The sequence below is a fragment of the Mytilus edulis genome, chromosome 9 (assembly GCF_963676685.1).
Source record: "Mytilus edulis chromosome 9, xbMytEdul2.2, whole genome shotgun sequence".
Classification (NCBI taxonomy): Eukaryota; Metazoa; Mollusca; class Bivalvia; order Mytilida; family Mytilidae; genus Mytilus; species Mytilus edulis.
The window spans coordinates 27,011,859-27,069,036 of record NC_092352.1 but is presented as its reverse complement, the minus strand read 5'-3'; the positions used below and the strand labels follow the sequence as shown (position 1 = coordinate 27,069,036).

Below are 57,178 nucleotides of genomic sequence, written 5' to 3'. Positions count from 1 at the left end.
TAAGGGAAGAACCTACTTTAATTTTACTGTACAATCAGATACACCAAAGATTAAATTTCACAATGTATAAATATATTAAATATATTAAATATATTAAACAGTAACTGAAATATGACCATTATAGGTACATAAAGCATGTTATTTGTAATTAATTTCATAGACATGCATTGCGCCTTTTGTGTTTTTTCATAAAGTACTGCATATTTTCTTTATCTTATTTCACAGTTATGATGAGGAAGTTAAACCATTTTGACAGACATAATTCTTTGTTCGGATTTGTTCCGCGTTTTGAAAATTAAGCGATTTTTTCAAAGATTCTGAACTAGAATTTACATGAAATGTCTTTCACGATCCGTTACCAGAGCTTTCATGATCATCTCTCAAATCTCAATACTTGACCGCTGATAGATATTCTTTCATGATCATTTCTCTCGTTAAACCGAATGACACCCGTGTTTACTACAAGTATCACACACACTTAACATGACCCAAGAAAATGAGCTTAAGGCCAGATAAACCAAATGGGAAATATATGTACACCTTACAATTATTCAATACACAAAATATAGTTGACCTATTGCCTATAATTTCCAAGAAACAGACTTTACAAGAAAAAATAAACATCGACCAATGAACCATGAAAATGAGGTTGAGGTCAGATGAACCATGCCAGACAGACATGTACACCTTACAATCCATCTATACATTAAATACAGTGGCGGATCCAGGGGGGGGGGGTTCCGGGGGTTGGAACCCCCCCCTTTTTTTTGGCCGATCAATGCATTTGAATGGGAGCATATAGTTGGAACCCCCCCCCCCCCCTTTTTTAAATGGCTGGATCCGTGCCTGAAATATAGTTGACCTATTACTTATAGAATATAAAAAACAAACTTAACCATGAAAACTTACCATTGGCCAATGAACCATGAAAATGAGGTCAAGGTCAGCAGATACCTTTCAGACAGACACATACACCTAAAATTCCTTCAATACAACAAATATACCATAGTTGACCTATTGCTTATAATAGTTAAAGAAAAACAGACCAAAACACAAAAAATAACAAAATGAACCATATAAACGAGGTCAAGGTTAGATGACAATACTTAAATACACCAAATATAGTTGGCCTTATCCTATTGCATATAGTATAAGAAAAAATGGAGAATATGCATACAACATTATAAAGGGTCATAACTGAAGAACTAAACATTTTGCAATTTTTTGATTTATAAAGGGACATAACTCGATAATGGTCAAAGTGACGGTACCCTAATTTGTACTTGCTCTGAATTTTGTGGTAATAAGTATTCTGTATAGGTTTCATAATGTTTGGTTGGGGCAAACTTAAGTAACAGAGCAGAAACTAAACACTTTGCAATTTTTCGATTTATAAAGGGACATAACTCGATAATGGTCAAAGTGACCCACCAAAATTCAACTTGATCTGTGTTTTGTGGTAATAAGCATTGTGTAAAAGTTTCATAACATTTGTTTGAGGCAACTAAAGTAATGGAAACTAAACATTTTGCAATTTTTCCATTTCTAAAAGAGCATAACTCTAGAATGGTTAAAGGGACACCACCAAAATTCAAACTAGATCTAAGTTTTGTGGTAATAAGCATTGTGTATAAGTTTCATAACATTTGCTTCAGGCAAACTTAAATTAAAGAATGGAAACTACTTCTTTTTGTAATTTTTCAATTTATAAAGGGCATAGAACAGTTAGTGATACTACCAAAATTCAAACTTGATCTATACTTTGTGGTAATAAGCATTGTGTATAAGTTTCATAACATTTGGTTAAGGCAGACCTAAGTTAGAAAATAGAAACTAAAAATGATGCAATTTTTCCATTTATAAAGGGGCATAACTCTAGAAAGGTTAATGTGACACCACCACAATGCAAACTTGATCTGTTTTGTGGTAAAAAGCATTGTGTTCAAGTTTCGTAATATTTGGTTGAAGCAAACTCAAGTTAGAGAATGGAAACCAATTTTGGGATGTATGGGCGTATGGACAGACGGACAAGGGTAAAACTTAATGCTCCCTCTGCTACAGCAGTGGCATAAAAAAGATCAAAACACAAAAACTGAACTTTGACCTCTGAACCATGAAAACAAGGTTAAATTTCATACACCAAATATAGAAGGCCTATTGCTTATAGTATCTGATATATGGACTTGACCCAGAAAACTTAACCTTGTTCACTGATTCATAAATTGAGGTCGAGGTCAGATAAAAACCGGTCTGACATGCATTAGGATCTTGCAAGGTACACACAAACTAAATATGGTTATCCTATAACTCATAAGAAAGAAATTAACATTACAAAAAACTTTTTTTTCAAGTTGCCACTGAACCATGAAAATGAGGTCAAGGACAATGGACATATGACAGACTGAAACTTCATAAAATAAGGCAACTATATACAAAATATGGTGCATCCAGGTATTCCACCTTCTAAAACAAAGCTTTTAAGAAGTTAGCAAACACCACCAGAACACTATCCTCATCTTGCTTTCAGGGACAAAAGTTGCAGTTTGGATAAAAACCTAAACTCAAAAACTGAATTTATGAAACAAAAGTTAAGGAATATGGACAGATGAAAACTGCCAGAATTACATGTATACCATTCAATCATTCCATGCACCAAATAAACCAGTAGTTGACCTACTGGTAAAGTCTCTTGGAAACTGATCTATTAATGTAACTTTAACCTTTATTACTGATCCAAGAAATTTGGTAAAGATTAGATGAACCCTGTCTGACAGAGATGTAGACCTTTCAAGGATCTCAAATGCCAAATATAGTTGTCCTATGCTCCAATAATAAGGGAAAAGCAGTCATGAAACCATGAACAGAAGGTTAAGGACAATTGAAATATGACAACCAGAGACTTTGTATCATATGGTATCTGTATACAAGATTCTACTGTCTTAAACATAAAGCTTAAAATAAATAGTTTTTGTGACTGCTGTCTGATTGTTATCCCTATGTCTAGCATTATGACACTTTCATTGCAGGGTAGACAAGTCTCAACTGAGGTATTGAAATATGGACTCATTATTATTGGTCATCTGGATTTCTCTAGACCAAAAGTTGTCCTTTGTTGACGTGGTTCATAATTGTTTCTGTTTTTTATATAGATTAGACCATTGGTTTTCCTGTTAGTTGATTCCCATTCGTCATTTCTGGGGCCTTGCTGTTTGGTGTGAGCCAAGACTCTGTGTTGAAGGTCATAATTTGACCTATAATGGTTTACTTTTACAAATTGTGACTTTGATGGAGAGTTGTCTCATGGGATCCATACCACATCTTCTTTTATTTTTTTAAGGTAATATATTAAGAAAGCTGTGAATATTATAAAATTTGGTTGAATAGATAGTGATTTTGAATTGGTGGTCTGTCATCTGCTGGAAAGAGGAAGTATGAAAGGGATAGATCTGAAAATGTATCCAACACTTAAGCTAACCATTATGAAGCTTGGTACTAAATATATAAAGAAGCTTTGATTTGTGAATGTTGAGAAAATATGGCAAAGTTTCTTATAATTGCATCAGCAGTAGATAAATGTCAATTCTGAATGTGGTTTCCAGTGAAACTTGCCAATATTAGGCTTAGGACCAAATATAGTGAAGCTTTGACTTGAAGTTGTTTGGAAAACATTTCTGATTTAAGATTTCATCAATGAACAAAACATATATGCAGCAACAGAAAGTAGATTAGGGGAGCTTGGTTCTAAATATCAAGAAACTCTGAATGATAGTTGTTGAGATAAATGTCTTTTAAGGTCAACTGATGATTTTCTTCATATACATGTAGATGTGTGTTTCAGTTTACAGAGTACACAACATAATAACTATAAATTTATCCAAATCTGAGGAGAAAAATCATAATTTATTGTTTTAAATGCACAGTCCACGTGATACTATTTACAATCTAACAAAAATATAACATGGTAACAGTTTTGTGACGGCTCTCTCTCCCACATACAAGTTAAATATCACATTGCATCACAACAGTCACTTGACACACTCCTCAATCCATGTACAACATAAGAGATAGTAAGAAATCGAGTTAAAATGCATCCACATATAAAAGAATGTTTGTTCAACATATTTTTGTATCTGTAATAAATCATTTAATATAATAACTTCAGTTACTGTAGAAATCAAAGAAAAACAACAGTAAATGGTAAAATGCCAAAAAGTAAAATATCGATTGATAAGGCACATTTGTAAACCTGAAGTTACACCGGGAATATGCCTCCCTTACAGATCAAATGTTAGACCAGAGGATAGAACAAACAAAATGAAACATCTTATTTTCCCTTTTTTCTTTTTACTTTTAAGGGAGTGAATCAACTATTTCAAGGGAGATATTAACTTGCATATAATTATTATTCTAGGTTACCAGCATGTATATTTTCCTAAAAGTGTCATGAAAATTTATTTGTAACAATGACAAAACAAGTGTTTAGACACAATGTTGCACAAATTTTTTTAAGGTATAAATTAATTCTACCATATATTTTAGAGGTTCAAAATAGTAAATTACACTTGTTCTGTGTATACTTCTGTGTTCTCAATTAATTTAACAAAACTTTAAACTGTGAAATTATTTTCATATTTGAATGTGCGTAGACTGGGGAGAGCCAAATTCATGTGATGTCAGACTTTCATGTCAATAAAATATTACCAATCATTTGGATATTCAAATTTTGGATTTCAATGAATCAAAAAAATAAAGGTAAATTTGTGCCCAACAAATGTAAGTACTTCAAAATTATTTCTTTCCATATGTCATATGACAAAATACTTTAAAGTTTATATTCTTGAGTCTGAGGCAAACCAATCATTTCACAAATGACAACAGAAGAAACTATTATAATATAAAATGATCAGAGGTATGTAACTCAAATTGTATGCCTGACTTTCTTCAATCTTATTTGTAAGTAATGGAAAGTTGTTTATTTAATCTGTTGGTTGTTTACAAAGTGTATCTCCCTAGGGCAAAATTGAGAAGTTATATTTAAATCAAGATAGCCAATACAGATGAACAAAGATGGTGCCCTCGCTTACTATTATATGAAATCTCTAAGACTAAGAAAAAAGAATAATTAAAGGATGAGATATAGTGTGTAACATCCATTTCAATTTTTAACCTTAGTTTTAAATTCCAAATAAGGCGATTTACCAACCCACTTCTTTGCTTTAATTCTTTTTGGAAAGTGGAAACCCTCAATATATTGGAGAGTGTCAAGAATATATGCCAGTTTTTGAAACCTGATAAATAACTAAAGATATTATTATATGAAAATACTTAAAAATCTTAAATAAAGCTGTTATAAATACAGATAGTGACATTCAATTTTTCAATAACTAATAGTCCAATAGTCCAATACTGTTCATACAGTTTGTATTAATTACATCGAAATGTAGAGACTAGAGCGAATTTTTTGTGACTTGAACCGAAAATCCATTTCTCAAAAATGTTTCTTAAGTACTGGTAAAAATTCACATTAAAAATTCATAAATGTATGAAGGTACGGTATACAAAATGCAAAGGCTTTCAAAATGTGTATTAGTAGAATATCAGATAAGAAATTAGGAATAACACATACTAATACTGTTCTTTGCCAAATTCCCGTCAAGGGAAAATTTTGTTCTTTTACATAAAAAAGACACAAATATAATATACAACTTAATAAATAAATATAACTTGCATACGACTTGTACTTTCTCTCACACAGATCACATTATAACCTGACCTGAACATGTTGGTGATTATCTATGTACAATGAATGCATAACTTGAAACACATCACCGTGGTCCTCGAAAATTTAACAAATTATACACAAATATTAAAAATGAAATAATTTAAGTCAAACAACCAACATTACCTCCTCATCATCCCATTCATATTGTTGAGAGATGGTGGTAGGCTTCCGTTAATGTAACTGTATGCATACATATTGTTCGACTGAGAAGGTTGCATGTGTTGAGGAAAATGTTGTTGTGCTGGGTTCATATTCATGTTCATGTTCATATTCATATTTAACATTTGCATTTGCATTGGTGGAGTCTGACCCAACTGATTAAGTGGAAACCCATGATTTATATACCCTGGGTTTATCATAGGCTGCCTCATACGATAACTGTCCAATAAATTACTATAACCCGTGATCATATTAGATCCTGGACGAATTGTCACATTAGGTGTAAATGTCATATTAGGATTAACAGTCACATTTGGACTTTTTCGCACAGAAGATGAACGCTGCCTTTGTGTCGGTTGTTGTTGATATTGTTTATATGGTCCAACAAGTCCTGATGAATTTTGCTGGTTTGGAACGGGAGGTGTTGTCATGCCTCGCATCATAGGAGGTGGAGTCATGTTATGAGTAGGAGGTGGTGTAAGATTTGGGGGAGGAGTCATGGTATTGTTAGGCATGAGATCTGGAATTCCATTTGTTAATTGCTGCAGTTTTGCTAGATCACAACTAATGTTCTGAGGTGGATATGGTCCAGGGCCACTATTCTGTCTACTTACAGATGGTGGCTGTTGAACACGACACTGTGAATTACTATGTGAAAGTCTGTGTGTTGAATTTTGTTGTTGCTGCTGCTGCTGCTGTTGCTGGAGGGCGTAAGTACTAACAGGAGGAGGACAAAAGTTTTGTACAATGTTTGCACCACTAGGTACAGGAGATATGAATGAACCACAACTACTAACTGGATATGATGAAGATACCATGTCCATGTAACGTCCACTATTGTGATTATTTATACATGCATTACTGTAGGTTCTGTGTGATTGAGCTTCAGCACAGTCCATAAAACTAAGAATAGACGGAGGTACATTTTCTGCAGAATTGTTAGAATTTGGCATTTCATTACCATGGTTACTACCAATTGAAGCAGGGGATTCCAATCCTTGAAGTTGTGAAACATCCATTTCATTTCCAAATCCTGTGCTTCCTATGTTTGTATTGGTCATTTGACCCATAGATGAATTCTGTGGAAACACTTGTGGAGGAAAATTACTGCAATTATTTTGATTCTGAGTTGGTCGTGTTTTAAACTTTTCCTGCTGTTGTGGCAAGGAATCACTTTGTAAATTGCTCGTCGAACTATTACTTAATTGATCAAAGTTACTAGGAAGGTCCTCAGGAAATGTTTCATGGAAAGATTTAGCACTGCCAGGTTGTTTATGAACAACAGGTGAATGTTTCATTGGTGATGGTTGCATTGGTGATGGTTGCATTGGTGATTGTTGAATAGGTGAATGTTGTATGGGGGATGGCTGTAAAGGTGAATGCTGGATAGGCGATTGTTGAATGGGAGATTGCTGTACAGGCAATGGCTGAATTGGTGATTGGTGAACAGGGGATTGCTGTACAGGTGACATCTGAATGGGTGATTGCTGCACCACTACTGGCTGTGGTGGTGGCGATAAGAGTGCTGTAACAGGTGCTGGAGCACCAGGAGGAGAGTCATTAAAGTCATCTTGATAATTATCATCACTTGGAATGTCATCATCAGATGTACTGTCTTCCTCTTCATCATGATGTAACTTAGACTTATCATTGTTATCACTTTCTTTCATAATGTCACTTTTGGAAGGTGATGTTTTAATTGGTGAGTCAGTATTTGACACAGATTTGATATTTGGAGACAGATTTTCCTGTGAAGGAGGTGGAGTTGGCACTTGAGGCGTTAATGGTGCAGGGACGTCACTATTTGTATCAGATATGCAGTCTGTAACACATGGTTGTGAGGCTGGACTTGGACCAGACACCGATAACTCTGGTGTTAAATGTTCACGTTCATGTTCACAACTATCAGGACTATTGCCTTTCCCCTCCTCACTATCCCCCTGTTCAGCCACTTGTAATGCCTGTACAGCATCCTCAGCCTCACGACTTACATTAGCACTGTCACATTCCTCAATATCACTACTTTTGTCCTCTACTATATCATCACATTTAGAAGAATCTTTACTTTCTTCCATTTCTAATTCAACATTTTTAGTAGCAGCCTCAGTTTCACTGATTTTGTCAGTTAATAATTTAGCACTATTATTAGAATTATTTACACAGATATCCTCCTCTATTTTCACATCTTTCTCTTTTGTTTCTGCCAGAGAATCAAAGTTTTCACTTCTTTTTGTTTCAATGGATTCATTATCTGAATCATCATCGAACTCTTTCTTCTGTTTTTCACATTTATCTTCTTTTACTTTTGTTACACTGGTCTCCATGAAATCCTTGCGTTGAGTCTGTTAAAATAAATTTACAAAAAAGTCAGACATACAAGGATACACATTATAAAACACAAACAAATAAAAAGTATGAGTTAAAATATCTAATGCCATACTACAGATCTTGTATTAACAAAAGAGCCTTAAAAATTTAATTATCAACAAGTACTGAGGTTTTCTTTCTAAATTAATGAAAACATGGATTATTTACCAATTTGTCATTATTTTTTTAACGGCCAATTGTTAGAGACACAAATGAAAAATTCATTAATTCTTATCTGGTGTACTGTTATTAGACCATATGTTCTTTTTTTTTTTTTTAAATAACTTACTAAATTTTTGCATTTGCATATTTACAACTGAATTTTTTTTGTTTCTTCTTATGCAGCTGATTTAACCACTAAGAAGAAAATCCATGCATTGTTTAAATTCAACATGAACGAATATAAATATTGTGCCAGTATAAACTGGAATCTTTTTACATCCAAGTTGCTTGTAAATAGGTGGTGAAAATATAATAACGACAGAACATCATCAGCTGTTATTTGTAGAAACCTTATAATAAATGATATATTTTTATCATATATAATGATTGAATAAACCACATTACATCATTTCATGAAACAACTTGGAAGTTACTTAGAGTCAAATAAAACCTGAACATTGTACACATGTTTGAATGATACACAATGAACACAAAAAAAATTAACTGAACAAAAATTACCTTCTTTTATTTTTGATGAAACAGTACAATGATCCTAAATAGATATGCTATAAGTTATAATTTCAAAAACTATGAAATCTCCATAAGCTTAACAATCCTTTTATACTACTAAAGAAAAAAATAATGCCGTATTTTCTTTATCCAGAGTAAAATTATGAGAAGCTCCTATATCATTCATTTTTTTTTACTTCAAAAGTTACCAATCAGGCTTCTTTATTTGATTTGTAAATGCATTTTATGCTGTTCAACTATATACAAAATGGACATGGCAATTCCTACTCAGCCAAAGAACAATGATATCACCAGTTATTCTTTGTAAATTACTACAGTTCATACTATTTCTCTAAACACCCTTATTTCATTTGAACCATTTTGTTATTTTCATACTCCAATCATGGTCTTATTTAAGATCATTTATATACTTTCCAAAATAAGAACAAAATTGTTTATCTTTAAAAAATCATGCTACATCAAAATATGATGCAAACAAACAGGAAGATGTGCTAAAACTACTTTCTGCAATTGGAACAACAAATGCTAATTTCTTTTACAATAAATTCATAATAAACCAATGCCTCAATGTAAGTTTACTGAACCAGCTCTTAATGTCTTGTATAACCTGATATTACTCTAATATGTTTGTTAATCAATGTCCATAACCAACAAAAACTTCAATTCATCTAACTTAAAACTGTGAAAATAACATCAAAATGGATAAGACGTTTTATACTAACCTTAGGTCTACCTTTAGGTGCAGGTTTCCTTACAAAAGGAGAACCTCTTGGTACACCTTTTGGCCAACCTCGTTTCCTTTTCATTGGTTCTTCAGTGGACTGTTGACTAGAACTTTTACTCTCAACAAAGTTTTCAAGATTTTCTTTATCATCTATTTTTTCCTCATTGTCTGATTCTGAAAAATAAAAATAAACCAGTTGTTCATTCAAAATGCTTTCTTTAAATCTAAATAGCTTATCCTGAAATATTGAATAAGCAGTCCAAGAATTCAAATAACAAAATTTAAACAAATTACTAAACAATGAATGTATTCTAACATGAATGTGTGTGAATAATTTGTATTAAAGACAATGATGGATTTTTGAACAATAAGTGGGAATTATTACATGTAAAACAGGACAAGACCATCTAAATAAGTTATGATTATGAATGTGAACATTCCTTGTACTAGTCTGAATCTTATAAATGCTATGAGATGAAGAACAGAAATAAAAGTGTTATTCCTTTCCTTTTTTTTTTCGTGTATATATATACTGATTGTGTGTCATGGATGGATACCCGATATCCTTTGTTTTTCTTTAGTTCTCAAATGTAACATTCATATGCATTTAGAATGCCTTACAAACTCTATAGCTTTTGTCCATTGCTAAAATCTTAGTCAAAACATATTACCAAAGAATTGCTACTCGAAAATGTACAACTTGGTGAGTAATATGTCTCCGCCTAGAAAATGTTTATATACAGACTAGAACATCTTTATCATATAAGGATACTGACAAGATGGGTGCTGGACAATTTAAATTTTGAACTTCATAGGGAATAATTATGATGAGCAAATTCCAGAGTACCCTTAATATTTAAGTTTGTTGTTTGTGTCAGGAAAGTTTGTTGTTTATGTCAGATGCTTCAGATGATGTTGTTGTTGATCTTTACATCATGTAATGATTTTAAGGAAGCATACATGAACACAACTCTGTTCTCATCTCAAATGAGAATATGCCAAACAATTCACAAAATAGTCAGATCTGACTATGAAATAAATATTACCATACTAATAGAAGAGATATAACCAACTGAACCAAATATTATCAATACCTTCATCATCTTCTCTCATCTTTTTAACATCTATCTCATCTTCTTCTGATTCTGCTTTCCTTTTTCTTGGTCGACCAGGCTAATAATGTAAAGAAGTATACAATATAGTCAATATCAATAACATCTAATTATAAATTCTTCAAGTTGAAAATTATATTGAGATGACTGAAAAACATGAAAAAATTACATTCTTCTTTTCAGATCTCGGTATCCAAAGACTTGTGTGTTTGAATCATAGCGAATTGTAGGAATAAAACAAACAAGTGAAACTGCAAGCTACTGCTCACTGATGATACCCCCGCTGTAAGTGAAGAATCTTAATAGTGTAAAAATATGTAAGTGAGTGGTAAACAGGAAAATGTTGAGTGATGAATCTGATAATGCACCACACGGTATAGCCGACTTATATTAACCCTGAAACCAAAACTGTCTAAATTTTTAAAACATTTTCACAATACTGAGGGAAAACAAGCAATTTCATCAAGAAAGTGAGGTTGTCCTGTAATATCCTAAAAGTATGTACAATAAAAACCCTCCTTTTTTTTTTGCAATTCAAATTGCATTATTGAACTTTATTTATATAAACATCAATGGTTAATTATTGTATGTATGTGTGTGATTTTCTTTGTATTTAACTGATATCTAAATATGTCATGGATATATATTTCTGTTCATATTTTTGTCAAGAACATATCAAAATTGTATTTCTCCTATTATCCTTAAAAATATCTTGTTTGTTCTGTACTAACATATTCTATGCAAATAAGTTTTGAAGTTTGCATACAACTAACAGTATTACACCTACCCTTCGTTTTGGTGGAGGACCCAGTTTTATTACTGGTGGATTTATCTTTATGTCATCATGATCACTCTCTTCTTCACTACTAGATGAAGATGATAGTTCCATGTCTTCTTCTTTGGGAGGTATTTTGACTGGACTTTTCTCTTCCATTGGAGATTTTAAATCTAGTCGTCTTGGACTAAGTGATGTTGAAAGTGACCGTTCCAACTTGTGAGGTGATACAGTTGGACTGACAGTCTCTATCCATTCTCTATCCTCAGCTATACTGTCTACCATATCACTCATTTCAGATAACTGTAATATAGTAAAGTATTTGTTCATAGTACAATAAATTGGAATTATAATTTTCTTGTATACAAATATTGATACAGAGTTACATTTTTTCTTGATTACATGTTTTTTTTTATGCAAGATAACTAATAGAAACTTGAAATCTCAACATGGCAGATTAAATTAAGAATGAGATATTTCTTCTATCAGTGTTCTAGGATTTTTATGGATTTGCAACTAGTTGGTGTCAAAAGTTCACTTTTCCACAAGCTTAATAAACTTTCCCTTAATTTTATACTATTTAAAAAAAAAATCATAATTTTGTTATTCCTTTTATTGCATGTTTATACATGTTGTTCAATTTAAAATTATGAGCTCTGTTATTTCCTTTGAAATTAATTAGTTTGTCTATTAAACTAGCTTGTGATAATTCAATGTCATGTTCATCTAGATATACAAAACATTTGATTTATATTAGTTTGAAACATGTCTATTTATGACATTCCATCAGTAATTCAAATGTTTTGACACAAAAAAGTGATAACATTTTAAGCAGAAAATCAACAATTTGAAATCCAGATTTTAAACCGTTTGCATTCCGGTTATATTTTTGTTTGCATCTTGATCAGATAGACGCTTTAAATTAAGGATTTCCCTTGCTTAGCAAGCGTATTTATGACTGTGATCAGAAAACGTGCACATGTTTTTCTCCCCTAGACTTTAAAACCCCGCATGGTTTACACCAACAAAAAAAAACTTGCTTTAAGACTCTGATCTGGGAACAGTATATCCATATTTTCTCCTGATTTTATTGAAATAAAAGAATACAATTGTTTCATTGACCGTTTGATCTGCATGAATATGAAGTTTCTGTAATTTAATTTAACTTTAACACGGACAATAAAGATTTAAATTTTTCACTTTCCCTTGACCTAAATCAACTTGCCACGGTCGACAGGAAATGGGAATCCTAGAACACTGTTCTATGTAGATGTCATCAACAACAACAACAATTTTTTTTCCCAATCAAGACGTCCGAGGAGCAGTACAATTACAGTTTAAATTAAAGTGTACAAATAATTGTGGTGATTTTTTTCATTGGACTATTTGAAATTACAATACATAACAATAAACTAAAACTATATAAGAGAAGGGAGATAACAAATACAGTATATTTTCTCAAAGATAATGTCAGAGCGAGTCATCAGAGAGAAAGGATATTGTAAATTTAGAAATTGTTTCATGTATTTATTGTAGTGATTTTACAAGACTGAAAAAAATGCAATATTAATCATTGTGATTTCAGGAATATTTCATTCAAATATATGCGTCAGATATCAGAATGAAAATTCTTATCACTTTTCAATATTCACCCAGTCACAATCTTCTCATTATAAACAAATCAAAATAATTTCTGTTTTTTTTGCAAAAGGTCTATTTTCAATACTGACAATATACATATAACTGATGAAAAGAAACAAGGTAACTGAGTTGGCCATTACAGTGATGGAAATTGTTTATGCTTGATTTGAGTTTGTCCTAGACTGTCATCCAAGAAAAATTATTGAACAAACCTACTAAAATTATTGTAGTTTAAGTAAAAGCTGTACTAAATGACTTTTTAAGACATAACTTAACTGAAGTGATGTAGATTTGTTGCAAAATTTTCTGTTTAGCTTTTTTCATTTTAAAGTGACAATAGATAGCTCATCCCAAAAAAGTATTTTTTGGTCTGAACTTCTTCCCTTTTTAATATATGACATGTATTACAATATCATGTATTTTCCTCCTCACATAGACAAAAGTTTTATGAAATTTACCTCTTTTTCAGCTTTCTTTTCCTCTTCTGATATATTGTAGTTTGATATCAGAGGTGTCCATCTAAGACATTCTTGATCTGGTTCTACTCTTAGATGTTTCTTTGATTCAAGTTTTGCCATATAATTCTCTATCAATTCCTTGTTCAAAGCAAGAACAACCCTAAAATCAAAAACATTTTCATCTATACTTCAAATCATTGATTTTGTACCATTAGAGTACATGCAGATTTTACACCTACAAATCATTGTGTATATCTTGCACTTTCTTCAGTAGCCTTGGGCAATTCAAATCAATGCTATTAGGTTAGCATTATACTTCCTGAATAATAATAACCTGAGGATAATAAATGTTACACTTTATACATGTATTCATGGACATGTAATCAACAATAGTCTAATAAAAATAACTTTCAATACGTCAATCTTAGATCTAATCTAACACATTTTGGTATAAAAGTTTCCGTTAGGTCTTTTGTCTTTTTTATGATTATTTGTTTCTAAAATTAAATGCAGCTTTGTTAAATATTCCCTTCTAACTATCAGAGACCATTTACTGTTGAAACTAGAAAATGAATGTTTCATTAAAATTTCATTGTGATGTACCAACTGAGTGGGTATTGTGAGAACAGCAAATCAGGAAATTATCAATAAGTATTCAAGATTTGATTTTTTATTTATTTTTAAATACAAATTGAAACCAGGTGCTCCGCAGGGCGCAGCTTTATACGACCGCAGAGGTCGATCCCTGAACAGTTGGGGCATGGAATGGACAAAACATTTAAGCGTGATACAGCTCTGAATTTGGATTGTGATCAAATTTTTGACATTATATGGGTTTTTAACACAAAACAAATGTCAAGATTTTACAAATCAATTAAAGATTTCTTCTTCAAACTTATTTAAATCTAAAATTAAATAGTTGACACAGCATAGGTTTCTGACACAGAATGAATGTGATCTAATGAACTTAAATTTTTTTTGCCTTTGAGCAATTCACTATGCTGTTGAATATTAATCCTGTCAAAAAAATGTTTGAAGAAATTTTCTTTTTACTTAGGCCAAAAAAAAATATATGTCTGTTTCCTGCTTCCAAGGCAAATAAATCAGGGTCGGTAGGTCAGGATTTTTTTTTTTTTTTTTTTTTTTTTTTTTTTTAATTTTTGCACTCCCTGTCAGATTTGCAGTCGGTTTAATGTCATGTTTGGTTAGGGTCCTGTACTCCAAAATGATTTAATCCCTTTAAAGAAGCTTTAATTGAATAATCCTCCCAGTGCTGACATTTTTTAAACTTAATTGTAGCACATTTGTGCTGGGAGCAGCCATTTTGATTGTTTGGGCATAGTAAAATACGGATCTGGAAACGATTTTTTTCCGGATTTGAATAAAAAGATCTAGGGTCGGGGGGGGGGGGGGGGGGGGTTTGAGTTAGGGTCGGTCGGGAAACAGGAAACAGACATATATTTTTTTTTGGCCTTATGAAATCTGAAATGAGAACAAGTATGGACACAACTTTTAAGCTAAAAATATTTTAGATAAGATAAGGAAAAAAAAACTTCATCAGCAACATTTTATATTGGCAAATTTCCAATGAAGTTATTTACATAAAGTTATTGGCAAAAAAAAATAGAAAATGACATCATAGTCATGTCTGGCAAATGTCCAACATACATTATCTAAAAACATTTTAGATAAGGAAAAAAAAGCTTCATCAGCAACATTTTATATTGGCAAATTTCCAATGAAGTTATTTACATAAAGTTATTGGCAAATAAAAATAGAAAATGACATCATAGTCATGTCTGGCAAATTTCCAACATATATTATCAACTACTATTCTATACAAAGAAAGATAACTCCAATTGAAAATTAATTGCTATTGCACAATATTGTGCAATTAGATATTTCTTGCTGTTGTGCAATACTGTGCAATTGAAAATTAATTGCTATTGCACAATACTTGATATGGAATCCTGATTTGGACCAACTTGAAAACTGGGCCCTTAACAAAAATCAAAGTACATGTTTTAGATAAAGCATATCAAATAAGCCCAATAATTTAATTTTTGTTAAAATCAAACTTAGTTTAATTTTGGACCCTTTGGACCTTAATGTAGACCAATTTGAAAACTGGACCAAAAAATAAGAATCTACATACACAGTTAGATTTGGCATATCAAAGAACCCATTTATTCAATTTTTGATGAAATCAAACAACGTTTAATTTTGGACCCCCATTTGGACCAACTTGAAAACTAGGCCAATAATTAAAAATCTAAGTACATTTTTAAATTCAGCATATCAAAGAATCCCAAGGATTCAATTTTTGTAAAAATCAAACTAAGTTTAATTTTGGACCCTTTGGACCTTAATGTAGACCAATTTGAAAACGGGACCAAAAATTAAGAATCTACATACATAGTTAGATTCGGCATATCAAAGACCCCAATTATTCAATTTTTGATGAAATCACACAAAGTTCAATTTTGGACCCTTTGGGCCCCTTATTCCTAAACTGTTGGGACCAAAACTCCCAAAATCAAACCCAACCTTCCTTTTATGGTCATAAACCTTGTGTTTAAATTTCATAGATTTCTATTTACTTATACTAAAGTTATGGTGCAAAAACCAAAAATAATGCTTATTTGGGCCCCTTTTTGGCCCCTAATTCATAAACTCTTGTGACCTCAACTCCAAAAATCAATCCCAACCTTCCTTTTGTGGTCATAAACCTTGTGTTTAAATTTCATTGATTTCTATTTACTTATACTAAAGTTATTGTGCGAAAACCAAGAATAATGCTTATTTGGGCCCTTTTTTGGCCCTTAATTCCTAAACTGTTGGAACCAAAACTCCCAAAATCAATCCCAACCGTCCTTTAGTGGTCATAAACCTTGTGTCATTGATTTCTGTTCACTTTTACTAAAGTTAGAGTGCGAAAACTAAAAGTATTCGGACGACGACGACGCAGGACGACGACGCCAACGTGATAGCAATATACGACCAAAAAATTAAAATTTTTGCGGTCGTATAAAAAAATACAACTTTCATTATAAATTAACACTAATTGACAATATTTACTCACTTTCCATCTTGTGGAACCAACATCTTCAAATCATGTAAAGTTATTGCTACATCTTGTGCACTCATACCACTTTCTCTGGCAATGGCTGGAATGAAGATTAGACAAAATTCACATTAATTTCAATTTAATTGTCAAAATACCATTTATAATTTCTAAGAATTTTCAAGGTACAAATGTATGCCAATGTACAAGGTGACTTCAGAAATATTGGCTATAAACTTTAACAATTCTTTAGACAATATGGCATAAATAATCCATTTAAACATATGACATGAACAATCCTAGGGAATCGTAAATTCTTTGGAGTGACATTTTTTCTTCATTTACTTAGTTTTTCTTCAGTTATTTTATAATAGAGTCTGTCTATGGTCTATAAGTAACAAGATCCAGTTCAATTATGTCCACCTGAGTTGAAGATGTTTGTACACAAATTGTCTTCTTGAAAAAAATCACTGATTCTTTAATTTAAGACTTTTTTTCTGTTTTTTCTGTATCAACATAATCAATTGAGTGAACTGAATTACATATATATTTGAGAATTTTCATCATCAAAAACTTATAATCATTAATACCTTTGATTGATACTCTAGCATCCTGGTATTTATGCAAGTATTCTATGATGACACTTTTCCAGTAAGCTAGATATGACACTTTCCCAAGATCTGATAATGGCTTTTCTGGTGACCCTGCTTGACCTTCTATTCTGGACAACAAATAACCTATAAAATTGAGGAATAATGAAATATTTTGTTATGAACAATCTATAGACAACATTGGTTGAATTGACTTATTGGCATATAACACTTTAGTTATCTTTTGGGTGTTATTAATCATAAGGTATTGGTACTCTGTTGTACCTATAAAAATGCCTCAAACAAATGTTAGCTGAATATGATAAATTCATGTTTTGAAATCAAATATGAACAAAATTGAAATGCTAGGTGCTACAAAATCCTGATAGAATCAACTTCCATGATTTGTAGTGTGATTCAGAAAGGAAATATAGAATCTATAATTTATATAGTTTACAGTAATAGCAAGAGAGAGAAAAAACTTACTGAAATCAATAAGGAATCTGCCATATCCTTTCCTTTGGTACTGGGGCATTGTCATTATACATGATACATTGTACTTCTGCTGACAGTGTTTTTCCTAAAAATAGAAAGCCACCATTATAATAAATGATGCAAGTGAGCCTTTCTTGTCAAGCTATAAACACATTCTTTTTTCTATTTTGTTCCATCTTACTCCATCATGAAATAACCAATTAATTAATTTTATACAGAAAATTATTTACATTTGGCAATTCAATACCCAATATAAAAAGCTACTATTATTCAACACAGAAATAAGATTGAACATTTTGACACACCCAGAAGTTCCTTCTTATATGTAGTTCCTTTTAATAAAAGAGTTGCTCATATCAATCTGATCCAGTTAATTTTATCAGATATCATTTTATTTGAAAATATTGTAGCTTCAAAGCATCTCTATCATAAAAAGTAACTTGATTTTTTTCAATAAAAAATAGAGAAATTAATGAAAGTCAGAATGGGTGATTATTATTTTATTTAATAAAATAATTGATCTCACCTTGGAGAAGTATCCAATAAGATGACATCCAAACTCATCATTTGTGGTCACCACATAGAATAAGAATGGTTCAACATCATAATATAAAGTTTTGTGATCTAAGAATAATTTAGCAAGAAGGCACAAGTTTTGACAGTAAATTTTACTGGAGTTTCCATCCACTTCAAACACTGATAATTCATCTTTCCTGTAAATTTCATTTGCTGGTGGATGATTCAGTCCACATTTTTCCTGAAAACAAAACATAATATAGGATTATAAAATCGTAAACTAATATATTCAATCTTATCTTTTAAAACTTTAAATAGACTGACATCTTAAAATATAATTCATATATATTTCATCTAAAGCAGTGTTTTTTCACATTTCACAGATTTTTCATAAAAAACAACTTTTGTATATCAAATTTAACACATTAAAATCTTTTTCTGTGACAGGTTTGCAAGCAACGAGAGCATGAGAAGCTGGATATGAAAATAGCAAAAAAAGTTTTCAGCAATTTTGACCAAATTATTATTTCTTTACAAATTTTCTTAAAAAGTGGTGCTGGTTTTTTAGGAGATTTGTGTCAGTTTGCTAATTCATTGATTTATACACCACAAAGTGATATATCATTTCATTCATATATATCAAAAGAACTGGACATGTATTCAGTATCACTTTCAAATATAGTTCAAACCATTCTACCTGTTATGTAAGCAGGCATACAAATGTCAGGTGTGGTAGTGTTATGAAAACTTAATCATTGTGTTATTTAAGGTGGTACCAAACACTACAGGTAGATAACTCTGTAAAGTCAGCTCAAGGGTTTAATAAAGTTGTGTTGTAAAAGGAATATTAAGCTTCTCAATGATCAAAATTGGTGTTTGTCAAACTGCTATATAACCAGTGTAATTTTTCTGACAAAACAGTTGGTTTAAAATTTTTGAAATTTTTATTTTTTTGTTAACCCTTTCAATGCTACACAAAAAAAATAGAAAAATGGCTGCTGCATTTTTTTTGTGTTCATTCATTAGAACAGTATATTCCTTTTCAAACTGCTGTATCTTTTTTATTATAAGAGATACAAAGAAAGTTATTGCATGAAAAATCCTCAGGAGAGTATGAACTGGAATGTTGGGCAGTTATTTCAGTAAAATTTTTATCAGGTTACCTGCATTTTCAGGTAATTAACAGGTAAAAGGTGTAATTTATTACATTTGTGTTGAATTTGGAATAAAACTACTTTTAGTCATCTATTTTGTTGTTTTATCTGCCATATTATAAAGAAGACACCAGTTGCTCGATTCCGTAGCGTATTGAACCATACACAACGTATTATGTAATCGTGGCACAAATAAGTGGCTCCGTCCTCAAAATTTCAGTCAACATCCGTTTTCCCCCCTTTTTCTACGTCTCGTAATGATTGATCAAATAATATTTCCCACACGAATTGAATGTAATAAACACATTGAGATAACAAGAAACCTTTTAACTTATCCTCGTTGTCATTTCCCCATAGAAATGCCGAAATATTTCTATATTTACAGCTTCGTTTGCGATTTCCGCCATTTGATTTTGTCAAAATATTTGGGTTTTTTTCTCCTTCAATTTTCCTTCTACTGCATGATTTTACAATAAAATTGCCGGATTTCAAGCGCAAATGAGACCTTGTATATCCTCGATTCATACAAGGAAAAATTAGAGAGGACCCGAATGAAAACCGAATGGTTTAAGAGTCCTTATGAAAAATCCGTTGTATTCGCGGCATGCCGCGAATAGCAGTGGCAGACGGCGTATGTCATCGCGGCATTGCCGTGTATAGCGTTGAAAGGATTAAAGGGTCAGAGTAAATAATTTGACAAAATTTTATGAAAATTAAACGAGCCAAATTAATTTTGGTGAAAGTGTTGGGTACCACCTTAAATGAATTTTCAATAACAATCAAGTACTTACCATATGCCTGGATAACATTTTCCTGCTTTTAACAAATCTAAGACAAAATTCACAAATGTACAACTTTGGTAATCTGCAAAACAATGTTAAAATGTTCATATCTTAATTGTGGAAAAGAAAAAAATTGTCATTAGATATTTGCAAACATTAGTAAATGAGTGTAAAATTTAAAACTGTATCACTGTACATCAAACTAAAACTAGAGGCTTCCTTGAACTTAAATATCTCAACTCATACAACTTAACAACATCACAATTATAAGACACAGTGACTGATGGATGGATGTTTCATGTCCAGTGGCAAATTAATATACATATTCATGACGAGAACATCCTAATGTAGTATGAATATCAACCCTGCTTTGTACTAGACTGACTCACTGAGCTGAATGTTCACAAAGTAACAGTCACCAGGAACACTTGTCACTTTACCCAGACATAATATTCCGACTCTGAACTGATGAGTCTTTGCTAAACTGCAGTTAGAGAACAGAAACCAACTTTGGAACGCATGGACGAACGTACAGATGGCCAATGGTAAAACTTAATGCCCCCTCCACTACAACGGGACATTAAATAAATGAGGCACAACACAAAAACTGCAAAATGAACACCACCCAAATTCAAGTTCCAAATGTGTTTGGTGGTTATAAGCAGTGTATAAATTTCAGAACATGTTGAATGTGGCAAAGTAATGTTAGAGAATGGAAACAGCAAATTCTGCCTTTTTTCAGTTATGAAAGTACAGTACTGTAATAAGAATTGTATAAGTTTCTTAACATTTGGTTTAGAAAAGGTTAAGAGAATTGAAACCAATTTTGAATGTACAGATGTATTGATGGATGAGATTAAGCATAAAGCCCCTAACATGATGTATAACTACCAATAACAAATCAAAACACTTCATCAATTGCTTTGAGTTCCAGCCACTGAAGCTTTACAGTATGTGTAACAAATACATCACATCACCATTATACTGATGTCCAAGTCTTATCATCTGTGACATTCTACTTACATTAAATACTTACCTAGCATATTCCTGGGGATAGGGTGAGGAATACCAGGTTTGAATTTCATATTTTCCAAACTCTATGCATGGTGGAAATCTGGACTGAGAGGGTGTAGGGGAACACTCCTCCAACATTGGACTACAGTTTTTAGAGGCATCCTGCAAATCAAAAGTGAACTGTAACCCAAAAAATTTGGGGATTAATAAAGGTGTTTACACTAGGCTACATAACAAAAAATAAAACATGCAATAAGAAATGATCATAACCAAAAACAAGTCTGTTTCATCTCCTTTTTGTGTATGTATTTAAAATAAAACATTTCTCCTTTTCTTTTCCTGATGCAATTTAATTTATTTGGATATCTTGCTTAACTATTAAAATGGTCAAATTGTGGAGAATCTCCTTCCTTAATCATTGAAATCTACCATTTTGAATTAACCATAGTATTTTAATTTCTGATATACTGTTACTCCGAAGTAAAACATTTCTATGCCAATTTTGAGTTCTTTCGTTCACTTTAAAATTATTGACATCTATCTCATATAGAATTTCTATCAGAAATCAGAAAGTTTATCTAGAATGTATTTATCAAACTTTTTCCGAGGAACTGTTCACAAAACAGTTTATACACAAAAACAAGATGAAACATTAAAATGTAAGGTTGAAACAATGAAAGCTGAGTTGCAACATACACAACAGCTAGGAGTCTGATTTCATTCCTTTTGCAAACAAGCTTTTTTACATGCAAAACTGATATACCACTTTTTAAAAGATGGAGATAAGCATAGCTGTAGGAACTGATTGCCAAAGAAATATGATAAAGCAAGCTTGCCATTTATTCTCCAATAATAAAAAGACACCCAAATTCTACATAAATACTAAATAATAAACAATATAAATGTTATCTGATGTGGATTTTGCAACTCAAAGAGACAACTCCACCTTTTTCTATTATTTTTTCTAACCAAGTATATACATGTACATGGCCTTAATTCAAATGATTTTTGTACTGTATTTTATTTATTCAAGAACTTTTGAATTCAAACATTTAATAATCTCTTTTTGTGTAAATATTTTGCTTTTCTTCAAAAGATACTTCTACTTCTAAGTTAAATAACAAACACGTCTAAATTAAGGCTAGAATCAGTCACAAAAATGTATTTCATCTACATCATGACTACATTCTAAAATGTGTAAATTGAATTTAAACAAAAATGATATATATCTGTCATAGAAGGTTTACCCCATTTAGTGAATGCTTTTTGTATGATCTGGTGGAGTTGCCTTTAATACTGATCACTAAGGTAAAAAGAAAATAATATTTATCTATAACATATATATTCTTTAAAAATCTAACTCAATAAACAAGTATACATATATACATTTAAAACAAAGATGCTTCTCAATTTTTTCATGCAATGAAAACAATAAAATGAACTTGATTCATTTATGTGACTAAAGATGAAAAATTCCATTGAACAGCATTGACAGCAATTTTCTTGACTTTTCAAACCATGAAGGTTGACGTCATCATGTTTGCATCACACATCATAAATACAAACCTGCTTTAAAACTTCCTGAGCCTTTTCCTGTGCCTGCTTAAACAAATCCTTGTCAGTATCTGTAACATTTGGTGGATGCTCTTTCGGTGGTTTTGGAGGAGGAGGGCTTTCTGAAAGTGAACAAAAGTTGCTGCTTGAGTCTTTAGATCAATAAATAAACTACTCATCATATCAAGTAAAATTCAACAGTATTGAAAGTTCATTGAAAGGATCAACAGGTCATCTTCATATCTAAATTACTAAATAATATGATACATGGGAAAATGACATCACAAAACATTGAAATTAGAATATAGAAAGGTAAAACCTTCTTTTAACCATCAGAATTAAAAGGATAAACAAAGTATAGAATGTTTATCTTAAACTAGTCTTAAAGTAAAGTTGGTATACATGGCTAATTCAAGCTTACTTGCCAATAATGCTACAATGAATTTGCTGAGATCTATTATCTTGAACTTGCTTTCGAACTAAATATCCTTTTACCAAACAATTTTGCTATGTATTCTCAATCTTTATTAGCATTGGTTTTAATATGGTCTGATTCTAGAAGACTTGATAGAATAAACCATACAGATTAGCAAAATTTGCTGGTGATAAATCAGTTCTGCTTTAAACTTCATAAAATAATTCCAAATGTCAACATTTAAACTTCTCTGGTTGAGGTTTATTGAAAGAAAATTTACCTCAACCAAGATTCATTACAAGAATATTTTGATAACATCTTAATTTTTATCTTGAAAATTAGTTAAAACATGTATGGTTGATGTTCAGGAATAAATAAAATATTCAGTTGCTGATTCATATAGTACGATGATAGTCTAACTGTCATAGTTAAAACTCTTATAAAAATTAACAAAATACCATACTGTTATTCTTTTATGAAACAGTGCCCTTTCGTAGTTTTCTCTGCATCCTATGATATCAGTTCCTACTTTAATTGGCCTTTTTAACTTTTTTATTCGAGAATCACTGAGTGTCTTTTGTAAATGAATCTCCTGTCTCATGTACAAAATTATAATCCTGATGAGGTTATCTGGAAGTTGCCTCATTAGAGATCATACCTCATTATTTTTACATAAAAGAAAAGACCAAGAAACAAAGTTCAACATAAATATTTCTTACTTTTAATGGACAGAGAGAAAACTTCTGAATAATATAGTGTGCCCTAATGTTAGTTTGTATCTTAACTCTTGACTGCTGTAATGATTATAGTAAAATGTACATGTAAAGTGTCTTCATTATTTTATATAAAATTTAAAACTCAAAATACATTTAATTTTTAAACCAAATGTCAAATATATGAAAAAGACAAATCTGAAGAAATTTGCAGTGATATTTATTTCATTAGCACATTGACATTGTAGACCAGGAGTATATGTGGTTATTTCAAAAGATTTAGAGATGTACATATTCATAATATATATGGAACATATTAAATGTTCTATTATAACTTTTTAAATGTACAGAGACATGACACTTGTTTAGTTATTGTTAGTTTGAACACTTACAATGTATATGTTAATGTAAATTAATGTTATAAATCAACAACTGAGTACTAATAATGATAACAAATAAATTCTACTCTAAAAAACATACAAAATAAGAAAGCTTCAAGTATCTAGTTACCTTCCTACAGAATTTGAAGTGAAAATGTTAAAAAAATGAAGGTTTTCAATGAAAAAAAACTATAGACACCTTTACAAATGCAGTCCCTTCTTATTTTGTGTGCTTGTAAACAACTGAACATGCAGATAATACTACCAAACATACTAACAAACTACAATAACATGCAAAAGGATCAAAATCCAGAACATGCTGATTGAAACTTACTGAATCTTAACATGATTGCTTGCAACAAAGAGAGAAATGACAACAAGAGCAAAAATGCTCTGCAGTAAGAGAGGTTGGGGCACCTTTGAACCATTTGCCAAACAATACACACATGCATATACTACATTCCTTTATCTTTTACAGCATGCACCAGCGACTACATAAGTGATGCAGTTATGTGATGGCAAGAAAAGCAGCATTGATTCTTACCGTGGCAATGCTCATTGCTGGCAACAGAAGAACTACCACGACCTCGTCCCCTTCCACGACCACGTCCCCTACCGGGTGAAGGTTTGTCAAGTTGAGATATTCTTTTTAACATGGTAAAGTCGTCTGACTCATCCAAGAATGCTTTCCTATTAATGCCACTGCCAAACGGTCTACCTCTACCAAATGGTCTACCTCTACTGCCGAACGGTCTACCTCTACCGAATGGTCTACCTCTACCAAAGGGTCTACCTCTACCAAAGGGTCTTCCTCTACCAAACGGTCTTCCTCGTCCTGGTCCAGGAGGACGTCCAAATCCTCTCCCTCTTCCAAATATTGTTGTTCCACTAAGAAGTGTTCCAAATCCTCTACCCCGTCCTCTTCCCCTTCCTCTGCCTCTTGTTAATGACCTTCCACGCCCTCTTTTAACAATAGTTGTAAAGTCGATGGAATCGTCATTTAAACTCTCCCTGTCAGATGAACTATCCCTACTTTCCAATATTGAACTATGGAATTGAGGATTAAAGTCAGTTTTTTTTGTGAATGTTCTTGGGAAGCGGTTTGTGATGGCATTACCAAACTTATTTTTCTTAACACAATGTTTATTGGCTTGCACAAGTTTAGATCTTTTCAGCAGCCGACTAGCAGCTTGCTGTGATTTTGAATGCTTGTTTTTGACTGGAATGGAAGGAAAGTCTGCAATTGCAGCATTTAATGAAACACGGGACGTACGTTTGTTTGATGGAGTAAAAAATTGTGTTAAACCATCAACAAGACCTTTTGGTTTGCTAATGGCAAAAAATGGGTCAAAGGTGTCCCCAACTTCTCCATTTTCACTCCCTGAATCACTGGAGTAATCAAATGGTTTCTTTAACACTTTTTTTGAATTACCCCTATCCTCCTCAAACTCTGAATCAGAATCATATTGTCCATTGTTGGCAGTGTATTTCTTTTCAAGTTTATATCTTTTCCTCTGTTCAGTTGTGACTAAAGGACAAAACAACTTCCTACAATGTCAATTATATGTTATGTAAACTTTCTTACAATATACATGTCAGTCGATAATTGTAATCTTGCTATAAACAACATCTATTATTACAGAAGTTAAAAAAAAATACATAAGAGAACAGAGTTTTAATGTCCACTGTGTTGAAATAACTTCATCTGTTCAAGAAGTAATTCGCAAACAATTTTTTGTTGTTGTTTTGTAATTTTTTTATCAATATCTTAATGAAATTAGTATTAAGATTGCTTTTCAAATGCAATAATCCATATAATAAATATTTCAAAAGAACTATCTAAAACTGGTTATATCAGTAATTATTTTCTCATGTGTTTGAGACATTGCTTTTCTATATATGGTAAAAATCTGGCAAGATTTGTATCGGCAAGAGCGCTTACAATACAATCTTCCATATAATTAATAATTGAAAGGGGAACAGCTCAACAAACCTACAAAATAAAGTGTCTAGATCTTACATATAAACCTATAAAACAACCAGGTGCTCCGCAGGGCGCAGCTTTATACGACCGCAGAGGTCGAACCCTGAACAGTTGGGGCAAGTATGGACAAAACATTCAAGCGTGATACAGCTCTGAATTTGGATTGTGATCAAATTTTTGACAATACATGGTTTTTTTTTACACAAAACAAATGTCAAGATTTTACAAATCAATTAAAGATTTCTTCTTCAAACTTTTTAAATCTAAAATTAAATAGTTGACACAGCATAGGTTTCTGACACAGAATGAATGTGGTCTAATGAACTTAAAAGGTTTTTTTTGCCTTTGAGCAATTCACTATGCTGTTGAATATTAATCCTCTCAAAAAAATGTTTGAAGAAATTTTCTTTTTATTTATGAAATCTGAAATGAGAAAAATTTAAACCCCCCCCCTTTTTTTTCACATCCCCGTTTCCCTTTTTCCAAAACTGATATCAATTCAAATTTCTAATGGAGTTTGCAACAATAACTACTCTTTTAAATACATCATAAAATATTAAAATGTAAAATAAAGTGCTTGTTATCACTGAATGGTAAAGATTGGTTGGTAGTAAAAGTGAATATACATTGTTTATTGTATAAAACAATTAAAAAAACTTCATCAGAAACATTTTATATTGGCAAATTTCCAATGAAGTTATTTACATAAAGTTATTGGCAAATAAAAATAGAAAATGAATAAAAATAGAAAATGACATCATAGTCATGTCTGGCAAATTTCCAACATATATTATCAACTACTATTCTATACAAAGAAAGATAACTCCAATTGAAAATTAATTGCTATTGCACAATATTGTGCAATTAGATATTTCTTGCTATTGTGCAATACTGTGCAATTGAAAATTTCTTGCTATTGCACAATACTTGATATGGAATCCTGATTTGGACCAACTTGAAAACTGGGCCCATAATCAAAAATCAAAGTACATATTTAGATAAAGCATATCAAATAAGCCCAAGAATTTAATTTTTGTTGAAATCAAACTTAGTTTAATTTTGGACCCTTTGGACCTTAATGTAGACCAATTTGAAAACTGGACCAAAAATTAAGAATCTACATACACAGTTAGATTTGGCATATCAAAGAACCCATTTATTCAATTTTTGATGAAATCAAACAAAGTTTAATTTTGGACCCCCATTGGACCAACTTGAAAACTAGGCCAATAATTAAAAATCTAAGTACATTTTTAAATTCAGCATATCAAAGAACCCCAAGGATTCAATTTTTGTTAAAATCAAACTAAGTTTAATTTTGGACCCTTTGGACCTTAATGTAGACCAATTTGAAAACAGGACAAAAAATTAAGAATCTACATACATAGTTAGATTCGGCATATCAAAGAACCCCAATTATTCAATTTTTGATGAAATCACACAAAGTTCAATTTTGGACCCTTTGGGCCCCTTATTCCTAAACTGTTAGGACCAAAACTCCCAAAATCAAACCAAACCTTCCTTTTATGGTCATAAACCTTGTGTTTAAATTTCATAGATTTCTATTTACTTATACTAAAGTTATTGTGCAAAAACCAAGAATAATGCTTATTTGGGCCCCTTTTTGGCCCCTAATTCATAAACTGTTGTGACCCTTAACTCCAAAAATCAATCCCAACCTTCCTTTTGTGGTCATAAACCTTGTGTTAAAATTTCATTGATTTCTATATACTTATACTAAAGATATTGTGCGAAAACCAAGAATAATGCTTATTTGGGCCCTTTTTTGGCCCTTAATTCCTAAACTGTTGGAACCAAAACTCCCAAAATCAATCCCAACCTTCCTTTTGTGGTCATAAACCTTGTGTCAAAATTTCATAGATTTCTATTCACTTAAACTAAAGTTATAGTGCGAAAACCAAGAAAATGCTTATTTGGGCCCTTTTTGGTCCCTAATTCCTAAAATGTTGGGACCAAACTCCCAAAATCAATCCCAACCTTCCTTTTGTGGTCATAAACCTTGTGTTAAAATTTCAAAGATTTCTATTCACTTTTACTAAAGTTAGAGTGCGAAAACTAAAAGTATTCGGACGACGACGACGACGACGACGCCGACGACGCCGACGCCAACGTGATAGCAATATACGACGAAAAATTTTTCAAATTTTGCGGTCGTATAAAAATGACTTAAAAAATGTTAAAAAAAAACAGACAGGGAAAATAAATGTAGTGAGTAGACAACTTACGACCGATGAACGTTTGATTTTCCATTTACATTCCCTGTACTATCACAACCTGGTGTTGGACATCTACAATACAAAAATCAATAATAAATAGGTCATATAATTATAAAAATGTCAGGTGGCCCGTAGTGTTCGCTTATTTTAATAAGGAGTGCACTTCTTATGAAAATAAATGCATATTCACTAAAATCTAGTTATATGTAGATTATAGATTTAGTATAATTCTTATATGATTTGCATATTAGGGAATACGTTGATATGATTGGTCGAGAGGACTTCCAGTAGTTGATCTGGACGTTGTTTTTTTTTTGCGATAGACGACCTTGATCGAACATCTTTTCATAACCAATGTAAACAAGATGGCGGCAATAATAACACTGACGTAAACAAAATTTATTTTCACTGTACGATAATCGTTAAATCAAATAATAAACACAAAACATTTGTTTGGATGATAAGAGTTTTTGTAGTTTATTTTTTATCAGATAGGACATTTCATCGAGTTCATATTTTTGTGTTAACCAACAAGTTTATTAATGCGCCAGGCCTGTTCAATGACTCAAATATACGTGTGATAGAGGCAATGAGTATCGGAGTAGGGAAAATATATTCCTTATCTCCAATTTTAAAGAATCATAAAGATTAAACGCCTTTTTAAAGGAATTTATTGGTGTATAAGCTGGACCAAGTCACTCACAAACATATTAATCGTATAATAAACAACAATTTGTTAACCCTAAAAAATTCTCTTGCTCATCAAAAAAATGTATGAAATAGAGATATACAATGGCATTATAGAAAACATATTCTAGAAAATAAATTTTGTTTAACACTTTCCTTACTGAATTGTTTTTTTCCGCGACGTTGTGTGACCTGATCAAATTTCCGCGCGCAGTTTGCCTGGCCTGAATTAATTTGACGTGTGAATGGGGAAAAAAATGACGTTTTAGAAAAAACGTGTGTATCTTTGTTGTTTCTCATCAAATCGGTTTCAAACTCGATATTGTTACACTTAAGTATCAAAGGAGTGTTGCAATATAAATAAATTTACATGACAATACCTACTTTTGATTTTGTTTAACCTTTTGTGGAAAGAAAATGACGTTTGATTTGCAAAATCTAATTTTTTTTGTGACCGGTTTACATTTTTGCCTCCCATCTTCTAAATTAACAATATAAACGGTAATTAACAATTTCGAGTGTTCCTTTATCACAGTTTTATAGAAAAAAATAACTCCAGAGTCAAAATTCTAGCTTATTAGTCAGAATAAATACGAATGAAAATGGTTTGTCAAATTCCGCGGCGGCCATTTTTTTAACTGTACAATGCAATCACCAGATAGGAAGTTGTGTCCCTGGATAAGTTGGAGTTGTCTTTCTTAGTCCGATGTTTTCTTTGAATTTTTGTATGAATATAGATATAAATTGACTATTGGGATCTTTTGTGGAATTTTTGATATTTTAATGGAGATATCTAATGATATTTTAATCTGGTAAAATCAAAACTTTTGAGATTAATATGTGCTTTTTTTTTTAAATGTGCCAATATTTTTTTCTGTTTTTTTTTTTGTATCAAACCACTGACTGCATGGAAATATTAATTAAATGTAAGATGACCTGACACACTAATCCATGTACATTTAACACTCACTTTAATAATGTGTTGATAAATTAAGTGAGACATAATTAAATGTTGAAAGACAATCATGAACTTTTAAAAATAAAATTACTTTGAAAAAGTCTATAATTTATTTTTAAAATTATTTATTATAAGTGTCCTGACTCCATGGGATGCTAGAATTTTCACTGTCTTTGGTTTTGTATTGTTCAATGATGAAGATAATTTAATGTTCCTTATTAAAAAAAAATGATAAAATTTTTTAAATGAAAATGTCAACTGTAACAACAAATATAAATTATGAATATCCTTTCAACAACTTATCTGTGAAAACCTTTTCAACAAATTATGTATATAATATCCTTTCAACTTAAAAATTGTAACAAAATAACTGTTAAAGTTTAATTTTTGACTGAGTGGGAGACATTGAAGCAATGGGGTAGGCAAAGGGGTTTTCTACATTCAACACAACAATATTTTGAAACCTTTTTTCCTGTGTACCTTTAATATTTACCCTAGCCCAGCATATGTGACACCTTATCTTGTTTCCCAAAGTCTACTGGCAAACAGAGTTAACCTACATGTGTTTGATCTGTCTTGATGTGGTAGATTTCACAATATGACATACACTGTGTCTGACGCTACCAAAACCCAAAGTTTGATGGCCCATTTCTTTGTTTTAGGAGGCATGAATTGCTTGAATGCATCCCTCACTTTGTAAGGTATCATGAATGGTCACCTATCGTTTGGGGACATGTTGGTCCCTCATTTTTGTCTGTTAAGGGGGTCTTTTATTTCTGAGTTTGTAAGATACATCATTATTAGCCTCCCATCTTTGCTCACCTCGCTGGTGCTTATCAGTGAAGTGAAGATACCTTATTATCTGCATAATTACGTCCATTTCTTTGAAAAATTAAGAGACCATGACTTATATTTTTAATAACTTTAAACATGATAAAACCTTCAAGTGTTGGGATTAATAAATTTCAGGATAAAAACAATCTATGTACATTGTCAGAAAATATAACATTTTTGTCCTAAATTCTAAAGCTCATACAATTATATTTTATTTTCCGTCAATGTACATATATATTGAATATGAGAATAATTGCCTGTTAATATAAAAATATTTTTTACTTTAATATATGTGTGTGGCTCTGATCTGGCTGCGGTTTAACATCTTAGATTTGAGATGATTATATTCACATTTATATATGATTTATAAAAACATTACCGGTTTCATGTTAATTATCAAATCATTGCAATATTACTTTGCTCTTCATGGGCCCTTTAATTAGAATAAAAATATCTTATCTCTGTAATCAAAATATCCTATCTTTGGAATTAAAATGTCTTATCTTATCTAATTATAACTATCAATTATTTGGTTGGGAGATAGAAACATCTGGAAAAAATATCATTCTTTGGGTCTCATATGTTTTGTGGACCAGTTACTTCTGGGATGAATGGGGAAGACCTCTTTCAAATTTCAAAATGTAAAATTCTTGGTGCCATCAGTCATTGTTGGGGGACATATTTACATCTGCCAGCTGTAATTTTTTTCGTCTGAAAGTTCGCTGACCCCTTCTCTTTCAACATCACTTCAGGAGTGATCATGAAATCATCACCGATGTCATTTTGAGGTCAATGCATTTCATACCGTTGACCAAGAAGATCTACTTCTCCCACCGAAAATCCCTCAAACTCGTTCTCAGAACTATCGGACATTTTTGTCTCAGAATGTTACAGACACGATAACGACATTTTACTAATATTTACTATAATTTTGCGTCCTTGACATCGGCAAGTGAGAGAGGAATGTGATTGGATTGTTTTATTTAGAACTTCCATAAAAGGAGTGCGACATTTTGCACTCGTGGGAAAACTCCAATTACCGCGCCGACGGAAGTCGGATTATTACTTGATTTATTCTCCGTGCAATTTTTAAAATCGTTTTTCGTAATTTGTATCATAATATTAATCAAAATATTCATGAAATTAAATTCAACTTTCAATCCAAATAATCTTTTTTCGACGAAAAAGATCACATGTTCGCATCACATGTCTTGTACAAAATGGCGGCGGCTTATTTTGTTTGTTGACGCTACCGATCTTTCATTGTATTGAAGTATATATAAGGTATCAAATTCAGTCAGAATTGGTATTCTTTAACTGTGATATACAAGCTTCCTGAAAACCTCTATATGTATTGGTTAAACGTAGCTTTACGGGGGGAAATGAGTTAAAAGACAAAAAAAATATGATTATCACGTGATTGTCTATGCCTGAAAGCATTGTTCGGCCTGGCTACGGGGATGCCTCAACACATTGTTCGGCCTGGCTACGGGGATGCCTCAACGCATTGTTCGCCTTGAAAGGGTTAATGAAATCCAATCTCTGTTTAAGACATTAAAGACACCCTTGTAGATTTCGAAAAAGAGCAGGCTAATGCGGCTACAAGGCAGCACTCGCACCTGCAAAATGGAAAGGGATTAATATAAGTTGAAAAACTTGTTTCCCAATCCACTATAAATAAATATGTTTAAACAAACTAAGAAGAGGTATACATGATGACAATCTCTTTAGTGGAAGCTATAAAATGTCATATATAGGATAACCATTATTTCATATTTGTAAAAATAGTTTTAAGTTGTTGTAGTGGGTTTACCTTCAAAGTGCTTAATTAAGAAATTTTAATTTCAGGTCCAATTTTCTTTATAAAAGTAGCTTTTAATTACCCTCAACTGAAAACAATGTTATCATACATCTAAGGGGCTTTTAACTGCCTGGGGGGTAGGACTTTTGCTATACTCCAATTTTTTAATATTTAACATAAATATCAAACGATTGTACATTTTTATTTGTACGGTAAAAAAAATTGCACCACAATAAAATATTGCACAACGTTGTGCAAAGAATTTTTTTAAATTAAAGATTAGAATGCAAATTCCATATATTATTTACAGTTACCTGAATGATAATAACATTACATACTTTATCAAATCATGTTTCTTCTGTGAAAAAAACTTCTTAGCTGGTCTTTTTAATTTGATTTTTTCCTTGTTTCTGTACTTTTCTTTCAATCTGGTCACCATCTCTAAATATTTCTTTCCTTTTTTATTACCCCTGTTAGGGTCACAAATATTGCACTTCCATTTGCCTACAAATAAAAAAATTCAATACAAAAATTTTGTCACAGCAGGCCTCTTCATTATAATTTTTCAACTTGTCTGAACTCTTAACTCACTTGTTCAAATTCATAATTGAAAATCTTACATATTGATGATATGCACTAATAACATGTGAGCTTTGATTACCTGAAGGGAGCATTTTGTTATGTTATATGAATTTGTTCGTAAATAATTAAAGAATACCACATCAAAATTCATTTTATTATTTCAGACTGAAAGATTATTTGCAAGACTGAGTTTTATGACTCAATGTCACTATCATGTGTCGATCATTAAATCATCGATCATCACTTCCCAAATCAGTAAGTTCGCCTATTAATTCTGTGGTAGTGGTATAGGCTAACTAAGAATGTAAATACACCTGTCCACTTTGTATATAATAAAACCTTTTTAATTTGTTGATGGTGGCAAAACAAGCATTTCTAATTTTATTTTGAATTTTACAGACATTGATACATGATCATGAAGTACATAAAAAATTTCACTGAGAAAATCTGCCTTTTTAGATTATATTTAAAATTTTACATTTTAACTTATTTTAATATATACAGATCTTATTAAATAAAACCTCTTTTGATATATTGTTATGCATAAAAGCAAAATCAAATGAGACATACTTTAATTTAAAATTTTAAAGTTTAGGTAAAACTCTATATTGAGGTGCTCCTAATTCAAGGCGGCCTATACTAAGACGAAGCATTTACATTGGTTTCTTTCCCCTTTACTTACATTCCCCTTGTCAGCTGCTGCCAGCATGTTTAAATATGTTGATTCAATGAATATTTATTTCATTTTGTATGATCAATAAAACAATCATTCAATTTTTGGGGAATGTATAAGTTTTGAATTTGATCTACTACACATCTGACATTGATTTTTTACTTGTCCCCTTGGGCAAGTAACTTAATCTACTTGCCCAACGCCAGTGTCCACTTGTCCGAGACAATCGGACAAACGGTATAAATGTCAAGCCCCACACAGCCCTTTTTTAAATATTGATGAGGCTTAATATATATTCCAATGTTACATATAGCCATCATTTCATATTAATCACATACAATGTACGTACCAACTTAATATTCAATAGATTTAAAGATTCAAGGATATTTCGTGCACTTGAAATATTATTCATATTCAATCATATTTCAACCATTTTCTTTACATAAGTATATAAGCTGTCCAAAGCAATAATTTCATTGGCAGATGAGTCAACTTTAAGTGAGTCTTTCAAACAAGAATTTTTTTTTTAATTAATGAGTCGACTGATTTCAAAGTAGCTTGAATGTTATTTTAACCTTAGCTACCCCCAAATATTCATATTCAAAGAATATTTTATTGTTCATTTCTCATATTTACCTTTAGGGGCTTTAGTTAGAGGTGGATCACAACATTCCATATGGAAGCCTCTGTCACAGGTATCACAAAATAACATGTTATCCTGCAAAGAAAGGTAAATGTCAATCTGTAAACAGATAAACAAATATATCATTTAATTAATACGAAATTTGATCATCAATACAAGGACATCATTCATGCAGCATTTATGTGTTCAGGGTTTTCACATCCAATATTTTATGGTAATATACATTGAACAAAGCACAAAAAATGTCAGCATTCACCTCAAAATCTAACCTAACCTTTTAACAGACCTATTTGAAAAGGATATAGTTATGATACTGTTGTCAAGTCATTAAGGAAAAAATTGCATATTTTGGCATTAACATTGATTCACTCATAGGGTCTTTGCATCAGAAATAAACAAAATTATTTCTAAAACCAGTTGTTGGCATGACACGGTTTATGTTCTTCTCATATATTTTATGATGGTATGATACTTAACCCCTAACGGGAGGGATGTATTTGATTTTCATATGATGAAGACAATCTTTAAATCAGTTTAATTGATGTCTGGAGCTGGCATGTCAGTAACTGCTAGTCATCCTTTGTTCATTTATGTATCATTGTCATTTTGTATCTTTTGTTACTTATTCTGACATTGAACTCAGACTCCTTTTAAATTAAGTTTTATTGTGCGTATTGCTATGTGTTTCTTTATTCTACAATGGCTAGAGGTATAGGAGAGGGTTGAGAGCTCACAAAACATGTTTAACACTGCCACATTTTTTGCACCTGTCCCAAGTAAGAAGCCTCTGGTCTTTGTTAGTCTTGTATGTTTTTTTTAATTTATGTCCATTTATATGTTATGGAGTTTAGTATGACAATGTATAACGTCCATTTTCTCTGAACTTGTACACAATTTTATTTAGGGGCCAGTTGAGGATTTTCTCGCTGCGTTGAAGACCTATTGGTGGCCTTTGGCTGTTGTCTACTCTTTGGTCTGGTTGTTGTCTCTTTGACATATTCCCCATTTCCTTTCTCAATTTATATAATTTGCATTGCGAATTTGAGCCTCTTTCCCAACAATTTATTCAAATTCAAATATATTAGTTTGTACTCTCATATATTCACATAGTTATATCATTATAGTAATGATTGAAATATATAATGATTTTTAAGTAAATCTCTTCATACATTAATAATTTTCACTGTCTTCCAACTATTTGTCCCCTATCACTAACAATGGTAAGTAAAGTCAAGATAGTGGTTTAAAAGTTTACAACAAATAATGTTAAGGACGTTCTCTATTAAAAATATTACCTCTCGGCCAGATCTTTGACAAAAAGAGCAGGTTTTACATTCAATACACTGCCATCTCAAAGACTTCACAACTTCTGTCAGATCTACTGAGAACTTCAAACATGTAGGGTGACCTGGAAGTAAAATCAAATATTACAATAAGAAGCAATACTATAGAAGATATTAATGATTCAAATATTAAGTCAGCTGCAGTTGAAAATTGTTTTTCTTTTGTCATAATGATTAATACAGACAATCAAAGTAAACTTTTCAACCATGTGCCTGATGTAATTTTTTTCTGAAAATTTTGTACAGATTCTGTTGACCTGTAGTAGAAATTCTTATAAACAGTCATCATCAGTAAGTTGATGCAAAGCAATTTCTTAAGAAATATCTACTATTAAACTTTAGATTACATTATAATGACAAATAACCCTATTTGTTGCTACATTATGAAACTTACCACTGTTACCACAATCAGCACAGGATATGAGGTCTTCTGGTTCTCCACTGCGGTTTTTGTTTTCATCACCCAGACAAAAACAACAGATCAAAACAGGCTTGGCACATTTCTATAAAATATATAGTAGATATCAGTTAAAATCAATGTTGTAAACTATGATTTTGAAACAACATATATTCTTTCCATTTATCTGTTAAAGTATGTCTTGTCAAATTTTTTTAAAAATAATTGGTGATAAAAGAAAAATTTGGCTGGAAACTACAAAAATGCTTATTTGGGCCCCTTTTTTTGGCCCCTAATTCCAAAACCTTTGGGACCATAACCCCCCAAATCAATTTGAATTTGTTCAGGTAATGGCTGAAAACCAAATTATCCAATAAGACAATATCAGATCATTCCAATTCAAACCTGACCAACCACATGTATAAATCTATGAACAGGAATAAATTTAACAGCAGCATACTTTGACCTTAGCAGTAATTTGTCTTTTTATTCCATATTCTTATAAGTATTATGAAGATCTAGAATGTCTCATTATACTATTTACTAGAATCAACCTGAAGATAACTGATCATCTGTGTCTACAATTATCGATGAAGTAATAATATTGTTTCTCATATGTTGTATGCGATTCTTATCCTCAGCTCTTTACCTTATTAAAAAATCAATTACTAAAGTTGATCACTGCTATCGTTAAGGAATATTGATTTATAGTACTCTGTGTATTCTGTGATGAATGGTAATCCCTATCAAACCAATACATGAAATCATCACATGAAATCATCACCTATATAACTGCCTCATTACATTACAAATTACTTATTGTTCTTCTCAAAACAATGACAACATTTCTTTATGATGGTAATTTTCATAAAAATTTGTAATTGAAGAACAATCTTGTCAATTTAAATAGTATTATGAAATTATTTAACTGAAATATGATAAATACTTTTAAGTTTTTGCCTAGTACACAAATTGATGGTCTTAAAATATAACTTAATGAAGGACACAGTCACACACATCTGACAGTCAAAAATGCTTGTCCGACTTTTAAAACCAATTTTTTTTGTAGATTCTTTTTTTTTTTATATTTGTTTGTTTGACCGACAACTATAAACATTGATGTCCTTACCATGTTTTGTTCAATTGAGAATGACATGTCACTGGTAGAGTCTTCATCAAATGATGCAGAGTTACTAGAACTCCCAGCTATATCTATGTCTGATGCTTTCTCTCCCAACTTTACACTCCTCCCTTCTTTTATCAAATACTTGTTGTCCATTGCAGTTTTGAGACAATTTTTTAAAAGAAGTGTCAAGTCAACACCGTTCAGACATTCAATGCTGTATATAGCATTCAGATGATTTTTTATCTTCTTCAGAGAGCTTCCTTCTTCTCCTAGTTCCATCACTGCCTTGACAAGAAATTTTGTCAAGTCTGTTTTCTTGTCAATTTTCAACGACCTCCTTTTTGTGTGAGGCATCTTGGATGGATCTCTATACGACCAATCTTTTTTACTAAAAGTTCTCACAATCAAACCATCTTTGGTAGCCAATTGAAGCTGCTCCTCTATAGACTCCCTACTAACACTGTGGTACTGTTGAACAGCATGAACAATCCGCTGAAGATTTGGCTGCTGTTTCTGATGTTTAATTTTATCAATGGCTTCCAAAATCCACTTTGCATAAGTCAGATTTGCAAGTCCTTCTGTTTCCCCTTCTTTTACCATTCTGTAAAGCTCAACCACTTAACACATAATTCATTTTAAGAATTATCTAAAGATCGGTAAAAAAAATTAACTACATGCTGAAAAAACTTTACACAATGCCATGAATCTTGAACAATCTGAAAAGGAAAAAAATAAGTACAAATTAAAAACCAACATAAAATAATAATTTTCAGGTCATTTCTAATCTATTTTCATCTTACTTACATCATGCATTGACATGTAATTTCAAACACTGAAATACTATTTTGCAATACATGTATGTTAGTTGCATAATAAAGAAACTTCCATGGCATTTTTTACTGTGCTTAAAATTCAGAAACTGAGATAGATACTTTGTCAACAAACATATATAACCCCAGATCAGACGTATTTTCTGATGTACAATGTACAATGCAGTATAAAAATGTAACTTGCATTATATATATATTATTTTGTGTGATTCTACATCTGTTTACATGTTGATGGCAGATTTTTGTTTAACCTCTGCTGAATTTATTGATTGGTTACATGATTTCCTGATACCGAGTAAATTACAGCAGGACATACAATGTATTGGATTTATTGAATTTGTCAAATTTTGAAGATTTAATTATATGTAAAACAAGATTCTATGTGTTTTTTTCATATGTGATTTGATTGCTTGTGATTGATATAGACCCACCATTTCTTGTAGGTAGGAAAAAACTTCACATGCACAGAAAAATATATTTTTGAATAAAACCAACAGAAAGTGAATGTCAGTTCTCTGTAAGCTTACATCCATGTGTATGGACTTTTCAAGACTAAGAGGCTGTTGTTGGTAATGCTGTTTGTATTAAAGTTTACAGGAAGCAATTCATTGAGGGACTTTTAATTTCCATATAACATAGCTTTTATAAATATATACATTTTTTGTACATAAATCAGGCCGTTAGTTTTCTCATTTGAATTGTTTTACATTTGTCATTTCGGGGTCTTTAAAGCTGACTTTGCAATAGGGGCTTTGCTCATTGTTTAAGGCCATACAATAGCCTGTAGTTGTTAATTTCTGTGTCATTTTGGTCTCTTGTGGAGAGTTGTCTCATCTGCAATTATACCACATCTTCTTTTTCATATGTATAAACATAGCCACATAGTGCCACAGTGTTCTCCCCAGAAATTTTGGATAGCATCACATTTTGCGTAAAAAAAAATAACTATTTTTTTAATGTCATTTGTCGCGTCGCGTCGATGCTCTTTTTCCTTTATATGTTTTAGTTTATAATGTTATATATTCATAACTGAGAATACAATTAAACTATAACCACAAAAACAGTTGTTTCAGTTTATGTTTTCTTTATTCATTTATAGTTACAGAATTATTTTTTTCCTCTTGTGCCAAATAAAAATAAATATGTGGTTTCAGTTACCCAACAATAAGTCAAATGAATGAATGGTTTATTATAGTGCAAGCTGTATATATACAAAACTAAATATCTAGTACACAAAATTAACTATTTATATTATATTAAGTAAAGATAAAGTAGCAAAAGTAGCAAAAAAAAAATCAATTTAAAAACTTTTTTTTGTTTGGTTTATGAAATTCATTGTTTCATGGCACTCAATCAATTAGTCCCAGTTGATTCTTATCTTTACATTAAAATGATATGTATTTTTGACAAAGTTATCTAACAAATACTAAGTCTGTTAATGCGTAGTTTTTTCTCTTGGTATATTTTTTCGATCTGTTGTCATTATCGTGAAAATGCGGATTTTTGTCATATCTGGTCCGGTTCCGATCCGTAGTTTTCCCAAAAATGTGCAATGGCGGCCGTGAAAAAATTTACGAAAATGAGTCCGAGAATAAACATTGTTTGACAAGAGATTGTGAATGAATAAGACGCTTTTAATGCATTAAAAAGATTAAACATAAACTTAAGCCAATTATGATAACTTTTGAAAGAAGTATTAAACTTATTTTAGCTCTAAACCAAAATTCTCACTCTCGGAAGAGAAAGAAAGTAATTTTTGGAGAGTTGCACAAATAAACGACCTTTTATTAAAAAAATAAAAATCGTTCCAGTCTTTGCAAATTTCGTAATACAAAACGTAGATTTCGAATTGTTTTGTGATTGCATTTTTCCATGTCGAAATTGGTGATTGCAGACACGTGCTGGTATTAGTCATGTCATAAGTGTCAGCTTGGGATATTCGCATCCAAACAGTTATCACCCTGAAGGTAATTAACACCTAGTTATTTAATCTCTTAATTGCCTGTAGTGTCCGACTTAAAGGGATTACAATTAAAGGTGATATAATGTTTATGATCATAATCGATAATAAATAAAATTTCAAAATTGAGGACAAGTAAAAAAGCATCTTCAAAATAATTATAGCGTCGCGGGAATAATTATAGCGTCACGGTAATTATTATAGCATCACGGTAAAAACATATAGCGTCGCGGTACCGCGACGCTAAAACGGCCTGGGGAGAACACTGGTGCCATACACGTATATCATGTATAATTTTCTAAATTTCAAAATATTTACTCAGTTTCTTGAGATTATCTCAAGGATTATTTAGTTGAATGGAACTATTAATATGAGTTCCTATGGTTATATTTTTTTGAAAAAACGTTCCGTAGAACTGCTTGTGTTTTATTAAGAATGATCCCCCCCCCCCACGAAATTAGCGAGGAAAAAAACTTTCTACATGTATGTGCTATGATAATTAAAATTGTGATATCCATTAGATTTTTTAAATGGACATCATTCAAAGTCAGGATTCATATCTCATGAATATTTTTTCAATATAAAAGTTCAAATACACAATGTAAAGAATGGACAGAAATTTGCATGATACAAGTTCAGCCTTAAAATGTGCAGGTTCCCCACATAACAAAGACAAGTGATATTCATTTCTTAATTTGGAGTATAAATATTCACATCAGTAATTCGGTTTTCACACATATATATCCAGATTTCGCACCTTTTCTCGTCGAGAAAAATTTACTGATCAGATCGACACGTATATTTATTTTGCATTCATGATATGTAATTAAATGCAGTTATCTGATTTAACATTTTTACATTTGTAGATTTTCCTACCATTTTTCGGAGATCCAGAGACCATGATTTACATGACCAGAGTTGTCACAATTTATTTCTATTAAACTGATCAGTATAATTTCTCATCCCAAATTGCTTTTTGTTTTATTTATGTATTATTAGGACAATTTTTATGTTCGTATGAGTAAAGCGAAGAAGAACATACACTATTCAGAGCATCTACGTACAGTAGAAGTGTTTAAACCTATAAATTAGGCAAAATCTCAAAAAAGCAAAGAAAAATCCCAAAAAGCCTTATCACCTTGGTTAAATATTGGACTTTTTCCTGATTTCTGATCTCTCATGAAGCCAGAAGGAAATTTTTTAAAGGTTAGAGTCAGTCTTGATATGTCTATTTTTTTAGCTGGCATTATAAAATTTTTATGTCCACGTCCGATTCAAATAAGAGGGTTCAGCGTTTTATTTTGTAAATGGAAACAAATTTTAATTCAAGTCTTTTGATCCAAGGACTGAAGGAGTCTGCTATAAATAATTCAAGTAACAATTTTTTTTAAATTTGTTTATTTCAGTTGCTGAGTTTGTCAAAGTTTTCTTGCAGTATCTAAGGAGAAAATACATGAAATGTTTAATAAAACTTATAAAAATAAAATTAAAAAGGATGCATGTACTCAAATTGATAAATTATGCCAGTTGGTATACAAGTTGGACTTATATCGAGCAAACTAACATTTTTAGTCTTGAGCATCAAGGCCAATTTGTTTGGAAAGGATAACAAAATAATGTGTCTTACTTATTTGATAATATTAACAACCAAATCTGTTAATTTCACCTGTTACTGGCTCGCATTATAGATATTTTGTGTAAATAATGAACTATTTTTTGTTCTTCGCTTGTTTATGGTTCGAATTATAAAAATAAAAAATGCTTTGATAGAGATTGTCAGATATACGGTTTAGTTATGACTAGTGCAAAAATTGCAAGGCCTTCAAATAAACAAGTGATGACTAGAAAAGAAAAAAAATTAACAAAACATTTTAAATTTTATAGCACAAGAATATTTATTTTCAAATTAATAGATCTGATGTTGCAGCAGTAAAATATTTCTGTTAAACAGATTTTTTTTTAGAGCGAGATATAAACATAAATATATGCATATATCAGTAGCAGTAATTTAAATTATACTGTAACGATTTCTCGGCAAAATATTTTCGCGGCCATCTTTTACAGTTCCGTGGCGGTTAACTCGTTAATTTGACATTAAATTTCCCGTTTCCCATACAGTAATTAATATGTAACTATTTGATATTGAATAACATTTAAACAATTTAAATACTTACCTATATCCTATCATTATCAACCAAACATTTTATAAAGAATTCATAAATAAACATCGCAAAAATATATTTTACGGAGATGAAATGCCCTTCACTTCAAAACGAATTAACGACAAGAATCCAGATAATATCACCTCAAAAGTACGACAATATTGTCCCTTACATATCCTTTGAATAACGTTAATTATAAATAATTACTGTGTAAACAGAATCTCTAGGAAATAGTCGTCATTCTTTCCCATATTTTGATAAGACGTTAAATCGTCCTCCATTTGTAAATATGGCTTCCAACGGAACGGACGCAGGGCTATTAGTTAGGAGAATATGAATAATTTTTCTATAGAAGTTTTTCGTTTTAAATAGAAATGTGGGAACGTGTCAAGCAAGTCTTTTGAAGTGAACTTAATAAACTCGATATAATATATATTGTAATAATATCTGTATTTACCAAAATACTTCCGAAGTTTTACCATTAGTTTATTATGTTGATCATCCGTGACCTATTTCTCATTGCGCCTTCAGTGGTAGAAACAACTTGTCCCCTTTGCGTAAAATGATGAGTTTTGATTGGTTAATTTGACAGGCAATATGTTATTATATTATGGACATGTAAACAACGAACTTATGAATTGATAGAATTATCTTGTGCATTGTGTAGAGGTTAGATGGTTTACTGTTAAAAAAATCGTGTTTGAGAGTCGCATGTCAACACTTGTAAATAAAAGAGTACGTGAACAGAAAAAAAATGATACAGAATATATGGAAAAAAAGTCTAGAAAATTGCATGGGACGTTTAGCTTTGGAAGTTAGGTCCAAACTTATGCTTATGCTTAAAATCAAACCGAATAGAAGACAATCACAAGCCTACAAAACACAACATAGAAAACTAGAGACTGAGCAACACAAAGATCAACAAAATAGGAAGTTATCTCTGGCACTGCGGAAGAGTAAGCCGATCCTGCTACAAATGTGGACCGGCACCCGTTATGATATAGAACATGTCCTGGAATATCGTATCAAAAGGGAAATCATGATAACTGATATATTAGTCGTCTGTGCAATGCTAGGCTGTGTTGTCGCAGAAGTGAGACTTGACTGAATCACACGGTATAAGCCCTGGTCGGGGAGGAAGTAAAGAATCAACTCTTCTGTAACATTGCTAGGTTGATTTTCATGGCACTTTATATATATATATATATATATAGTTACTCTAAATATCAGCACAACAATGTTAAATCTGCACATTTGCTAATGGGATATCACTGAATATCAAGACAACACCGCCTGTACTGTGCCCAGCGCTATAAACTACTCGTCCACCTATAGACTGTACTAAACTGAATTCAGCTTTCGATGGCCTTTTGGTACCTTTCCTCGTTAGTTGAATCTTGAGTTGTAACAGAGACCATGATATATTGGGCATACAGATAGAATTGATGGCAGATTTGCTAATTTATCTGTCCTAAAGGATCGTAAGATGCAGTCACAGAAATAATTATATACTTCATATAGGAGACATAAATATACCCGGCGCGTCTATGTGCATATGTATAGGCTTTTTTGAAATATTGTTTTCATTGATGTAACGGTAGGTTACCGAATCAGACTTGCAAATCACCGTGTTTGTATACTTGAAACATGAGCAACACGATGGAGATGCCGAGATCACCCCATTTTTTGGTTGGGTTCGTATTGCTCAGTTTTTAATTTGTATTTGTTGTTTGGTGTACTGTTATTTATCTGTTGGTCTTTTTTTTCCTGTCTAGCCATGGCGTTGTCAGTTTTCGACTTGTGTATTTGAATATCCCTGTTGCCTCTATCGCCTTTTTTAAACGCTACAATGGCGAATACGCTTACAGCGAAGTTACGTTTAAAACGAAATTTGCAATGATGATTCCCGATAAAGTCTATCGAAATTGTATGGCAAAATTTCCTCATATAATGAATTTGCTTACAATAAAGTTTCTGTTATAACGAATCACAACTTAATAACCGAATAAATATGCAATATGCCCCATTGAATTATTGGAAGGTGTCCATGTCTGTCGGACAGGTTTCATCTGACCTTGACATCATTTTTATGCTTCATAAGTCAATATAGAGTTTTCATGCATAGTTTGGTCTGTTTTTTTGTATACATAAGCAACACTTAATGTTTGATGTACGGAATGATTGCAAGGTGTACCTTTTTCGGGAACCTGATGATCAATGGTCGATTGTTGATGTGTTTCATATAATGTGTTTCTCGTTTCTCATACATAGATTAGACCATTGGTCTTCATGTTTGATTTGTTTGTCACGATTCGTTTTTGCAGGGTTATTTTTAGCTGGCTGTTCGGTGTCGGCCAAGGCTAAGTGTTGACGACCGTACTTTGACCTAAAATGGTTTACTTTTATAAATTGTAATTTGGATGCAGAGTTGTCTCATTGACACTCATACCACATCTTCTTATATTTCTGTATTTCTGACTATTTTTGGAATGTAAAAAACAATTCTTTGGATGTTTTAGATGAATTACGTGCTTTTGATGGTCCTTTTGATTCTGTTGACGGGTTTGACTTTCTACTCTTTACACTACATTTCCACACTATCTTATTTAACAAAAGTTTTCCTATTTAAATATATTTGCTGCAACTCATTTAAAGCTTTCTTCTCTAATGACAAAGGTAAATATACTAGATATACTTACTTGAGGTGTGATGAGATGATTGAAGCTGTTAATTTTCTCCTTGATAATATTTATGTACGTTTCGGCAACAAAGTTTATCGACAGGTTGTATAGGTATCCCCATGTGCACTAAATGTGCCTCTTTAATAGTAGACTTGTTTATTTACTGTTACGAATTATGACTAAACTCGGTAAAGACCCGTCGAAATTGCATTTAATTGATAAATTCAACAACACTTACCGTTATCTTGATGATTTTTTTTCGTTAAATAATCAAGAATTTTCGCAATATACTGCTGAAATTTACCCCAAGAAACTTACTTTGAATAAATCAAATTTATACGGTAATAACTGTCCTTTCCTGGATTAAGATATTTCGGTATTAAACGGGAAACTTCACACTACAATTTACGACAGAAGGGACGATTTTTCGTTTCCTATTGTTAATTTTCCATTTTTAGAGTGGTGATGTTTCTTTGGCACCATCTTACGGTGTTTACATTTCACAGCTCGTTCGCTATAATTATATATGCCCGTGTCTGTTGTGACGTTTTAGATTTTAACGAACGCAATCTATGTATTACTGGTAAATTATTAAACGAGGGATATCGTTATCATAAATTACGTAAAACCTTTACTAAATTTTTCCACAGATATAAAGATTTGGTTTTGAAGTTTGGTTGTACCTGTAGAAAACTTATTTCAAACGGGATAGCACATCCTCATTTTTACGGAAATGTTGTTAACCGTGCCCGGAAATTTAGAAATGATCCTTGTAAACTTATAGCTCCTTTAGATAAACTTATTCTAAAAGGTTACCAATTCAACACTGCAATAAGATCATTGAATATTGTTTTTATTGGTATAAATATTGATTTTGTTATCAGTAAATTAAAAGCAAACTTAATATTACTAGTATGTTATATACATATACACATTCATGGATCTACAATCTGTCGATTGCACAAGGTCGTGTTTTTCTCTGACTGTTTATGACGTCTTTACACTAAATCCATTGGATGTTGGATGTGTACGGATTGATAGTTTTGTCTTAGATGCGTGCATTTTTTTTATTAGTTGTTAGTGACTTTAAATTACCTGTCAGATAGCTGCGAGTACTCTCAAATCCGTTCCTAGTGTCTTTTTGTTGTCGGGATGTACAAGTACCCGGCCACGCCGTCCACTTGTATTTTTGTCCATCTGATGAGTTAAGCCTTTTTCAACTGATTTTTATAGTTCGTTCTTATGTTGTACTGTTATACCACTGTCCCTGGTAAGGGGAGGGTTGGGATCCCGCTAACATGTTTAACCCCGCCACATTATTTATGTATGTGTCTGTCCCAAGTCAGGAGCCTGTAATTCAGTGGTTGTCGTTTGTTTATGTGTTACATATTTGTTTTTCGTTCATTTTTTTTTTACATAAATGAGGCCGTTAGTTTTCTCGTTTGAATGTTTTACAAATGTCATATCGGGGCCTTTTAAGCTGACTATGTGGTATGGGATTTGCTCATTGTTGAAGGCCGTACGGTGACCTATAGTTGTTAATGTCTGTGTCATTTTGATCTTGTGGACAGTTGTCTCATTGGTAATCATACCACATCTTCTTTTTTTATATTGGTTAATCTGACCTTGAAATTATTTTCTTTGCTCATGTCATATATATGCGATACTTTAAGTAAAACTTAATTTTAAGGGCTATCAATATAAAATCAATGCAAGATATGCCTGTTATTTTTATATGTTATAAGATCTTGGAATCTCATGAAGTTAAATCTCACTTTTCAAAGCAAATTAGAAAACAAATGTTCAGTCAACATTGCAATGTATATGTTGGATTGTTTATTCTTTGTAAGCAGACAATACTTAATTGATAGATGAAATTATATATTCTTATATCCTGATAAAAAAAAAAGAACTAACAATTAACGAGGGAGGACAATAGGGAGTCCGTTAACATGTAAACAACACATCGGTTTTGGCAAAAAAAGACCAGTTAACAACAACAAATGCAAAAATGCTGATAACAGTCAGTATCACAGTGGGTTGAAAACAGTTACAGTCGATTGCATTGAGTGTGTAGGTAAAGGTAATATCTTTGGTTAGCTTGCTTGCTAGCTAAACCGTGAAGTCAATATTTGGTAAGGTATACTATCCTCCTTTCGAAGTAGCCTAGTCCTACAGACATATAGATTGGTTATCTGTTGGAATAGTCTATTCTTAAAGGAGGTTAGTTAAACTTACCTAATAATGACTTCACGTTCAGCTAGCAAGCAAGCTAACCTAAGATATTACCTTTATCTACAATCTCAATGAAATCGGCTGTAACATTTTAAAATTAACAGTTAACAACACATTGAAAAAGGCCAAAACAGGTTAACATAAAAAGGTATTGCCCCTCGTTAATAGCAATGACATTTAAGAACTAGTAACAATTAAAAAAACCCAGTAGTAATAGCAGGTATATATAAAAAGAGGATTTCTGTCATACAAGAGACATAAGGGAGGTTTGGTGTGTAATAGGAACATGCTTTATTTGTTAGTTGGATTGATCTACATTGCGGAATTTTTGTTCTACAATGCTTTTCAACTGCGTACCATATTTTTCCTTTTTCTTTCTTTTTTCCAACTTTTTTTATTCTAGCTTCACTGATGAGTCCTTTGTAGACGAAACGCCTATGACGAGTTGAGTTTCATTAAATGCGAGTACTCTTATGTATACCTGTTCTTCGTGCCTCAAGTTTTGTCAAGTTAATGGGTGCTCAACCCTCTTCTAATCTTGGACACTGATGTAACAAGACTTTGTTGAAGTTAACTTTTTGGGTACGGCTCCGCCGCTTCGTCTCCGACAAGTTTATTTGCTCAGCAAAAATATTGTCACCTTGTTTTAATATCAGTTAACGGACTCGGTAACATATAAGCTCCGAATTTAAAATATTTTAAGTAATAATGGAATTGAATTTTGATTAAATCGATAGAACATTTTTGAACAAAGAACTGTCAAACAGCTGCTTAATAGAGGAATAGCAGTGGTCACCATTCGGTAACAGATGGCGTACCTGCACAGGTACGAATTAACAAAGAACTTAAATATCCTATTTATAGACATCACAAAAATATGTGTAAAGAGCTATTTAATAATTTTATCTGAGACATCACAGTAGATTTGACAAAAAATGAAACTATAGTTTTACAAAATTCAGTTCCGCATGCGAGATAAGGGAGACACGGAAGTGTTTTTAATTAAATTTTTGTAATTTGATTTTTTTGGTACTATATAATGTTAAATGAAACGACGTATATCACCGCTTAATGAAAAGAACAATGTTATCGACTGTTTAAAGGTGTTATTCATAATATAAGTTTTATCAAGTAATACATAAAAAAAAGTATAAGGATTTCGCGGAACCCAGTGTCTCGCCTACTTTTTCTGGTAGTCGCAGGTTCAAAAAAAATGGGGAAAAATTATTAAATTTTTTTCTCTAGATACTATCTTTTGATTGTAAAAAGCTTCTGTTCAAGTTTGGTAAACATCCAGAATGGATTATGAATCTAATTAATGTTTTAAAAACTTGAACGACAGACTGTATGTAATGTTGACTGGAAGAAAAACTAAGTCCATTTATGCATAAAATAAAATATTATAGATGATTTGTTTTTTTTTTCATTTCAAAAATTACTTCTTGATACTAGTCTATCTTACTGATGATCACAAACAAGCTTCTGTCCAAGTTTGGTACAAATCCAGGATAGTTTAAAAATTCAAAAACTTTAACCACATAGTGAATATTTTTGGACGCCACCGACGACGCTGGACGACGACGACAACGCCGACGGAAGGTAGGATTGCTATGTCTCGCTTTTGATACAAGCTCGTTAAAAAGATAAAGACATTTTCCAAAAAATATTGGGACAGTACCACGGTAGGTATAGTGTCCGGCTAGGATCGAGGTTTTCCGAGTGATTCGAACATTTTTTCGAGTGTAGTTCGGGCTTTTCGAGTGATAACACATGCGATAAGTTCAATTTACTGCTATTTCGTAATTATAATAGTTTTTTTTACATAACTACCCATCTTATATTGAATACTTTACATATTTCGACCAACAAAGAAGCACAATTTCCTTGTATAATATTTAAACCAATATTCAGTGTTTATTATTGTCCGGTTTTTTTTCGAGAGCAACTGTGAAGAAATCGTCCGGGTTTTTAGGCAAATGGTCCGGGTTTTTTTTTATAGAAAATTTGAATAAGAAAAAAGGTATTCTAGACTTTAAAAACGACTGTTTTAGTTTATACCTGTAATTCTCAATAAATCATAAAAAAATAATTCTACATTGATCAAAACTAACCTTTTTGAATTTAATGCAAGTTTTCTGTTCGGCGGAAATCGTTCTACCACAACTTTCCAGTATTAAATTATAAATGATTAGATCCTTTATAAAAGGTATTTAAAACAAAGTGCAGGAGAATCATAATCTTTTTAACTTCATTTCATGGAACTTTTGTTAGTTTAAACATATTTATTAATAGTTGATTGGGAAACAAGTTATTGCAACTTATATTAATCCCTTTCTAATTCGGTACTTTTCAGTTTGCCAAAGTTAATAAAAATTTCGTGGTGAACCACGGAGTTTTTATACGGGACGTATTACGGTACCCGTTGTCCATTCGTCCATCGTCATCATGTCGGACAAAAACTGAAAACGCTGTAACCAATTAACATGAAACTTCGGTGAATTGTCTATTGAGGTATCATCCCTTCCGAATTTTTAGAAATTATTGATTTTGCGTTTCCGAGTTATGGGGTTTTATAATATTACAACATTATAGAGTTTCTTAAGAGCCTCTTGTCACTCACCTGAGTCTATTTGCTGCAGTGCATTTCAAACAAGGGGCACTCTTCAACATTAAAGACAAGAATCGAATTCATGGCAAAATTATCTGTTTTTGGTGATAGTGACTTGTTTGTAGATCTTATTTTACTGAACAATCTTGCTGTTCACAGTTATCTCTATCTATAATGAAATTGGTCAAGTAGTTTCAGACGAGAAGATTTGTGTAAAACGGCCTAGCCAAGATCAGATGTGCATTTCATATTGGGTCTATGTTATAGGCTTGTAAAGACAAGAAGATAAACTTTACATAAGTAATACATCTTTGAACTGAAGAAGAGAATGTAGGGTTTCACAATGAATATCAAATATCATGTATAGGTGTTACCGTTTTGAAAAAAACCCACTAAAATACACGTTGAAAATGGGCAAAATTTCACGTTATGTTGTTTCATTTAAAATTTACCTGTTTTTATCAATTGATAGTTAATAAGTGAACTTAATTTGAACTACATTATTGGTTCACTGTTATAGACAATTTATTCTTTTTTCTTTTACTGGTTGTTGCAACAAAAAATCTTCAGTGGTTACAAAGTTATGATAAAAAGTTGAATACTATGCGCCTGTTATGAAATTTTGTACTTTTGTTTTTAGCTTGCTCAGTGTAGTGATAAAAAAAAAAATCAAATTTATGCTATTATGTGTTTTGTTTTCTCATCTAGTATATACATTATCAAAAACTACCTCATTTATCAAAATTGCAGTACCCTAGCTGGAGATATATGCCATCAAAGTTGGATATACAAATAAAGTGAAAAAATTTCTTGTCCGTAGACATGCATTCCCTAGTAAACTGGAAGCATAATTACATTAATGTTGCATTGATAAGTTCCTGTTCTTTTGTAGATATGAAAACACTACTAACATTTTTTTCTACCATCTATTAATAGAGGAAAAAAATCAAAAATATGTCAGAATGTCTTGTCCGTAGACACATGTCTTGTCCGTAGACATGTCTTTTTATCAATATTGCTTGGCTTTATGGGTCTTAATTAGTCCTATGTGTTGTTTGAACTTAGAAATATCTTATTTTTAACAAATAACCCACGCAGCGACCAAGAATAAAAAAAATAGCGAGTGAGAGATTTAATTTCAATTAGATTGAAATAGACTAGTTCACGTATGCCAACAGTATGTAATCATCGAATGTCGATAGACTATTGTATACCAGAAGAAGAAGAGAACCAATTTGATTTAAATACAGGTCGATGTATAACTTTTGCTTTGGTTCATTGAAGCTGTGGACCTAGTAAAATCACAGATTTATTTTTCAATAAGATTGTTCTCGAACAAAGGAAGTAATTCGTCATCACAATTGTTATATATGCCACTGGACGAACACTAATTATCCCCAGGGAATGTGAATATTTTGCTGGGAAACTTTTGAGTATCAAAGTTTCAAATTAATTTCGGGATTTATTTTCTTTCTTGGTATTCAATAACAGAAAAAAGAATAAATTACTTGTTCGCTAAATAGGGGTATTCTTGTCAGATAAAAGACTTTTAGTTATATTTAAAAAATAGGGAAATATGACATTAAATTGGTTCTGTCTTTTTTTTTAAACATCGTTAAAAAGATGTGTGTCTAAGGTGAACGCCACAAGAACCCTGTAATACTAGTACGAGAGTATAGCATGTAAACATTCCTTCTCAATAATATGGTTGTATTAGAAATCTTTTCATACAGATTGACAACTCATTGTCCGATATGCATGTAATATTTGCCACATGACGCCCATAGTTCTTTCTACCATCATCATCTTATTCTGTGATATTGCTGTAAACATCGATGGTTCACACCCAAACAAAATGGGAGTAATGGACCTTCAGAGCTTCTCCGTGTTATACACTTGTGAAATATATAGACGAAATTTCTGTATTCAAATGAATCTACATCTCACAAACAGGATTTTCAAATAACGATTGTGAGTAATCACCTTACAAACCAATATAAACGTATGGCAAGATATAACCATGAAGGAATTTAGTTTTTGTCAGACGCAAGAACTCATCACTATATATATCATAAACGTATACGTATATATATGCATACAGTTTCAAATATTAAGAACAAGCGGTCGATGTCGATAGTCTGTTTTCTAACTGTCCAGAGTTAGACATGTCACTTGTTCATTCTTGGAAGCCTTCATATTCCCCGTCTAACGATGGGAACTCTTTCTGATTGTGTTGACTATAAATGCTTGTATGGTAATTCTGTACAAGCGGTTGCATTTCCTCTCCTTTCCCAACAAACAAACGAACGAAACGCCACTAGTCTGATTTCTCTGGAGCTCATCCTCAATGGCTCTTATACGTCAGGAAACTTACATGTATACTAATAATGATTGTTTCAAGAACAACGATGTATGGACGAACTATTATAAATTCGTCAATATCAGTTATGCATGACTAAAATATAACTTTTATTACAACTACTGTATTACTTATTTGGATTAATGACGGCTATCATGTTCAACATTGCACAAATATTATCATAGAATTTAAAAAAAAATCCTCAAAAATCCTCAAAAGAAATAATGCCTTAGCTTAGATATTTGATATTCTTTTCACAAAAAGTTCGTGTAAATGATTGTCAAATGAATTTAATTATGTAAGAATAAAATGTTAAAAAGAAACTAAAAAAAAATCATGCATGTTGTATGTTGTATTTTTTTGTCAATTAAAAATTTTAAAATTGCAATAGTTTTATTAGCATTTAAACACAGCCAGATTTGAATACAAGTTAAGAAATTCCGGTAAAGTCAATGATATCAAACAGATGTACAATGGTATATCAAATTGGGTAATATTGCATTTAGTTTTTATAAAAGATTAAAACTACTATTTTTTGCTTCATATTTGAATCTTTACGCCAATTGCCGCTAAGAAAGTAATCAAAAATTGTTTCCTTTTATTTTTATACACTTTCGGAATTACGAATCTGAATTTTATTTTCAATTAATTTACACAATTTAATTATTGTATCTTTATTCTCATCGTGTATTAAATCTTAGTGTATTCAACATCGTGACAGCATACTCTTTCTAATCCTTTCTGTTTATCCTTTCCAAATAACAACAGTTATACCTGTGTACGCTTGAACTCACACCTGCGGCTAAATAGCTACAAGGTAAACGAATTGACCTCAAGCCGAGAAATATACAGTGACCTTTACAAAATAATATACACACTCTGCTCACACATTAGTTGCATTGAAATGATTATCAAAACAATAACGGTAAATAGAACTGAAATATTTTCAGTTCAATATCAGTAAAAATGTTCAATAAATATTTTATGAAAAAAATCTCAACAATAATTAATTAAATTTATTCAAAAACATTTACTAGAGATAATTTTATAGGAGTTTAATTCAATCAATACAAAACGGTATATGCATATTCATTTTCGTTCATTCTTATATTGTGGTTCATAACTTCGACCATTCGTCAGCTGTGCGCTTTTAATTACGTATATTGTCGATAAGCTATAAGAGTTAAACAGATTTTATTTTTTCCCAGAATTCAATAAATCGGGCTAATACGTCACGACCCACTCGAGAATTCAACCAAAAAAGTTACAAATACTTGATTTTCTCCGTTATTAGAAGGAATATAAATTTAAAACTTTGCAAATGTGGTTTTTATGTTAAGATGAACATAATTAGATGATAAGTAAAAAATCGCGGAATTTCCCTTTAAAGCATCATTTGATAGATAAACCTGATAAAATGTATGTTTTTTTTTCTCAAGAGAACACTTTTAGCTATATCAAAATTAGGTTTTAATAATGCATTTTATTAAATATGAATACAATGTCTTGTCCGTAGACAAAACATATAAATTGTATTGCTAAGTTTGATTGTTTATTGTAAGAATATGCATCAAGTTATTTTAATGTTCTATACACCAAAACGGAAAGGTTTTTTTTGGGAAGTTTTGTTATTTATAGATAATTTTAGATACATTTTTATCAGATAAGATTAATGATCAAAGAAAGCTACTGTTGTTTGAAATAACTGTGAGTTAAACATGTTCTTGTCATTTTTTTTTCAATTAAAATGTTTGATATTCAATAATTCTAAACATAGTTTGTTGTCTTTGTCATTGACCAAAAATCTGACACTGGTGACCATGTCTTGAAGCCAACCATTAAAGAAAATTATACAGTTTTTAAACACCATTTATTTAATAAAAATATTAAATATTTCTTCCCAACACTGCATGTAATTATATAAATGCTTCCAGTGTTAGCCTAACGATGGCAATTTTTCATAATTTAAACCATTTTTGAACCAAAATATCAAAAGAGTTTTTCCCTGAGGTGATACTCATTTTTGACTTCATGTGAAACACAAAATGCACATCTGATCTTGGCTAGGCCGAAAAGTTAAGTTTTTGACATTTAGAATTGCTTAATAGGTGTCATAACGCGTTGGTATAGATATCGCTTTTTATCAACTCGAGTTATTCAATTTCAATATGATAATAAACGAGCCTTTAATGGCGAGTTTATTATTAATTACTATTTGAATTAAATATCGATAGTTGATATCAAGCGATATCCCATTCTCACACGTTATTAAACCTAGTTGTCTTAATACGGCCAACACTCTCATTCCGCTAAACTAAAAATTCCGAAAATCGTTGTTCTAGCATTTCTAACATCGTCGTAACCGTTGAAGGTCATCAATGATGACCTAACGAATAGTCAGTGAAAATGCCGTAATATCGTTTTATGATGATGTATAAGGTGTCAGACCACAAATTAAAATTCCCTCTCTGTTCTATTAAATTTTGCAATTTTCGCAGCTTTCTAAATATCTTACTCTAAGTTTAACTCCTAGAAACCAGGTATATCCTGATATGTACATGTATCATCTTTCTACATACCAATGCCCTTAAAGCCTTCTAAGAAAAAACTGACATTCGAAAAGAGGTACTTAAAAAATAACCCCTGGTTTTCTCGAAATCCTTAATCAGTATACCGTGGAGCGCAATAATCCTCAAATTTTAATTCCAACTCATAGACAAGTAAATTTTGGCTCGGAATGGTCTAAATATATTTCTTTCTTAGCAAAAGTTTGATTTTTTAAAAATTGTTGGTTAGTTTAAGTAAACAAGGACATCGAAAGCACTTGTTTTGTGTCAGAGTAGGTCTAGTTTTACATACGTTCTACAGTGGAGGGAGTAATTGGTGGTGTGAGACCAGCAGATCAAATTAAAGCAAAAATTCGTATTTTCATATTACACTCTGTGTAGTGATGATACAAGAAATTTCTATTCATGCAAGAAATAGATAATAAGACACAACCATGCATTAGAGAAATGAACTTTGAAAACGTGACAGCTAGGTGTATCATGCGACCATGGTGCAGCTGTTTATTAAAAACCGGAGTAAGAACCTCAATACTGGACAGCAAAGAAGAATCAGAAAAATGCTATGTTATAAAACACATTCTACTAATGGAGGCCTGACCCCCGCCCCAACAAAAAAAAAACATGAATGAAAAATTAAAAAAAACAAACGCAGACACAATTAATCCGTTCGATTTTTATTCCATTTGACAAAAACATTTGAATTAGATTTTATACATAACAATGAAATGAATAGCTCATCAGGAATACAAAAATCTGTATGTGTGTCTCAATCCAAATTATTTATGCGTACATTATATTGTTGACATCACGAATATGTACTGTACATTATTTAAAAGTTCTAAAATATGACTAACAGCAAATAAAACGAATTTTTATAACATGTAAGTGTTTAAACACCATTATCAAACTGACGAATGCATTGGTTCATGCCTGGAAAAGTACTCAAGTTAATTTGAAACTTTGTTTATTGTTTTTAATCGTAAATACACTGACAAATAGCATTTTTAACTATAGGCAATTTGTAAAATCACTCAAAAAAAATTGGACACACTCGAAAGAGCCCGGACTGCTCTCGAAAAAATGTTTTCAATGCAAAAACAAGATTTTTTGTAAAGTGTCTGTATTTCTAAGGATATATAGATTCCATGTATGCATTTCCTTCAACATTATCAGTGTTGTGTGTATAAAAATGGCTATATTCTGTATTTTGGAATTAAAGCATTTTAAGGCTTATTTTAACTTTTTTTTAACGAAAAATAATGTCGGGCAAGTAATATCTATTATCATACATAATATAACTTTGTATATTAAACACAAGCGTCTATATCACGTCTTGTTAGAGATGATGTCTGTTTGTTTACATTTTTTTTTCATATTAATATTCACTCGAAAAAAGTGGTCACACTCGAAAAAGCCCGATCAAATCACTCGAAAAACCACGATCCTATCCGGACACTATACGGCATACCTATGGTGAGTTCACTAAACTACACACGGGACTAAAATCCAGCAATGCACTTCATAAGTATGGTTTACTTGTGTATAATCCATTTTACTTTTGAGTTAATAAAATGTGTTTAACTAAGCAGTGCACCTGACACATCCTTGGAAAAAAAGACAAATAACAACAAACATAACATATTTCCAATAAGCCTGACTTGGCGGCAAAAAATAGTCAAGATACCCTGGCTTGGTTAAATCACAATATATTCCAGATACCATGCCTTGGCTAAAGCAAAATAAAATTCCAGATAGCCTGACTTGGCTAAAGTAAAATATATTCCAGATAGCCTGGCTTGGCTAAAGCACAATATATTCCAGATACCCTGACTTGGCTAAAGCACAACATTTTCCAGATACCCTGACTTGGCTAAAGCAAAAAAAAAAAAATCCAGATAACCTGACTTGGCTAAAGCAAAAAAAAAATCAGATAGCCTGACTTGGCTTAAGCACAATATATTCCAGGTATCCAGACTTGGCTAACGCACAAAATATTCCAGATAGCCTGACTTGGCTAAAGTTAAAAGCACAATATATTCCAGATAGCCTGAATTGCCTAAAGCACAAAATATTCCAGATAGCCTGACTTGGCTTAAGTTAAAAGCATAATATATTCCAGATAG

At 31.7% G+C, this 57,178-nt stretch overlaps 1 protein-coding gene across 9 annotated transcripts; it reads right to left on the bottom strand.

Annotated features, from left to right (window-relative positions):
* Positions 1–3,881: 3,881 nt before the first annotated feature.
* LOC139487954 (histone acetyltransferase KAT6B-like) lies at positions 3,882–43,158 on the bottom strand. 9 transcript variants are annotated; one of them, XM_071273228.1, is made up of 20 exons: positions 43,063–43,158; positions 37,657–38,369; positions 36,525–36,633; positions 36,083–36,195; positions 34,781–34,862; positions 33,228–33,393; positions 28,619–28,681; positions 24,933–25,936; positions 22,893–23,002; positions 21,349–21,488; positions 20,322–20,394; positions 18,387–18,617; positions 17,852–17,945; positions 17,366–17,512; positions 16,794–16,878; positions 13,712–13,871; positions 11,625–11,915; positions 10,820–10,898; positions 9,724–9,899; positions 3,882–8,283 (listed from the first exon to the last, which is right to left on the bottom strand). In XM_071273228.1, exons 2-20 carry the CDS (start codon positions 38,251–38,253, stop codon positions 5,902–5,904), a joined length of 6,102 nt encoding a protein of 2,033 aa, XP_071129329.1. In that variant the 5' UTR covers positions 38,254–38,369; positions 43,063–43,158; the 3' UTR covers positions 3,882–5,901. The 9 variants fall into 9 exon arrangements, with proteins under 9 accessions (XP_071129329.1, XP_071129325.1, XP_071129324.1 ...); XM_071273224.1 differs by having other exon boundaries at positions 21,349–21,506; positions 43,063–43,143; XM_071273223.1 differs by lacking the exon at positions 43,063–43,158 and adding an exon at positions 42,618–42,926 and having other exon boundaries at positions 21,349–21,506.
* Positions 43,159–57,178: the final 14,020 nt, after the last annotated feature.

What these genes read in the sequence shown, in the direction of transcription:
- LOC139487954 (XM_071273224.1), bottom strand. Translation starts at nt 38,253, where the DNA reads ATGGTAAAAGAAGGGGAAACAGAAGGACTTGCAAATCTGACTTATGCA. An exon ending in TCTAACTAAAGCCCCTAAAG is followed by an intron (nt 33,394 to 34,780) that starts GTAAATATGAGA and finishes TTTTATTTGTAG; the next exon opens with GCAAATGGAAGTGCAATATT. An exon ending in GATGAGAGAAGATGATGAAG is followed by an intron (nt 9,900 to 10,819) that starts GTATTGATAATA and finishes TTTATTTTTCAG; the next exon opens with AATCAGACAATGAGGAAAAA.